Below are 72,089 nucleotides of genomic sequence, written 5' to 3'. Positions count from 1 at the left end.
TATCAGTGTTACAGTGAGTGGTGCGGGGTTGTTCAGTGTTACAGTGAGGGTTGTGGAGTATATCAGTGTTACATTGAGGGGTGTGAGATATATTAGTGTTACAGTGAGGGGTGTGCGATATATAAGTATTGCCTTGAGGGTTGTGGGGTATATCAGTGTTACAATGAGGGTTGTGGGGTATATCAGTGTTACAGTGAGGGGTGCGGGGTATATCAGTGTCATAGTGCGGGGTGTGAGGTATATCAGTGTTACAGTGTGGGGTGTGGGTTATATCAGTGTTACAGTGAGGGATGTGGGAACATCAGTGTTACAATGAGCCGTGTGGGGTATATCAGTGTTACAGTGGAGGGTGCGGGGTATATCAGTGTTAAAGTGAGGGGTGCGGGCTAAATAAGTATTACAGTGAGGTGTGTGGGTCATATCAGTGTTACAGTGAGGGGTGTGGGGTATATCAGTGTTACAGTGAAGAGTGCAGGGAATATCAGTGTTTCAGTGAAGGGTGTGTGGTATATCAGTGTTAGAGAGACGGATTTAGGATATATCGGTGTTACGGTGAGGGGTGCGGGGTATATCAGTGTTACAGTGCGTGCTGTGGGGTATATCTCTGTTACAGTGAGGGGTGCATGGTATATCAGTGTTACAGTGAGGGGTGTGAGGTATATCAGTGTTACAGTGAGGGGTGTGGGGTATATCAATTTTACAGTGAGTGGTGCGGGGTATATCAGTGTTACAGTGAGCCGTGTGGGGTATATCAGTGTTACATTGAGGGTTGTGGGGTATATCAGTGTTAGAGTGAGGGATTTGGGGTATATCGATGCTACAGTGAGGGCTGCGGTGTAGCTCAGTTTTACAGTGAGATGTGTGTGGCATATCAGTGTGTTACAGTGAGGGGTGTGAGGTATATCAGTGTTACAGTGAGGGATGTGGGGTATATCAATTTTACAGTGTGGGGTGCGGGGTATATCTGTGTTACAGTGAGCCGTGTGGGGTATATCAGTGTAACATTGAGGGTTGTGGGGTATATCAGTGTTACAGTGAGGGGTTTGGGGTATATCGATGCTACAGTGAGGGTTGCGGTGTAGCTCAGTGTTACAGTGAGGTGTGTGTGGCATATCAGTGTGTTACAGTGAGGGGTGTGAGTTATATCAGTGTTACAGTGAGGGTTGTGGAGTATATCAGTGTTACAGTGAGAGGTGTGAGATATATCAGGGTTACAATGAGGTGTGTGTGGCATATCAGTGTGTTACAGTGAGGGGTGTGAGTTATATCAGTGTTACAGTGAGTGCTACGGGGTATATCAGTGTTACAGTGAGCAGTGTGGGGTATATCAGCGTTACAGTGAGGGGTGTGCGGTATATCAGTGTTACAGTGAGGGCTGTGGGATATATCAGTTTTACATTGAAGGTTGTGGTGTTCATCACTGTTACATTGAGGGGTGTGGGATATATCTGTGTAACAGTGAGGGCTGTGGTGTATATCAATGCTACAATGAGGGGTGTGGGGTATATCAGTGTTACATTGAGTGTTGGGGGGTATAACAGTGTTACAGTGAGCGGTGTGTGGTATATCAGTGTGACAGTGAGGAGTGTGTGGTATATCGGTGTTACAGTGAGGGGTGCGGGCTATATCAGTGTAACAGTGAGGGGTGCGGGGTTTTTAAGTGTGATACAGTGAGGGTGTGGGATTTATCAGTCTTACAGTGAGTGGTGTGTGGTATATCAGTGTCACAGTGAGTGGTGCGGGGAATATCACTGTTACAGTGAGGGTTGTGGAGAATATCAGTGTTACAGTGAGGGGTGTGACGTATATCAGTGTTACAGTGAGGGGCGTGAGGTATATCAGGATTGCCGTGAGGTGTGTGGGGTTTATCAGTGTAACAGTGCGGGCTGTGGGGTATATCAATGTTACAGTGAGGGGTGCGGGGTATATCAGTGTTACAGTGAGGGGTGTGAGATATATCAGTGTTACAGTGAGGGGTGTGGGGTATATCAGTTTTACAATGAGGGGTGCGGGGTATATCAGTGTTAGAGTGAGGGATTTGGGGTATATCGGTGTTACAGTGAGGGGTGCGGGGTAGCTCAGTGTTACAGTGAGGTGTTTGTGGCAAATAAGTGTGTTACAGTGATGGGTGTGGGGTATATCAATGTTACAGTGAGGGGTGCGTGGTATATCAGTGTAACAGTGAGGGGTGTGAGGTATATTAGTGTTACAGTGAGGGGTGTGCGGTATATCAGTGTCATAGTGCGGGGTGTGAGGTATATCAGTGTTACAGTGAGGGGTGTGGGTTATATCAGTGTTACAATGAGGGATGCGGGAATATCAGTGTTCCAATGAGCCGTGTGGGGTATATCAGTGTTACAGTGTAGGGCGCTGGGTATATCAGTGTTAAAGTGAGCGGAGCGGGCTAAATAAGTATTATAGTGAGGTGTGTGGGGTATATCAGTGTGTTACAGTGAGGGGTGCGGGGTATATCAATGTTACAGTGATGGGTGTGGGGTATATCATTGTTAAAGTGAGTGCTATGGGGTATATCAGTGTTACAGTGAGGGGTGTGGGGTATATCAGCGTTACAGTGAGGCATGTGGGGTATATCAGTGTAACAGTGAGGGCTGTGGTGTATATCAATGTTACAGTGAGGGGTGTGGGGTGTAGCAGTGTTACATTGAGGGTTGCGGAATATTTCAGTGTTAAAGTGAGGGGTGCGGGCTAAATCATTGTTACAGTGAGGGGGGCGGGGAATATCAGTTTTATAGTGATGGATGTGCGTTATATCAGTATTGCCGTGAGGGGTGTGAGGTATATCAGTGTGAAAGTGAGGGCTTGGGGTATATCAGTGTTGCAGTGAGGAGTGCGGGGTATTTCACTGTTACAGTGAGTGGTTTGGGTTATATCAGTGTTAAAGTGAGGGGTGTTGCTTATAAAGGTGTTACAGTGAGCCATGTGGGATATATCAGTGTTACAGTGAGTGATGCAGGGTATATCAGTGTTACAGTGAGGTTTGTGGAGTATATCAGCGTTACATTGAGGAGTGTGAGGTATATCAGTGTTACATTGAGGCGAGTGCGGTATATCAGTATTGCCGTGAGGGGTGTGGGGTATATCAGTGTTAGAGTGAGGGCTGTGGTGTATATCAGTGTTACAGTGAGGGGTGTGGGGTATATCAGTGTTACAGTGAGCCGTTTGGGATATATCAGTTTTACAGTGAGGGGTGTGGGGTATATCAGTGTTACATTGAGGGTTGCCTTGTATATCAGTGTTAAAGTGAGGGGTGTGGGGTATATCAGTGTTTCAGTGAGGGGTGCGTGGAATATCAGTGTTACTGTGAGGTGTGTGGGGTATATCAGCGTTACAGTGAGGGGTGTGGGATATATCAGTGTAACAGTGAGGGCTGTGGTGTATATCAATGCTACAGTGATGGGTGTGGGGTATAGCAGTGTTACAATGAGTGTTGCGGGTTATATCAGTGGTACCGTGAGGGGTGCGGGGAATATCAGTGTTACAGTGAGCGGTGTGTGGTATATCAGTGTGACAGTGAGGGGTGTGTGGTATATCGGTGTTGCAGTGAGGGGTGTAGGGAATATCAGTGTTACAGTGAGTGGTGCGGGGAATATCACTGTTACAGTGAGGGTTGTGGAGTACATCAGTGTTACAGTGAGGGGTGTGACGTATATCAGTGTTACAGTGAGGGGTGTGAGGTATATCAGTATTGCCGTGCATGTGTGTGGTATATCAGTGTAACAGTGCCGGCTGTGGGGTATATCAGTATTACAGTGAGGGGTGCGTGGTATCTCAGTGTTGCAGTGAGGGGTGTGAGGTATATCAGTGTTACAGTGAGGGGTGTGGGGTATATCAATTTTACAGTGAGGGGTGCGGGGTATATCAGTGTTATAAGGAGCCGTGTGGGGTATATCAGTGTTACATTGAGGGTTGTGGGGTATATCAGTGTTAGAGTGAGGGATTTGGGGTATATAGGTGTTACAGTGAGCGGTGCGGGGTAGCTCAGTGTTACAGTGAGGTGTGTGTGGCATATCAGTATGTTACAGTGAGGGGTGTGAGGTATATCATTGTTACAGTGATGGGTGTGGGGTATATCAATGTTACAGTGAGGGATGCGGGGTATATCAGTGTAACAGTGCGGGTTGTGGAGTATATCACTGTTACAGTGAGAGGTGTGAGATATATCAGTGTTACAGTGAGGGGTGTGGGATATATCAGTATTGCCGTGAGGGGTGTGGGGTATTTCAGTGTTACAGTGAGTGTTATGGGGTATATCAGTGTTACAGTGAGGGGTGTGGGGTATATCAGCGTTACAGTGAGGGGTGTGCGGTATATCAGTGTTACAGTGAGGGCTGTGGGATATATCAGTTTAACAGTGAGGGCTGTGGTGTATATCAATGCTACAGTGAGGGGTGTGGGGTACATCAGTGTTACATTGAGTGTTGCGGCGTATATCAGTGTTACAGTGAGGGGTGCGGGGAATATCAGTGTTACAGTGAGCGGTGTGTGGTATATCAGTGTGACAGTGCGGGGTGTGTGGTATATCGGTCTTGCAGTGAGGGGTGTCGGGAATATCAGTTTTACAGTGAGGGGTGCGGGCTATATCAGTGTAACAGTGAGGGGTGTGGGTTTTTCAGTGTGTTACAATGAGGGGTGTGGGGTTTATCAGTCTTACAGTGAGTGGTGTGTGGTATATCAGTGTTACAGTGAATGGTGCGGGGAATATCACTGTTACAGTGAGGGTTGTGGAGTATATCAGTTTAAAAGTGCGGGCTGTCGGGTATATCAGTGTTACAGTCACGGTGCGGGGTATATCAGTGTTACAGTGAGGGGTGTGAGATATATCAGTGTTACAGTGAGGGGTGTGGGGTTATTCAGTTTTACTTTGAGGGGTGTGGCGTATATCAGTGTTAAAGTGAGCCGTGTGGGGTATGTCAGTATTACAGTGAGGGATGCTGGCTATATCAGTGTTACATTGAGGGTTGTGGGGTATATCAGTGTTAGAGTGAGGGATTTGGGGTATATCGGTGTTACAGTGAGGGGTGCGGGGTAGCTCAGTGTTACAGTGAGGTCTGTGTGGCATATCAGTGTGTTACAGTGAGGGGTGTGAGGTATATCAGTGTTACAGTGATGGGTTTGGGGTATATCAATGTTACAGTGAGTGGTTCGTGGTATATCAGTGTAACAGTGAGGGTTGTGGAGTATATCAGTGTTACAGTGAGGGGTGTGAGATATATCAGTGTTACAGTGAGGGGTGTGGGGTTTATCAGTATTGCCGTGATGGGTGTGGGGTATATCAGTGTTACAGTGAGTGCTATGGGGTATATCAGTGTTACAGTGAGGGATGTGGGGTATATCAGCGTTACAGTGAGCGGTGTGTTGTATGTCAGTTATTTACCTTGAAGCGTGTGAGAAATATCGGTGTTACAGTGAGGGTTGTGTGTATATTAGGATATCACAGTGAGGGGTGTGGACTAAGTCAGTCTAATAGTGAGAGGCGTGGTGTATATCAGTGTTGCAGTGAGGAGAGTGGGTCTATCAGAATACCACAGTGAGGGTTCTGGGGTATATCAGTGTTACAGTGAGCGGCGTGGGGTAAATCAGTGTTACATGAGGAGTGTGGGGTATATCAGTGTTACAGTGAGGAGTGTGGGGTATATCAATGTTACAATGAGGGATGTGGAGTATATCAGTGTTAAAGTGAGGAATGTGGGGTATATCAGTGTTACAGTGAGGGGTGTGAGGTATATCAGTGTTACAGTGAGATGTATGGGGTATGTCAGTGTTAAAGTGAGGAATGTGAGGTATATCAGTGTTACAGTGAGCGGTGTTGGGAATATCAGTGCTACAGTGGGGAGGGGTATATCAGTGTTACAATCAGTGGTATATGAGCACTTCAACATGACGTGTGTGGGTTATATCAGTCTTACAGTGAGGGGTTTGGGGTGCATCTGTGTGTTACAGTGAGGTATGTGGGGTATATCAGTGTTACAGTGAGCGGTGTGTTGTATGTCAGTTATTTACGTTGAGGCGTGTGAGTAATATCGGTGTTACAGTGAGGGTTGTGGGTATATCAGGATATCACAGTGAGGGGTGTGGACTAAGTCAGTGTAACAGTGAGAGGCGTGGTGTATATCAGTGTTACAGTGAGTAGAGTGGGTCTATCAGAATACCACAGTGAGGGTTGTGGGGTATATCAGTGTTACAGTGAGGGGCGTGGGGTAAATCAGTGTTAAATGAGGAATGTGGGTTATATCACTGTTACAGTGAGGATTGTGGGGTATATCGGTGTTACAGTGAGGGGTGTGGGATATATCAGTGTTACAGTGAGGATTGTGGGGTATATCGGTGTTACAGTGAGGGGTGTGGGATATATCAGTGTTACAGTGAGGAATGTGGGGTATATCGGTGTTACAGTGAGGAATACGGGGCATATCGTTGTTACAGTGAGGGGTGTGGGGTATATCAGTGTTACATTGAGCGGTGTGGGTTATATCAGTGTCACAATGAGGGGCGTGGGGTATATCAATGTTACAGTGAAGGGTGTGAGGTATATCAGTGTTATTGTGAGTGGTGTGGGGTACATCTGTTGCAGTGAGGTTTGTGGGGTATTTCAGTGTTACAGTGAGGGGTGTGTGGTATATCAGTGCTGCAATGGGAGGGTGGGGTATATCAGTGTTACAGTGAGGAATGTGGGGTATATCAGTTTTACAGTGACCGGTGTGGGGTATATCAGTGCTAAAGTGCGGGGGGCGGGTATATCAGTGTTACAATCAGTGGTATATGACCGCTTCAACCTGAGTTGTGTCGGGTATATCAGTCTTACAGTAAGGGGTTTGGGGTGCATCTGTGTGTTACACTGAGGTATGTGGGGTATATCAGTGTTACAGTGAACGGTGTGTTGTATGTCAGTTATTTACCTTGAGGCGTTTGAGGAGTATTGGTGTTAGAGTGAGGGTTGTGGGTATATCAGGATATCACAGTGAGGGGTGTGGACTATGTCAGTGTAACAGTGAGAGGCGTGGTGTATATCAGTGTTACAGTGAGCAGAGTGTGTCTATCAGAATACCACAGTGAGGGTTGCGGGGAATATCAGTGTTACAGTGAGGGGCGTGGGGTAAATCAGTGTTACAGTGAGGAGTGTGGGGTATATCGGTGTTACAGTGAGGGGTGTGGGGTATATCAATTTTACAGTGAGGGGTGCGGGGTATATCAGTGTTAGAAGGAGCCGTGTGGGGTATATCAGTGTTACATTGAGGGTTGTGGGGTATATCAGTGTTAGAGTGAGGGATTTGGGGTATATAGGTGTTACAGTGAGCGGTGCGGGGTAGCTCAGTGTTACAGTGAGGTGTGTGTGGCATATCAGTATGTTACAGTGAGGGGTGTGAGGTATATCATTGTTACAGTGATGGGTGTGGGGTATATCAATGTTACAGTGAGGGTTGCGGGGTATATCTGTGTAACAGTGCGGGTTGTGGAGTATATCACTGTTACAGTGAGAGGTGTGAGATATATCAGTGTTACAGTGAGGGGTGTGGGATATATCAGTATTGCCGTGAGGGGTGTGGGGTATTTCAGTGTTACAGTGAGTGTTATGGGGTATATCAGTGTTACAGTGAGGGGTGTGGGGTATATCAGCGTTACAGTGAGGGGTGTGCGGTATATCAGTGTTACAGTGAGGGCTGTGGGATATATCAGTTTAACAGTGAGGGCTGTGGTGTATATCAATGCTACAGTGAGGGGTGTGGGGTATATCAGTGTTACATTGAGTGTTGCGGCGTATATCAGTGTTACAGTGAGTGTTGCGGGGAATATCAGTGTTACAGTGAGCGGTGTGTGGTATATCAGTGTGACAGTGCGGGGTGTGTGGTATATCGGTCTTGCAGTGAGGGGTGTCGGGAATATCAGTTTTACAGTGAGGGGTGCGGGCTATATCAGTGTAACAGTGAGGGGTGTGGGTTTTTCAGTGTGTTACAATGAGGGGTGTGGGGTTTATCAGTCTTACAGTGAGTGGTGTGTGGTTTATCAGTGTTACAGTGAATAGTGCGGGGAATATCACTGTTACAGTGAGGGTTGTGGAGTATATCAGTGTAAAAGTGCGGGCTGTCGGGTATATTAGTGTTACAGTCACGGTGCGGGGTATATCAGTGTTACAGTGAGGGGTGTGAGATATATCAGTGTTACAGTGAGGGGTGTGGGGTTATTCAGTTTTACTTTGAGGGGTGTGGCGTATATCAGTGTTAAAGTGAGCCGTGTGGGGTATGTCAGTATTACAGTGAGGGATGCTGGCTATATCAGTGTTACATGGAGGGTTGTGGGGTATATCAGTGTTAGAGTGAGGGATTTGGGGTATATCGGTGTTACAGTGAGGGGTGCGGGGTAGCTCAGTGTTACAGTGAGGTCTGTGTGGCATATCAGTGTGTTACAGTGAGGGTTGTGAGGTATATCAGTGTTACAGTGATGGGTGTGGGGTATATCAATGTTACAGTGAGTGGTTCGGGGTATATCAGTGTAACAGTGAGGGTTGTGGAGTATATCAGTGTTACAGTGAGGGGTGTGAGATATATCAGTGTTACAGTGAGGGGTGTGGGATATATCAGTATTGCCGTGATGGGTGTGGGGTATATCAGTGTTACAGTGAGTGCTATGGGGTATATCAGTGTTACAGTGAGGGATGTGGGATATATCAGCGTTACAGTGAGCGGTGTGTTGTATGTCAGTTATTTACCTTGAAGCGTGTGAGAAATATCGGTGTTACAGTGAGGGTTGTGTGTATATTAGGATATCACAGTGAGGGGTGTGGACTAAGTCAGTCTAATAGTGAGAGGCGTGGTGTATATCAGTGTTGCAGTGAGGAGAGTGGGTCTATCAGAATACCACAGTGAGGGTTCTGGGGTATATTAGTGTTACAGTGAGCGGCGTGGGGTAAATCAGTGTTACATGAGGAGTGTGGGGTATATCAGTGTTACAGTGAGGAGTATGGGGTATATCAATGTTACAGTGAAGGGTGTGATGTATATCACTGTTATAGTGTGGGGTGTGGGGTACATCTGTTACAGTGAGGTGTGTGGGGTATATCAGTGTTACAATGAGGGATGTGGAGTATATCAGTGTTAAAGTGAGGAATGTGGGGTATATCAGTGTTACAGTGAGGGGTGTGAGGTATATCAGTGTTACAGTGAGATGTATGGGGTATATCAGTGTTAAAGTGAGGAATGTGAGGTATATCAGTGTTACAGTGAGCGGTGTTGGGTATATCAGTGCTACAGTGGGGAGCGGTATATCAGTGTTACAATCAGTGGTATATGAGCACTTCAACCTGACGTGTGTGGGTTATATCAGTCTTACAGTGAGGGGTTTGGGGTGCATCTGTGTGTTACAGTGAGGTATGTGGGGTATATCAGTGTTACAGTGAGCGGTGTGTTGTATGTCAGTTATTTACGTTGAGGCGTGTGAGTAATATCGGTGTTAGAGTGAGGGTTGTGTGTATATCAGGATATCACAGTGAGGGGTGTGGACTAAGTCAGTGTAACAGTGAGAGGCGTGGTGTATATCAGTGTTACAGTGAGTAGAGTGGGTCTATCAGAATACCACAGTGAGGGTTGTGGGGTATATCAGTGTTACAGTGAGGGGCGTGGGGTAAATCAGTGTTAAATGAGGAATGTGGGTTATATCACTGTTACAGTGAGGATTGTGGGGTATATCGGTGTTACAGTGAGGGGTGTGGGATATATCAGTGTTACAGTGAGGATTGTGGGGTATATCGGTGTTACAGTGAGGGGTGTGGGATATATCAGTGTTACAGTGAGGAATGTGGGGTATATCGGTGTTACAGTGAGGAATACGGGGCATATCGTTGTTACAGTGAGGGGTGTGGGGTATATCAGTGTTACATTGAGCGGTGTGGGTTATATCAGTGTCACAATGAGGGTCGTGGGGTATATCAATGTTACAGTGAAGGGTGTGAGGTATATCAGTGTTATTCTGAGTGGTGTGGGGTACATCTGTTGCAGTGAGGTTTGTGGGGTATTTCAGTGTTACAGTGAGGGGTGTGGGGTATATCAGTGCTGCAATGGGGGGGTGGGGTATATCAGTGTTACAGTGAGGAATGTGGGATATATCAGTTTTACAGTGACAGGTGTGGGGTATATCAGTGCTAAAGTGCGGGGGGCGGGTATATCAGTGTTACAATCAGTGGTATATGACCGCTTCAACCTGAGTTGTGTCGGGTATATCAGTCTTACAGTAAGGGGTTTGGGGTGCATCTGTGTGTTACACTGAGGTATGTGGGGTATATCAGTGTTACAGTGAACGGTGTGTTGTATGTCAGTTATTTACCTTGAGGCGTGTGAGGAGTACCGGTGTTAGAGTGAGGGTTGTGGGTATATCAGGATATCACAGTGAGGGGTGTGGACTATGTCAGTGTAACAGTGAGAGGCGTGGTGTATATCAGTGTTACAGTGAGCAGAGTGTGTCTATCAGAATACCACAGTGAGGGTTGCGGGGTATATCAGTGTTACAGTGAGGGGCGTGGGGTAAATCAGTGTTACAGTGAGGAGTGTGGGGTATATCGGTGTTAAAGTGAGGGGTGTGGCATATATCAGTGTTACAGTGAGGGATGTGGGGTATATCGGTGTTACAGTGAGGAGTACGGGGCATATCGGTGTTACAGTGAGGGGTGTGGGGTATATCAGTGTTACATTGAGCGGTGTGGGATATATCAGTGTTGCAGTGAGGTGCAAGGGGTATATCAGTGTTTCAGTGAAGGGTGTGAGGTACATCAGTGTTATAGTGAGGGGTGTCGGGTACATCTGTTAAAGTGAGGTGTGTGGGGTATGTCAGTGTTGCAGTGAGCGGTGTGGGATATATCAGTGTTTCAGTGAGAGGTGTGGGGTATATCAGTGTTACAGTGAGCGGTGTCAGGTGCATCAGTGTGTTAGAGTGCAGCGTGTGGGTCTTAGCTGAGTGGTTCACTGTCGGGTGAGTGGGATATCAATGTTACAGGGAGGCGTGGGGCGGTATATCTGTGTGGTACAGTGAGTGCTGCGGCGTATATCAGTGTTACAGTGAGGGGTTTGGTGTCTGTCAGTGTTACAGTGAGTGATGTGTGGTATATCAGTGTTACATTGAGGGGTGTGGGTAATATCAGTGTTACAGTGAGGGGTGTGGGGTGTATCAGTGTTACAGCAAGGGATGTGGGGAGTATCAGTGTTACAGTGAGGGGTGTGAGGTGTATCAGTGTTACAGTGAGGGGTAGTGGGTATATCAGTGTTACAGTGAGGGATGTGGGGTATAACAGTGTTACAGTGAGTGGTGTGGGGTACATCTGTTACAGTGAGATGTGTGGGGTATATCAGTGTTACAATGAGTGATGTGGGGTATATCATTGTTAAAGTGAGGAATGTGGGGTATATCATTGTTACAGTGAGGGGTGTGAGGTATATCAGTGTTACAGTGAGATGTTTGGGGTATATCAGTGTTAAAGTGAGGAATGTGTGTTATATCAGTGTTACAGTGAGCGGTTTGGGGTATATCAGTGTTACAGTGAGGGGTGTGAGGTATATCAGTGTTACAGTGAGATGTATGGGGTTTATCAGTGTTAAAGTGAGGAATGTTGGGTAAATCAGTGTTACAGTGAGCGGTGTGGGGTATATCAGTGTTACAGTGAGCGGTGTGTTGTATGTCAGATATTTACCTTGAGGCGTGTGAGGAATATCGGTGTAACAGTGAGGGTTGTGGGTATATCAGGATATCACAATGAGGGGTGCGGACTAAGTCAGTGTAACAGTGAGAGGCGTGGTGTATATCAGTGTTACAGTGAGGAAGTGGGTCTATCAGAATACCACAGTGAGGGTTGTGGGGTATATCAGTGTTACAGTGAGGGGCGTGGGGTAAATCAGTGTTACATGAGGAGTGTGGGGTATATCAGTGTTACAGTGAGGAGTGTGGTGTATATCGGTGTTACAGTGAGGGGTGTGGGATATATCAGTGTTACAGTGATGAATGTGGGGTATATCGGTGTTCCAGTGAGGAGCACGGGGCATATCGTTGTTACAGTGAGGGGTGTGGGGTATATCAGTGTTACATTGAGCGGTGTGGGTTATATCAGTGTTACAATGAGGGGCGTGGGGTATATCAATGTTACAGTGAAGGGTGTGAGGTATATCAGTGTCATAGTGAGTGGTGTGGGGTACATCTGTTGCAGTGAGGTGTGTGGGGTATTTCAGTGTTACATTGAGGGGTGTGGGTTATATCAGTGCTACAATGGGGGGGTGGGGTATATCAGTTTGAAAGTGAGGAATGTGGGGTATTTCAGTTTTACAGTGACCGGTGTGGGGTATATCAGTGCTACAGTGCGGGGGGGCGGGTATATCAGTGTTACAATCAATGGTATATGACCGCTTCAACCTGAGTTGTTTCGGGTATATCAGTCTTACAGTGAGGGGTTTGGGGTGCATCTGTGTGTTACAATGAGGTATGTGGGGTATATCAGTGTTACAGTGAACGGTGTGCTGTATGTCAGTTATTTACCTTGAGGCGTGTGAGGAATATCGGTGTTAGATTGAGGGTTGTTGGTATATCAGGATATCACAGTGAGGGGTGTGGACTATGTCAGTGTAACAGTGAGAGGCGTGGTGTATATCAGTGTTACAGTGAGGAGAGTGGGTGTATCAGAATGCGACAGTGAGGGTTGCGGAGTATATCAGTGTTATAGTGAGGGGCGTGGGGTAAATCAGTGTTACAGTGAGGAGTGTGGGGTATATCGGTGTTACAGTGAGGGGTGTGGCATATATCAGTGTAGCAGTGAGGGATGTGGGGTATATCGGTGTTACAGTGAGGAGTACGGGGCATATCGGTGTTACAGTGAGGGGTGTGGGGTACATCAGTATTACATTGAGCGGTGTGGGGTATATCAGTGTTGTAGTGAGGGGCAAGGGGTATATCAGTGTTACAGTGAAGGGTGTGAGGTATATCAGTATTATAGTGAGGGGTGTCGGGTACATCTGTAAAAGTGAGGTGTGTGGGGTATGTCAGTGTTGCAGTGAGCGGTGTGGGAGATATCAGTGTTACACTGAGCGGTGTCAGGTTCATCTGTGTTTTAGAGTGCAGCGTGTGGGACTTAGCTGAGTGGTTCACTGTCGGGTGAGTGGGATATCAGTGTTACAGGGATGCGTGGGGCGGTATATCTGTGTGGTACAGTGAGTGCTGCGGCGTATATCAGTGTTACAGTGAGGGGTTTGGTGTATGTCAGTGTTACAGTGAGTGATGTGTTTTATATCAGTGTTCCATTGAGGGGTGTGGGGTATATCAGTGTTACAGTGAGGGGTGTGGGGTGTATCAGTGTTACAGCGAGGGATGTGGGGTGTATCAGTGTTACAGTGAGGGGTGTGAGGTGTATCAGTGTTACCGTGAGGGGTGGTGGGTATATCAGTGTTACAGTGAGGGGTGTGGGGTATAACAGTGTTACATTGAAGGGTGTGGGGTGTATCATTGTTACAGTGAGGGGTGTGGGGTATATCATTGTTGCAGTGCGGGGTGTGGAGTATTTCACTATTACAGTGAGGGGTGTGGGGTATATCGTTGTTACAGTTAGGGGTATGGGGTATATCGGTGTTACAGTGAGGGGTGTGGGGTATATCAATATTACAGTGAATGTTGTGAGGTATATCAGTGTTACAGTGAGGGGTGGTGGATATATAAGTGTTACAGTGAGGGGTGTGGGGTATGTCAGTTTTACAGTGAGGGGTGTGGGGTATATTGGTGTTAGAGTAAGGGGTGCGTGTTATATCAGTTTTGCAGTGAGCGGTGTCGGTACATTAGTGGGTTAGAGTATAGCGTGTGGACCTTAGCTGAGTTGTTCACTGTGGTGTGAGTGGTATATCAGTGTTACAAGGAGGCGTGCGGGTGTATATCAGTGGGTTACAGTGAGTGGTGCCCGGTATATCAGTGTTACAGTGAGGGGTTTGTGGTATATCAGTGTTATAGTGAGTGATGTATGGTATATCAGTGTTATATTGAGGGGTGTGGGGTATATCAGTGTAACAGTGAGGGGTGTGGGGTCTATCAGTGTTACAGTGAGAGGTGTGGGGTATATCAGTGTTACAGTGAGGGGTGGTGGATATATCAATGTTACAGTGAGGGGTGTGGGGTATAACAGTGTTACAGTGAGGGGTGTGGGATGTATCAGTGTTACAGTGAGGGGTGTGGGGTATATCAGTGTTACAGTGAGGGGTGTGGGATGTATCAGTGTTACAATGAGGGGTGTGGGGTACTTCGATGTTACAGTTAGGGGTATGTGGTATATCGGTGTTACAGTGAGGGGTGTGGGGTATATCAATGTTTCAGTGAAGGGTGTGAGCTATTTCAATTTATAGCGAGGGGTGGTGGGTATAGCAGTGTTACATGAGGAGTGTGGGGTATATCAGTGTTACAGTGAGGAGTGTGGGGTATATCAATGTTACAGTGAAGGTTGTGATGTATATCACTGTTATAGTGTGGGGTGTGGGCTACATCTTTTACAGTGAGGTCTGTGGGGTATATCAGTTTTACAATGAGGGATGTGGGGTATATCAGTGTTAAAGTGAGGAATGTGGGATATATCAGTTTTACAGTGAGGGGTGTGAGGTATATCAGTGTTACAGTGAGATGTGTGGGGTATATCAGTGTTAAAGTGAGGAATGTGGGGTATATCAGTTTTACAGTGACCGGTTTGGGGTATATCAGTGCTACAGTGCGGATGGGCGGGTATATCAGTATTACAATCAATGGTATATGACCGCTTCAACCTGAGTTGTGTCGGGTATATCAGTCTTACAGTTTGGGGTTTGGGGTGCATCTGTGTGTTACAGTGAGGTATGTGGGGTATATCAGTGTTACAGTGAACGGTGTGTTGTATGTCAGAATAACACAGTGAATGGTGTGGGGTATATCAGTGTTATGGTGAGGGGCGTGGGCTATATCAGTGTTACAGTGAAGGATTTGAGGTATATCAGTGTTACAGTGAGTGGTGTGGTGTATATCAGTGTTCCAGTGAGGGGCATGGTTTTTACCTGAATTTTAGAGTGAGGGGTATGGGGTGTTTAAGTGCATTACAGTGAGGGGTGTGGTATATATCGATGCGTTAAAGTAAGTGGTGTCGGGTATATGAGTGTTCCAGTGAGTGGTGTGTGCTTTATCGGTGTGTTGCAGTTATGGGTGTGGGGTCTATGATTGTTACATTGAGGGGTGTGGGGTATATCAGTGTTACAATTAGGGGTGTGGGCTATATCAGTGTTATAGGGAGGGGTGTGGGGTATATCAGTGTTGCAGTGGGTGGGGGGTGGGAATTATCAGTGTTACAGTGAGGAGTTTGGGGTGTATCTGTATGTTACAGTGAGGTATGTGGGGGACATCAGTGTTACAGTGAGGGGTTTGGGGTGCATCAGTGTGTTTCAGTGAGGAATGTGGGGTATATCAATTTTACAGTGAGCGGTGTGTTGTATGTCAATAAGTTACCTTGAGACGTGTGAGGTATATCATTGTTCCAGTGAGGGTTTTGGGTATATCAGGATATTACAGTGAGGGGTGTGGACTATGTCAGTATTACACTGAGGGGTGTGGGATATATCGGTGCAGCAGCGAGCAGTATGTGCTCTATCAGTGTTGCAGTGAGTGGTGTGGGGTGTATCATTGTTACAGTGAGTGGTGTGGGGTATATAAGAGTCTTACAGTGAGGGTGTAAATGTGGATTATTTTCTCTCAATCTGGTTCTGCAAAAATTCTGAAACGAATACCGCTTGTGCTTTAAACAAAGCAAGCTTTTATTTAAAAAGCAAATCCCGATCGGGGACCCTGTCAGACAGAAGGAATGCAACTCTGATAGATCGCACCCACTTCCTACGGACAAAGTGACGTTACATTGTAACGGGACGACGGTTCTACATTCTCGGCAAAAGATAACAAGATAGGGCTAGAGTGACATCCTAGTTCAGCCTATCCCTTTTGATCCCTCTTTCCCTTTGTCCACTCATAAGCCGACCAAAGTATGGTCTGATTTTAAACAAAGACCTTCTGTTAATGTTTCAGGTTAATAACATGATTTAATAAGACCTTGAGGTTTTTCTGCAAGCTGTGGGTTTTGTTTCAATATGTGTTAGTGTTGTAAAATTTCGCAGTCTCGAGTCTGAGATGTCATGGCTATTTTACCATGAATTTTTTGTTAGCTTATACTGTCCCTATACAATTCCCACGTTCTCAAGTTCAATGTCACTATACATTTTTAAACATTCACATGCCCCCCTTTTATCATTCCATGATAACACTTAGGATCATTCTAGGAGTATCGCATTCATCCATTCACACTCTATTTCCTGAATCATACTGTTGTTAGTGTCGAGTAGTTCTTTCGTTCGTTGGATCATAACTCGGGAGCCCTTGACCACGAGAGTTTGCTAACCTTGTCATCAAACCTCCACTTGTTTTATTCGGAAGGTGAGAGAGGATGGTGACGCGTGCACCTGTGGTGATGTTGAGACTGTGTGGGCATTTGCTGTACCCTATGATATGTCCCTTGTTACTGGTGTAATTTCGGGTTAGACATATGTCCCCGGTTGGCCTCCCAATCCTCGAGGTATTGGTCAGGGCTAAGAATGGGGGTTCCTTTCCACGGTCGTAGGTTGTTTGGTACCATCCCTGGAATGTCTCGCTAATTGTATTGCCCCACCTCCTTTCGTGATAGTTTGGCTCTGAATCCATCTGACAGTCTCTGTTCGGGTTAGTGGAACGGGGCGCAAAGTCATTCCCCCTTTGGAATGTATAGGGAGATGTGAACACACCCAACATCTAGAAAAGTTCCCATTTTGCGCATAAACATAAGACATGTACAAAAAGGTGCTTACATGGAGCTCTCTTCTCTGTCTCCCCTCCCATGCGCTGAAACTGTCATATATCAAAACTATTATACAGGCTGTGGCATACAGACACAGTTGCATCTTATGACTCAGGATTCAGATAAATAGTGCAATTATTTTGCTGAATAAAAGAGTTCAGTTTTCCCGTCTCTCTTCTCAGGTCACCGTCGGTGTAGCTGGCTGTTTATCACTACGGGTAAAAGTTCAAACTGGTGACGTTCCAATTCGGATACCAACGGAGAAGAGGAGGTCTGGAACAGAAACAGGAGTTAGAATAACCAGTAAAATAGGTTCGTTAGAGGGTGGTGAGCTTGCAGTAATGCAGGTGAACCCAGGCACTTTTCCCCTCAACCTTGGCTGCAGTGGGGGTAGTGAGTAACACCTGAAAAGGCCCCTCCTGTTGTGGCTCTAATCCCTTCCAAATCCATAATTCCCTGGTGCCACGAGGGACAATTCGGGTAAAACTGAGAGGTCGAGGTGAGCATCTTGAACCTGGTTGTGAGCTAGTCACAGAGCCTGAGTCAAAGAAAGAACATAGGTGGTCATCAGTCGAGCTGAGATACCATATCTAGGAACAATTTCCCTCATTAACACCGTAACAACAGTTTGAGCCTTATTATCCAGGGTAGGGTCGGCTTCAATCCATCTGCTAAACACATCTACTATTACTAACACATATTTGTAACACTGAACTTCTGCAACTCAATATAGTCCAACTGAAATGTCTCAAAGGGACTTTCGGGTATGGGCATTTTACCCCAATCAAAGGGGACTCCCTTCCCTGGATTATGTTGCTGGCAAACCAGGCAACGACTACTGATGTTCTGGGCGAGCGCCTGGAGTCTGGGGTGCCACCAAGTAGCCAAAAGTGTATCACTCGTGGTCCTTGCTCCACAATGAGTCGCAAAATGCACACATTCAATAACCCATAGAGCCAACTCGTCAGACATGCGAGTCTGTTCCGCGGGAGTGGTCCAGAGTTTAGAAACATTGCCATACGTACATCCATAATATTTCCACAACAGTTTATCTTTTTCAGGAGCGTCCTCATGTGCTTTTATAACATCTTGGATGGTTGGCATTGGTTTTTCCGAGGCTAACTTATCCTTCGCAGGATTTTTAGTCTGTCTCATCATTTTGGGCACTAACATCTGTTGGTCACGAGAGGACTGTTTAGCCTCGTTGTCAGCACACTGGTACCCTATATCAACCGGAGATTTTCCGGTGGTGTGGGTGGTACATTTAACAACGGCAATACACTTGGGGAGCATGAGCGCTTGAACCAATTCAGATACTAGTTGCTCATGGGATATCTCATTCGCCTGTGAGGTTAGGAATCCCCTATTTTTCCATAATTGTCAGAAATCATGGGCCATCCCAAAGGTATACCTAGAGTCGGTGTAGATATTGACTTTGAGGTCTTTGGCCAAGATACAGGCTCGGGTGACGGTGAATAGTTCAGCTTGTCGGGCAGAAAAGGCGGTTTCAAAAGCGGCAGATTCCAAGACCTGTTTCTCCTGGTTTACTATGGCGTATCCTGAGATTAATAGAAGAACTTCCGTCAACATACATAATACAGTCTGGATCTTCAGTTGGTACATCAACTAAACCTTCCCTGACTGATGTGGCCTCTTGAATTAAAGATAAACAATCATGACTGGGTTCTTCCTCATCTTGGGGCGGCTCAGTAAGAAAATTAGGCCGGATTAATTGCAGTACAGAGCCGAAAGGTCAGCTTAGGATTGTTTCGTAAGTAGATCTCAGATCTGCTTTGCCTGGCCATGGTAAGGTGTTGAGTCTGCAGTTGGCCCAGGAGGGCAGCTACTGAGTGAGAAGTGTTAAGACAACGGTAGCACAGTCTTTCAGAATTGTTCAATACAGTTGAAAGGGCCGGTCATAGAGGGGCCGGCCCAAAGCCGGAGCTTGCAGCAGGGCTGTCTTTAGTTCCTTAAAGGCTTGGACGTCTGCGGTTTCTATTTCAAAGCTGCCTTACTTATTTGTATACGTGGTGAGGTGTTTCGTCATCAGGGCAACATTAGGGATCCAGGGTCTGCAGTAATTGATCAACCCCAACCACTGTCGCATTTATTTAGCCGTGCTAGGGACTGGAAACTGGCAAATTGGTTCGACTCGGCTAGTCTCCAAAGCTCGGTGGATACTCGGTATTGCCTGTGATTTCAGTGGGTACTGTCCACATTGCACTGCACTGGGATCTCAATCGGATCAATGGGAGTATAACCCACTTGGGAGGGGTCCTCTGCCCACACATGAGGATCCACATAGTCAGGTATGTCAGAGCCAGTATGATGCTGCAGAATCGTTAAGACCTTCTCGGGGTCTCCGTTGAATTGGACTGTTCGGCCATGTTTTACAATTTGCACATCCCGGCTGGAAGGGTCAGCCTCGTCTATAGCCTGGCACACCATAACTCCCAAATCATTAGCGTGGTGAGGAGGTAATACTTCGAGTAATATGTGGTGCCACTGTTGGGGGCTGTCCATTTCCACAAAATCTGCCTTCCCTTCCTGTCCAGTCACTCTAGCCCTTAATAGAATTTCCTTCACTTCCCCTTCGTGATCCTGATAAAAGGTCTGCAGGTCCTGATTCTTTCCACTGGGATCGCGTGCTAGGGTCACGTGAGAGGGTGCCTGCGGCAGGTCCAGAGACCACCACTTAGTGATTCTAGTGGTATTATACTGCTGCTTAAGGGTTCCCTGTTTTACAATAATCCCATCATCTCCACACTCCAAATGCAACTGGAATTTGCAAAGGAGGTCTCTAGCCATCAAGTTACAGTCCAGATTGGTTGTGATAACAAATCGATGTTCCACCAATTCTTTCTGGTAACCCATTTTAACCGGTTCTGACACCGGGAATGTCGAGACTTGTCCCAGGAATCCTGACAGTCCTGTGTTTCAGTAAAGGCGGGGAGGTTAAGCTTTGATTGGACAGAAGACATGAAAGCTCCCATATCTATAAAGAAGGGTTGCCACTCATTCCGAATTTTTAACAATATCATCGGTTCGTCATCCGGAGAGGGTCCCTGCGTAGTCAATACGAATAGAGGGACGGTTGGCCAAAGGGGTTGTTCTGGGAGAAGTTAATGTAAGATCCACGTCCTCTCCCCCCTTGCCCCCCTCCTCTTCCTCCTCTTCCTTTTTCGTGCCGATGGGAGGGACAATTTCTATTCCAATGTCCTTTTTGCCCACAAATAAAGCATCCATCTCGTTTTCCGAGACTCGACCTCTTCCCATACAATGCCGGGGACAGTAGGGCGGTCCGTAATTAGCAGGGCACGGGCCATTTGGCTGTTTGATATAACCGTATTCCCGTTTATCCACCCAACCCTGCACGCAATACTGCAGTTCCATCTGGTATCCCCTTGGGTCGGGTTTTGGTCCTTCCACCCGAGGCGGCTCCATACTGATGGGCTTCTGAAGGGTCGTGGTGAGAGCAATAAAGATAGAGTTTAGGCGATCCTGGACATCGTTAGGGTGAGCAACCACTAATACATCATGAGTAGCCCGTCCTAGGTGAGTTAGAATTCGGGCATGCTCAGTTGGGCTCAGGGTTTGCTTTACCAGGGCCCACAGGTCCCTTGATTCTGCATTATATCCGTGCATGTCGAGGTCACTCCGTGAAATCGGAGGTCAGGGTTAAGTTGGGTTTGTGGATCCCTTTCAACTTATTTATCTTAGCCTTTTAACTCTTCAATTTGTTTTGTTTGAGGATCTATTTCTTTATTGTATCAGGCAAGTATTATTACATAAGCTAGTTCTGTTTTTATTTTTATTCTGACTATCGCACCATTCCTCTGTTAGGTGAGTCTTTTTTCTACTAAGAAATACTAATTGATAATGTTCAGTATGAAATGGCTTTCAATGGAAAGGGTTAACTCCTTTATAGATTTGTAAGAAGACCTGATGTCATTACGTGACTTCACTTAACCATGTGGAAAAAAAAATATTTTCATCAGGAAAGGCAGCATTTGATTAAACTCCAAAAATGTTTAACTTCTTATTCAAGTACTTGCCAAAGATATATATATTTTTTTAATTGATTTAAAACGAGACCACACATTTGTTTACTGAAATTCAATTTCGTCATCAGCCTCGGTCAACACAAAGCCAGCCATTTTAACTAAGTCGTCTATCGATACATTTCTCAGAGGTCCCAGTGAAACTCTTTCTTTAAGACGTCTACGGTTTTTAATATGTCCTCCTTCTGTCAATGAAAGCCCTAATTTAATGGAGTTTTTCTGCCAACTGGACAGGAGTGATTTTATTTTAAGACTGCAGTGGAATTTTTCTCATAATTTAAAATCTCAGAAATTTTTTTTTTCTTTCAGCACCTATTTAGTACGCTACTTTTTTTTTGTCTTTTCCATAAATAGAGAGAAGTCTGGCACGTAGGCTGTGGACTGCTTTTCGTTATCTCAATTGTTCCAGCCTCAAGGTCGTGTTATTTAATATAATATTTTTTTTGAATCCTTTTGAATCCATCTCAGTTGTTTTGCTGTGCCTTCTCTGAATGTTTTCTTTCAACAAGTAAGTGAGCATGTCAAATCCTTTGTTTTTTAACCACCGGGACCATGTATTTTTTTCTTTTTTTTTTACTCAACAAACCTATCCTTTGTGCATTTCCTGGCTCCGTAACTTATCATCCGAATATACGTAATTCAATCAGGTTCACACTCTTAAACTTCCCACATACAGGACAACACTACCAAGTGTTAAAAGAAACTTTCATTCTGTTTGAAAAAGTGGGTGGAGCTAAAACAAACCACAACTCCCCAGCTTTTTTTTTTACACAGTACAAATCACACAAGCATTTCTCATTTAAAACAAGCATTCATAAGAGTCTCTTTTCTTTCCTAATAATTTTGGGATCCATGATTGTTCATCTATCCCTATTTAGCTCTAACTATCCCTACTTTCCGTGTCGCCGCACGAATCTACTGGGCCTCAAACCCACAGAGACACTGGGCTTCGAACCCAGGCAGGCTCTGGGCTTTGAACCCAGGCAGACTTACCTATTCTAACCTATCTTTCCAAGTCGCCTCTTGGTTTGCGTCACTGCGCAATTTCCCGACCTCTATCTCTATTCTAAGTTTGAAAGGTATTCACCAGATTGTCCTGGAACTCGTTCAGACACTATCTGAGAACCAGCGAGTGGCTAAACTTTCCTCAGACTTTTGAAACCAGGGGAAACTGGAGCAGTATTGAAATCATACTGACTCCAGTGGCCACTTTCCCCTCGTCTTGTCCAAGGCTCGTCTGGCTCTTAATTCGAAAATTTTCGGCAGTCGTCCGTTGTGATCCCACTTCTGACACCAAATGTAAATGTGGATTATTTTACCTCAATCTGGTTCAGCAAAATTACTGAAACGAATACCGTTTGTGCTTTAAACAAAGCAAGCTTTTATTTAAAAAGCAAATCCCGATCGGGAACCTTATCAGACAGAAGGAATGCAAGTCTGTTTAAACGCACCCACTTCCTACGGACAAAGTGACGTTACATTGTAAAGGCACGATGGTTATACATTTTTGGCAAAAGTTAACAAGATAGGGCTAGAGTGACATCCTAGTTCAGCCTATCTCTTTTGATCCCTCTTTCCCTTTGTCCACTCATACGCCGACCTAAGTATGGTCTGATTTTAAACAAAGACCTTCTGTTAATGTTTCAGGTTAATAACATGATTTAATAAGACCTTGAGGTTTTTCTGCAAGCTGTGGGTTTTGTTTCAATATGTGTTAGTGTTGCAACATTTCGCAGTCTCGAGTCTGAGATGTCATGGCTATTCCTCCATGAATTCTTTGTTAGCTTATAATGTCCCTATACAATTTCCACGTTCTCAACTTCAATGTCTCTATACATTTTTAAACATTCACATTGTGCTGACATGGATTGAGAACTGGTTGTCAGACAGGAAGCAAAGAGTAGGAGGAAATAGGGACTTTTCAGAATGGCAGGCAGTGACTCGTGGGATATCGCAAGGTTCTTTGCTGGGGCCCCAGCTGTTTACAGTGTACATTAATGGTTTAGATGAGGGGATTAAATGTAGTATCTCCAAATTTGCGGATGACACTAACTTGGGTGGCAGTGTGAGCTGCGAGGAGGATGCTATGAGGCTGCAGAGCGATATGGATAGGTTAGGTGAGTGGGCAAATGCATGGCAGATGAAGTATAATGTGGATAAATGTGAGGTTATCCACTTTGGTGGTAAAAACAGAGAGACAGACTATTATCTGAATGGTAACAGATTAGGAAAAGGGGAGGTGCAAAGAGACCTGGGTGTCATGGTACATCGGTCATTGAAGGTTGGCATGCAGGTACAGCAGGCGGTTAAGAAAGAAAATGGCATGTTGGCCTTCATAGCGCGGCGATTTGAGTACAGGGGCAGGGAGGTGTTTCTACAGTTGTACAGGCCCTTGGTGAGACCACACCTGGAGTATTGTGTACAGTTTTGGTCTCCTAACCTGAGGAAGGACATTCCTGCTACTGAGGGAGTGCAGCGAAGGTTCACCAGACTGATTCCCGGGATGGCGGGACTGACCTATCAAGAAAGACTGGATCAATTAGGCTTGTATTCACTGGAGTTCTGAAGAATGAGAAGGGACCTCATAGAAACGTTTAATGTTCTGATGGGTTAGACAGGTTGGATGCAGGAGGAATGTTCCCAATGTTGGGGAAGTCCAGAACCAGGGGACACAGTCTAAGTTTAAGGTGTAAGCCATTTTAAACCGAGATGAGGAGGAACTTCTTCACCCAGAGAGTGGTGAACCTGTGGACTTCTCTACGACAGAAAGTTGTTAAGGCCAATTCAATAAACATATTTAAAAAGGAGTTAGATGAAGTCCTTACGACTAGGGGGATCAAGGGGTATGGCGAGAAATCAGGAATGGGGTATTGAAGTTGCATGTTCAGCTATGAACTCATTGAATGGCGGTGCAGGCTAGAAGAGCCGAATGGCCTACTCCTGCTCCTATTTTCTATGTTTCTATGTTTCTATTAATAGCAGATTCGAACCCCTGCAGTCACTTGTGAACTCGCTGGTGGCTCAGCAGGTTGGATGAGGTCGTGAATCCCATCCCACATTCGGAGCAGGTGAACGGCCTCTCCCCAGTGTGAATTCGCTGGTGTATCAGTAGTGCGGATAAGCAAGTGAATCTCTTTCCACATTCAGAGCAGGGGAATGGTCTCTCCACCACGTGAACTCGCTGCTGTGTCAGCAGGTGGTATGACAGAGTGAAACCCTTCCCACGGTCAGAGCAGGTGAACGGCCTCTCCCCAGTGTGAACTCGCTGGTGTGTCCGCAGGTCGGATGAATGAGTGAATCCCTTCCCACTGTCGGAGCAGGTGAACGGCCTCTCCCCAGTGTGAACTCGCTGGTGTGTCCGCAGGTCGGATGAATGAGTGAATCCCTTCCCACTGTCGGAGCAGGTGAACGGCCTCTCCCCAGTATGAACTCGCTGGTGTGTCCGCAGGTCGGATGACACAGTGAATCCCTTCCCACAGTCGGAGCAGGTGAACGGCCTCTCCTCAGTGTGACCTCGCCGATGTGTTTCCAGCTGGGACTGGGAGTTGAAACGTCTGCCACAATCCCCACATTTACCCGGTTTCTCCCCAGTGTGACTGAACTTGTGTCTCTCCAGTTTGGACGATCGGCTGAAGCCTTGTCCACACACAGAGCACGTGTACCATTTCTCCTCACTGTGAACGGTGCCTTCTGCCTCCATGGTCAAAAGCTGATGATATTCCAGTCGCGATGTAGGGAGTGACTGTCAGATCTTGAGGTGATGTTTGGTTTGAGCTTCCAGTGACAAATCCTCCCCTTTTAACACGCTGTAAAATGAATTTCAAACAGGAAAAAGGGAGTGTGAGAGAGAACCCACAAATACACAAAGGCAGATTGTGAAATTGAGCTTAATGAATCTGGTCACTTGTTGGGCCGGCACTAGAAAAAAGTGACCATGAAAGCTGCCGGATTGTCGTAAAAACACATCTGGGTCAGTACTGTCCTTCAGGGAAGGGAACACACCTCCCTCGACAGGCCCACATGGGAAATTGTTGTTCCCACTGGGCCCAGAAGTACTGGGGGTGAAACCCAGCAGCTTCTCCCCCTCTCCATCCAGCTCAAACTGATGTAATAAACAGACCCACCCAGGAGGCCAGTGAGTGACTTCCACATCCAGCGCCCACCTGATACAGAGCGGCTGGGAATTGCTGGGCCTGCTGTATAAATGTCAGTTGTTGTTTTCCTGGTGTGGGGGAGGTGCTGCCTCAGGGGTTGCTGGTGGCGGGCCCAGTGGCTCTGACTCAGGGCCCGAGAGCCGCACTCGGTGTTGCCCGGGGCCTGAGAGCCACGCTCGGTGTTGCCCGGGGACGGAAAGCCGCACTCGGTGTTGCCCGGGGCCCGAGAGCCGCACTCGGTGTTGCCCGGGGCCCGAGAGCCGCGCTCGGTGTTGCTCGGGTCCCGAGAGCCGCACTCGGTGTTGCCCGGGTCCCGAGAGCCGCACTCGGCGTTGCCCGGGGACCGAGAGCCGCACTCGGTGTTGCCCGGGGACCGAGAGCCGCACTCGGTGTTGCCCGGGGCCTGAGAACCACACTCGGTGTTGCCCGGGGACTGAGAACCACACTCGGTGTTGCCCGGGGACTGAGAGCCGCACTCGGTGTTGCCCGGGGACTGAGAGCCGAACTCGGTATTGCCCTGGGACTGAGAGCCACACTCGGTTAAAAATGAGGCAGAAAAAAAGCAGGAAACTATAGACCAGTTCGCCTAACATCTGTGGTTGGGAAAATGTTGAAGAGTTCATTCTTAAAGAAGCAGTAGCACGACATTTGGAAAAGCATAATTCGGTCAGGCAGTCAGCATGCATTTATGAAGGGGAAGTTAAGTTTGACACATTTGCTGGAATTTTTTGAGCATGTAATGAACAGGGTGGATAAAGTGGGTGTGGTGTATTTGGACTCCCAGAAGGCATTTGACAAGGTGCCACATAAAAGGTTACTGCACAAGATAAAAGTTCACGGGGCTGGGGATAATATATAAGCATGGATAGAGGATTGGCTAACTAACAGAAAACAGAGAGTGGGGATAAATGTTCATTCTTGTGTTGGCAATCAGTAACTAGTGGTGTGCCGCAGGAATCAGTGCTGGGACCCCAACTATTTACAATCTATATTAACGACTAGGAAGAAGGGACCGACTGTAAAGTAGCCAAGTTTGCTGCCGATATAAAGATGGGAGGAAAAGCAATGTGTGAGGAGAACACACATAATCTGTAAAAGGACATAGACAGGCTAAGTGAGTGGGCAAAAATTTGGCAGATGGAGTATAATGTTGGAAAGTGTGAGGTCATGCATTATGGCAGAAAAAAAATCAAAGTGCAAGTTATTATTTAAATGGAGAAAGATTGCAAAGTGCTGCAGTACAGCAGGAGTTGGGGGTACTTGTGCATGAAACACAAAAGGTTAGTATGCAGGTAAAGCAGGTGATTAGGAAGGCCAACTTAATCTTGGCCTTTATTGCAAAGGGGCTGGAGTATAAAAGCAGGGAAGTCTTGCTACAGTTATACAAGTTATTGGTGAGGCGACACCTGGAATATTACGTGCAGTTTTGGTTTCCACATTTATGAAAGTATATACTTGCTTTGCAGGAAGTTGAGAGAAGGTTCACTGGGTTGATTCCGGAGATGAGGGGTTGACTAATGAGAAAAGATTGAGGAGGTTGGGCCTCTACTTATTGAATTCAGAAGAACGAATGAGAGGTGATTTATCGAAACGTATCAGATAACAAGGGGGCTTGACAAGGTGGTAGCAGAGAGGATGTTTTCACTGATCGGGGAGACTAGAACTAGGGGGCATAATCTTAGAATAAGGGGCCCCCCATTTAAAACTGAGGTGAGGAGTAATTTCTTCTCTCATAGCGTTATAAAGCTGTGGAATTCGCTGCCTCAGAGACCTGTGGAAGCTGGGACATTGAATATATTTAAGACAGAGATAGACATTGTCTTAACTGATAATGGAATAAGGGGTTATGGGGTGCGGGCAGGGAAGTGGTCCTGAGTCCATGATCGGATCAGCCAAGATCGTATTAATTGGTGGAGCAGGCTCGAGGGGCCGTATGCCTACTCCTGCTCCCATTTCTTTTGTTCTTATTTTCTTATATAGTGGGTGTCTGGTATGGGAGTGTGGATTTGCCTCTGTAGCTGTCCATCTCTGGTATGTGGATGAGGGTTTTACTCTGCATGTTAGTTTCTGATACGAGAGGTGGATTTTATCCTGTACCTGTCAATTTATGTTAATTGCATGTGTGTTTCATTCTGTATCAAAAAGGGCCACATTACAACATAATTCTAAAAGGACAAAGAGTGTTTAAAAAACAAAAGCCTGAAAGCTCTGAGTCTCAAAGCGAGAAGCATTCGTAATAAGTTGGACGAATTAACTGCACAGATAGCTGTTAACGGATATGATGTAATTGGGATTACAGAGACATGGCTCCAAGATAACCAAGGCTGGGAACACTACATTCTGTAGTATTCAATATTCAGAAAGGATAGCCAGAAAGGAAAAGGAGGTGGGGAAGTGTTAATGGTTAAAGAGAAAGTTAATGCAATAGTATGGAAGGACATTGGCTAGGATGATGTGGAATCTACATGGGTAGAGCTGCGAAACACCAAAGGGCAGAAAACGTTCGTTGGGGTTGTGTACAGACCACCAAACAGTAGTAGGGAGGTTGGTGATGGCATCAAACAGGAAATTAGTGACGCGTGCAATAAGGGTACAGCAGTTATCATGGGTGACCATAACCTAGATATTGATTGTGCTAACCAAACTTGTAGCAATACTGTGGAGGAGCATTTTCTGGAGTGTATAAGGGATGGTTTTCTAGACCAATATGTCGAGGAACCAACTGGAGAGCCGGCCATCCTAGGCTAGGCCTTGTGCAACGAGAGAGGATTAATTAGCAATCTGGTCACGCGTGGCCCCTTGGGGAAAAGTGACCATAATATGGTAGAATTCTTCATTAAGCTGGAGAGCGACACAGTTAATTCAGAGACTAGGGTCCTGAACTTAAAGGAAACTTCAGTGGTATGAGACGTGATTTGGCTGGGATAAACTGGCGAATGATACTTAAAGGGTTGACGGTGGATAGGCAATGGCAGACATTTAAAGATCACATGGATGAATTATAACTACTGTACATCCCTGTCTGGCATAAAAATAAAACCGAAAAGGTGGCTCAATCGTGGCTAACAAGGGAAATTAGGGACAGTGTTAAATCCAAGGAAGAGGCATATAAATTGGCCTGTAGAAGCAGCAAACCTGAGGACTGGGAGAAATTTAGAATTCAGCAGAGGAGGACTAAATGTCTAATTAGGAGAGGGAAAATAGACTATGAGAGTATGCTTGGAGGGAACATTAAAAACTGACTGCAAAAGCTTCTATAGATATGTGAAGAGAAAAAGATTAATGAAGACAAATGTGGTCCCTTGGAAGTCAGAATCAGGTGAATTCATAATGGGGAACAAGGAAATGGCAGACCAATTGAACTAATACTTTGGTTCTGTCATAACTAAGGAAGACACAAATAACCTCCCGAGGATCTAGCGGGAAGGAGGAACTGAGGGAAATCCTTATTAGTCAGGAAATGGTTGGAGGGAAACTGATGGGACTGAAGGCCAATAAATCCCCAGGGACTGATAGTCGGTATCCCAGAGTAGTTAAAGAAGTGGCCCTAGAAATGGTAGATGCATTGGTGTTCATTTTCCAGAATTCCATGGACTATGGACCAGTATCTATAGATTGGAGGGTAGCTAATGTAACCCCACTTTAAAAAAAAAGGACGGGGAAAGAAAACAGGGAATTATAGCCTGACATCGGTGGTGGGGAAAATGCTGGAATCAATTATTAAAGATGTAATAGCAGATCATTTGGAAAGCAGTGGCAGGATTGGTCCAAGTCAGCTTGGATTTATGAAAGGGAAATCATGCTTGACAAATCTTCGAGAGTTTTTTGAGGATGTAACTAGTAGAGTGGATAAGGGAGAACCAGTGGATGTGGTGTATTTGGAATTTCAAAAACCTTTTGACAAGGTCCCACACAAGAGATTATTGTGCAAAATGAAAGCACAATGTATTGGGGGTAATGTATTGACGTGGATAGAGAACCGGTTTTCAGACAGGAAGCAAAGAGTAGGAATAAACGGGTCTTTTTCAGAATGGCAGGCAGTGACTAGTGGGGTGCCGCAAGGTTCAGTGCTGGGATCCCATATATTTACAATATATATTAATGATTTCAATGATGGAATAGAAGGTAATATCTCCAAGATTGCAGATGATACTAAGCTGGGTGGCAGTGTGAGCTGTGAGTAGGATGCTAAGAGGCTGCAGGGTAACTTGGACACGTTAGGTGAATGGCAAATGCATGGCTGATGCAGTATAATGTGGATAAATTGAGGTTATCCACTTTGATGGCAAAAACAGGAAGGCAGATTATCAGAATGGTGATAGATTAGTAAAATGGGAGGTGCAAAGAGATCTGGGTGTCATGGTACATCAATTCACTGAAGGTAGGCATGCAGGTACAGCAGGCAGTAAAGAAAGCAACTGGCATGAAGGCCTTCATAGCGAGGGGATTTGAGTGTAGGAGCAGGGAGGTCTTACTGCAGTTGTAGAGGGCCTTGGTGAGACCACACCTTGAGTATTGTGTACAGTTTTGGTCTCTTATTCTGAGCAAGGACGTGCTTGCTATTGAGGGACTGCAGCGAAGGTTCACCAGACTAATTTCCGGGATGGCAGGACTGACATATGAAGAAAAACTGGATCGGCTAGGCTTACACTCACTGGAATTTAGAAGAATGAGAGGGTATCTCATAGAAACATATAAAATTATGACAGGACTGGACACGTTAGATGCAGGAAGAATGTTCCTGATGTTGGGGAAGTCCAGAATCAGGGATCACAGTCTAAGGATAAGGGGCAAGCCATACCGGACTGAAATGAGGAGAAACTTTTTCACCCAGAGAGTGGTAAACCTATGCAATTCTCTACCACAGAAAGTTGTGGAGTCCAGTTCGTTGGACATACTCAAGAGGGAGTTAGATGTGGCCCTTACAGCTAAGGGGATCAAGGGATAGGGAGAGAAAGCGGGAGTGGGGTATTGAAGTTGCATGATCAACCATGATCATATTGAATGGCGGTGCAGGCTCGAAGGGCCAAATATCCTGCTCCTGCACCTATTTTCTATGTTTCTTTCCATTCTTGGTGTGTGATGTGTATTTTGCGCTGTATCTGTCCATCTCTTATGTGAATGTGAGCTCTACTCCAGACCCGTCATTCTCCAGTATATTAGTATTGTTTTACTGTGTACCACCAATTCCTGATAGAGTATTCGTTTTACTTTTTAACTGTCAATTTGTGTTATGGAGGTGAGTGTTTATGCTGACTCGGTCGGTCTCTGGTAAATGAGTCTGAGTTTCACTCTGCATCTATCTGTCTCTGCTATGAGTGTGGATCTTTCTCTGTATCTCTGCATTTCTGTTATGGGTGTCTGGGTTTTATTCTGTACCTGTGACGTTCTGACATGTGATTGTGGGCCTCACTCTATACCTGCCAGTTTCTGCTTAATTATGAGTGGACTTTCCTTTGTCCATGTCAGTTTCTGGAATGAAAGAGAGGTCTTTACCCTGTACCTGTCAATTACTGATTTGAGAGTCTGGGCATGTCACTGTATGTCAATTTATGTTATGGGAAAATGGATTGTAATATGTCAGCCTCTGATATGTGAGTGTGGGTTTTATACTGTATCACTCAGTCTCTGATATGCAAGTGTGTATATTTTTCTGTAACTGTCAGGTTTTGGCGTGTGTTGAGGTTTAATCTGTGCATCTCAGTTTCTGTTATGTTAGATTGTACCTATTTGTTCCTGCTACTTGATTGTGTGTTTTAGACTATACCTGTCAGTTCCTGCTATGTGAATGTGGAATTTACTCTGTATTTGCCAGTCTCTGGTGTGTGAACATGAGAATCAATTTTACTTTTAACCTGTATTTCTCTGATATGTGAGTGAAGATTTTGCCTTCTCCATGTCATTTTTTCTGATGTGTGGTTGTGGGTTTTGATCTGTCCCTATCAGTTTCTGCGATGCAAGTAACAATTTTACTTACTGCCTTTCAGATTTCCGATATGTGCATATGGGATTTACACTTTACCTGTCACTCTCCGATATGCAAGTGGGGATTTTATTCTGTTACTGTCACTTTCATATATGTGTGTGTGTGTTGTATACTGTATCTGTCAGTCTGTGGTACAAGAATGTGGGGTTTATTCTGCACCTGTTTTCTTCTGGTATGTTCGGGGGGTTTAAATACTGAATCCGTCAGATTCTGAAACATGAATATGGCTTTTGCTCTGTACCCATCAGCTTCTGATATGCGAGTGTGGTTTATACGTTCTATTGGACATTTTTTCCGATAGATGATTGTCTTTTATTCACTACCTGCCAGTTTCTGGCAAGTGTGTGTGTTTAATGTACCTGTCAGTGTGATCTGTTTCAATGGTGAAACAGCATGTGTTTATACTACTCCATGTGGCTGTAAGATTCGCAATGTAACTCTGCCACTTCGGATCACTGTGGAACTGACAGCTTCTGCTGCTTGTGACAACAGGATTGAGGCCGGTTATGTGTCTCTGCACACTGTGAGTGATAATCTACTTACTGTGTGTGAGAAGGAGCTGCCTGCACTGTTCCTTGTGTTCCGGGTGGAGGAAAGCTCACATTTGTTCTGGCTGAAGATTTTGCTCTGAGAATAATAATTCGAGAACATTATTAGTTCTAAGAGGTGGATGCGGGGGAGAATATGAGGGAGCAACAATGTATCTCTCGACCACCAGCAACATGGTTCTGGAGAACTCAGCTCACCGAAACGATATAACTGGTCTTTAAAATATCTTCTCCCACACTCCTCTCCTGGTGCCTGCAAAAGATGCACTTTGTGAAATTCCCCACATCCTCACTGTCAGGCTGTGTTTCCACTGCTCACTATCCAAGAACAACAGACACGGTTAGATTGGAACTGAATCAGGAACATTCACTACTGATTTGGGGAAAGAAAGCAGCAATGATTTGAAAGACCGAGATGATTTACTTTCTCTGCTACCTTACACTGTTCACACAAAGCCCGAGAATGGCCTCCCCTTTCCCCCACTCACACCATGTCCCTGAACTAGTTCCTGATCCACTCTGCCCCTTACACACAGCCCCCGAGGGAACTAAAACAGGAACGTCCATGACTGGTTTGGAGAGAGAAAGCAGCAGATTGTAAATAGCAGATTCTGCCCATTCTGTGTCCCTTACCCTGGACGCACACTATCCACACACAGCGCGAGAATGGACTCTCCCTTCCCCCACTCACAGACACTGATTCTTGGTCCACTCTGCCTCTTGCACACAGCCGCTGACACTCCCTGAACTCCCCCCGGACTCAGTGCCGATCTCTGAGCCGATCTGCGGACCCGTTCTCAAAGCACGGCGCAGCTTTAAGGAGGCTGCTGCTCACTGCCTTACCCCGGGGCCGCGATGTCTCCATTCCTGGCTGTTTAAAACCATCTTCTTCCGCTCACTGAGTGAATGGCGATCACAGGCAGGGCTGGGGGAGGGGAGGGTGCTCACTGGAAATTGACACAGGGGGCGGTGCTGAACCGCGCATGCGCAGATCTCTGCAATAATTCAATCTTTCAAAACCAAAGTGCACTTTTCCCAATTTACTTTTATCAGAATATGGAACTGGGTCTGGGGGGAAAGGACAGAGAATGATTAAAGCTGCAAGCCTTGTTCCTTGGAGATGATCAATTTGGGATCATTCCGTGCAGGATGTTTCTCTCCATGAGACCGTCTTCACAAAGCAATCCTGCAGCAACATCGGAGGGGGATTGTTTGCTGGGACCGTGCAGGAGTTAATATCTGACAGAAACAGTCCGAGATCAGTTTAATTAGAGTAAAACACTCGGTCACTGAGAGTAATACCGAAGTGGATAATCAATGGGCTATAGTGAGGGAAACAATTAATTCAATAACTATTCATAATGAAGTAGTACTCGGTAAAATAATGGGACTAAAGGCAGACAAGTCACCTTGCCCTGATGGTTTACATCGTAGGGTCATAAGAGAAGTGGCTGCAGAGATAGTGGACACATTAGTTGTAATCTACCAAAATTCCCTGGATTCTGGGGCAGTCCCAACAGATTGGAAAACTGCAAATGCAACGCCTCTCTCTAAAAAAGGAGGCAGACAAAAAGCATGAAACTATAGACCAGTTAGCCTAACATCTGTTATTGGGAAAATGCTGTAGTGCATTATTAAGGAAGCAGTAGCGGGACATTTGGAAAAGCATGATTCAATCAAGCAGAGTCAGTATGGCTTTATGAAAGGGAAATCATGTTTGACAAATTTGCTGGAATTCTTTGAGAATGTAATGACCAGGGTGGATAAGGCGGAACCAGTGGATGTGGTGTATTTGGATTTCCAGAAGGCATTTGATAAAGTGCCACATAAGAGATTACTGCACAAGATAAAATCTCATCAGGTTGGGGGCAGTACATTAGCATAGATAGAGATTTGATTAACAAACAGAAAACAGAGAGTCGGGATAAATTGGTCTTTTTCCAGTTGGCAAATGATCATCAGTGAGGTGCCGCAGGTATCCGTGCTGGGTCCTCAACTATTTACAATCTATATTAATGACTTGGAAGAAGGACCGAGTGTAATGTAGCCAAGTTTGCTGATGATACAAAGATGGGTGAGAAAGCAAATTGAGGATACAAAAAATCTGCAAAGGGCTATAGACAGGGTAAATGAGTGGGCAAAAATTTGTCAGAGGGAGTATACTATGGGAAAAGGTGACGTTATCCATGTTGGCAGAAATAATAGAAAAGCAAATTATAATTTAAATGGAGAAAAATTGCAAAGTGCTACAGGACAGAGAGACCTGAGGGTGTTTGTGCATAAAACACAAAAAGTTAGTCTGCAGGTTCAGGTAGTCAGGAAGGCAAATGTAATGTTGGCCTTTATTGTAAGGGGGATAGAATGAAAAAAAGAGAAGTCCTGCTCCAAGTGTGCAGGGTATTGGTGAGACCACACCTGGAATACTGTGTATTTAAGGAAGGATATACTTACACTGGAGGCTGTTCAGAGGCTGATTCCGATGAGGAGGGGGTTCTCTGATGAGGACAGGTTGAGAAGATTGGGACGATACACTATGGAGTTCAGAACAATGAGAGATATCCGAGGTTTCGAGAATAACATAACTCAGCTGTTACTTTACCAAGATGGCCGCGCATGCGCTTTGCTGCTCACTGATCCAAGATGGCGGAGGACTGACCCTGCCTTCCTGTACAAAGATGTCCGCCGTTACCCCGGGCCTTTGACCGGGAAAAAGCCTCGAGGCTGCAGTCGTCGATATGCCGGGTTATTATTCCGGGCTTCCGGCGGGCACCAGTTGTTTGTGAAGCCTCCCCGGCTACCCGCTGGTCCATGACTCAATTCCGCCCCGCGGAGATAGAGCTGCTTTGCGGAGCACATTTCAACAGAGCCGCTCCGCCATTACAAGCACCGCGCATGCTCCAAATACAGCCAGGTCGCGCGCCTGCGCACTGGACCCCTGTTGTCTGGGCTCGGCACATCTCCATCGCGGGGAATGCTGGGTAAATACCCAAGACCACTTCAATGAATGGGACAGGATATACTGGGCTCCCATTGGCCACTGAACCATGTTCATTCTGGCACTTAGACTTTGTTTCTGCTGCTCTGAATAACCCTGTACCTGAGCTGGAGATTTATGTTCTGTATAAATATTGTTTCAAACATGCTGTGTCCAATATTTCATTTCTCCAGAATAAGAGACTAATTAATGTTTCCTTCCCTTCCATTTTGGGCCTTTTCTTACTCTGGATTGATTCACCTCTCACGCAGTTCATCTTTTCCCAAATCAAATCCCAAACTTGTTTCGTTTGAGTGTACGGCTTGTGGTTGTCATGGAATGAACCAGCGTGTCTCAAGTTACAATCATTTGTAATTGTCTTTGCTAATGTTGATGGGTTAGTTGATTACAATTACTTGTTACAAACATACCTTGCAGTATTTTTTGCAGCAAAATAATTGTTTAAACACTTCCTTTATCAGCTCTTCAGCTTCCCCACTGATCTCTGTTTCATCTTGTGAGAGGAATCTAGAGCATGGTGGCAAAGTCTGAGCATTAGGGGTCGCCCTTCTCTGAGGATCGTGAATCTTTGAAATTCTCTGCACCAGAGAGCAAAGGAGGTTGGATCATTGAATATATTTAAGTGGCAGATAGATTGATTTTTGAAAGATAGCGGAGTCAAGGTTTATGGGGAGAGGGCAGGGAAGTGGAATTGAGGCCAAGATTAGATCAGCCATGATCTTATTGAATGGCAGAGTGGTCTCAAGGGGCCAGATGGCCTACGTCTGCTCTTATTTCTTATCTTCTTAGCCTTCGGCTGCTTAAAATGTAGGTTTAGGGGTTAGTGAGTGTGGTTTGTGATTATTTGTTGGGATTGGGATCAGTGATTGGGATAGTCAATAGGATATTTGGCTTAGGATATAGTGATTAACTTAGAAAGCACTATTGGCAATACAAGTGTCACTGGACGTGCCCGTTTCCATTTCATGTTTTTAACCTCACACAGACGAGTCACTAAACAGCCTCACAATGTGTTCATTCAAGGAACCTTCTTTCCTGCAAGCCTCATTTCCTCCCTTCTTTCACATCTGTACAGTTATCACAGCAAAATAAATTAGTGACGATACATTTGGGGATTTTTGGAAAAGATCAGATGGATACAATTATTGCGCTGGTTATATCTAATCATCTTACTGCCTGAAAAGGGCTTCTGACAATAATTTGTCACCATGCCCCACCAGTCTGATTTTTCCATCATATCTTTATTCATTACCCAACTTTCCCCCTAATTGGAGCTGGTTTCACCGGCATGACCATTCCCCATACTGAGGCTCTCTAATTCCTGAGCAGAGCATAAACACCAGCATGGACTCATTGATCTGAATGACCCATTTCTGTGCTGTATATCCTATGTAATGTTGTGGACTCAGTGTAAGTTGTCCCTGGATTTGATGTCACAGTATTAATAATCCCTCAATTTGGTGTCATGATGTGATTCATCGTGGATTTGATGTCTCATTGTAACTGGTCCCTGGATTTGGTGCCTCAGTGTAAGTAGCCCCTGGATTTGGAGTCACAATGTAAGTGGTCCCTGGATTTGGAGTCACAATGTAAGTGGTCCCTGAATTTGGAGTCACAATGTAAGTGGTTCCTGGATTTAAAATCAACAGCACCTCGTCACTGGGACTGAGGGCAAACCCGCAGCCCAGCAATGCATTCAGCACAGAATGATCCCACACAAATCTATTCCCAATTAACACGGCCCACATTGTTTCACCAGAAACTGCCCAGTGCCTGCAAGGAACTGCAGCCCCACGTCTAACTTCAGTGAAACACACCATACAAAACATTTTAACGGAAAGATAAACCCCATCATAGTTTAATAGAGGCAATTAATGGGCAATAAATCCCACTCACTCATCCATCATTTTCACTCCAACTCTCCAACTCCCCCTCCCCAACTCATCTTGCAACCCTACTCACCAAACCCCTCACCCCAACTCCTCTATCACCCCCTTTCTCTCAAACCCTCATCCCAACTCCTCTTTCAACGCTACTCTCCAAAACGCCCTCACCCAAATCAATTTTTACCTCAAGAATTTAATTTTAAACATCACTTACACAAGTCATCCACACTGGAGGTAAATCTGAGGAGCTTCTGTGTGATGGTGAGGTGATCACTGGTCAATAAAACACAGAGACTGGTGGGTGGCTGCTCATTACCCTCGCTGAGATTTAATCCCCTTTCCCACTGAATGCTGCAGACAGATGGTCACCTTGGTAAGGGAATGGTCATTGATACATCAATTTCAAAACGAGAGCACTCAAGACAATGAGTCATCAATAAATGGTAAAGTGATTAAATACTCTGCAATTACCTTGTAAATAAAAGGAAATAAAATGCTGGAAAATAACTGGCGAAGATAATAGCTTATCTATGTAGGATACACTAGTAAACATTAAGAATGTTGTGTTTTATTTACACACACACACACACACACACAAGACTTTGTGTGTGCACTTTTCAGTTGTTGTGCTTAACATGATGCGAAAATTTTGTTCGGGCTTCAGGACCCTGCGGGAGCCCAACCGGCGGTGCTTGCTGTGTGATCCCGCCAACTGACCATCATCTCACCAACGAACATTCGAGGACATTGATAACAGACTTTCTCCGGTGATATAAAGATTACGCGCGCTGTTGCTCCTCCCACACCTGAGGGAATGGGCGGATATTTAAAGTGACAGGGACTCCCTATTGTCTGCATATTTATACTTAAAGGAACAGTCCAGTTTATCTCGGAGTGTCGGAGGACTTCACAAACCGAGCTCCCATTAACAGTCGTTCCCTTCTGTACTGTGCAGTGATTGTAAAGCTGTCTATTTCAGTGATTTGCTCCTTTCTAAAATGTCTCATCTTTGTGATGATCCATTTGACTTGAATTTGGAAAGACTTCAGAATTGTGCAGTGTGACGAAGGTTTTGTTTAAAGCTGGAGCAAAATGTGTTTCAAAATATTAATTTCTAACCCTCCCCCAAGCTCCCAAATTTTAGAACACTCTGCAATACTGACTGGGAAGTTCCCAAGTTCGATCCTTGATCTGGGCTGTTATTTGATCTCAGACAAGGCAGCAGTTCAGGGGTTATAATTGTCCTCGGTACCAGTGGGCAAAATATGATTAAAAATTAGCCAGTGACCCTGCTCTTAATACTGATCCAATGGCCTCAACTGGGAAATGACCTCAACTGGGAAGTGTGTGAATGTCATTTGAGGGCAGGATTGGACTCGACTCTGATGCCTATCTCAGTGGAAATTCCTATCCTGTACTTAAAGTAATAACGTTTGTAACCGCTATTTGCAGGGTATTAGAAAGGGAGGGTCTACAGCTGGGAAACTGAAACCAAACATCACGTCAAGATTTGAGAGATTCACCGGATTCATCAGGATCACCTTTTCATCAGCCTTTGGAAAAACACCAATCACAGCGGTGAGAAACAGGACACATGTTCTGTGTGTGGATGCACCTTCAAGCAATCGTCTAGCCTGTGAGACTCGTGTGCCCAGCTGACTGAACACTGTAAATGTGGGGACAGTGGGAATGGGTGCAGATGTGCGTTGGGTGGAAACATATCAGGGAGATACCGTTTACCAGCTGAATGTGGAAAGAGATTCACTCTCTCATCGCACCAACTGACATTCGAGGACTTAGATAACATACATTCTCCTGTGAATATAGAGCTGGGTTATTGGGCCGTGATGTTTTTACTTGTTCATCTTGTTGACTGTAAACCTTTGACAGTTACTTGATGTGATGGGTTTACATGTACATTTTTTCTTTAAATACATTTACTGGGTGGATTCAAATTTAACTTGAAACCAGATTTGCACGATGCTCTATTCACACATTGAAGGCGAGAGAAATACTGCCAGGAACGCAATAAGTCCTGTTGCTGAAAGGGATTAACAGACTTTTTTTGTGTTTAGTGATCCCAGGCGTGATAGCTATCCCTACTCTGGACACCAAGGCAAAGAGAGGCATACTGGAAGGTATAAGGAACTGAGACTTGTCCCTGAGAGTAACCAAAGTTCAGAGAACTAAAACAATCTAAAATTAGAAAGGAAAAAAGGACCAAATGTAACAGGATATCAATTAGTCTCCTCTTATCATGGATATGTCAAATATAGACACATTGTATTATTTGAAATATCAAAATATTAAACTCCATCCCAGTTTTCGCGGTTAGTAATATCAGCAGAAACAAATCCCAACTGAGACAACGAACACGATTCAGTCAGGATGTGATTAACAGCAGTAATAATAGTAGAACATAACCCCTGCAGTCACTTGTGAACTCGCAATTCAGATGACTGAGTGAATCACTGCCCACACACAGAGCAGTTGAATGGCCTCTCTTTGGTGTGACTGCGACAATAAATTTCTTGATCAGACTGGGAACTGAATCCCTTTCCACAGTCTACACATTCCCACGGTTTCTCCATGATGCAGGTGTCCTTTGTCTCTCCAGGTTGGACAATCAGTTGAAACCTCCTCCACACACAGATCACGTGTAGTTTCTCCCCGCTATGAATGGTGCAATGTTTTTCCAGGCTGTGCAACTGGTTGAAGCTCTTTCCACAGTCAGTGCACTGGAAGACTCTCACTTGGACGTGTGTGTGCTTTTCCAGTCACACTGATGTTTGAAATATTTTACCACAGACAGAACAGACAGATATTGATCCTTCGACATTCAAAGGCCGATGATGTTCATCATTTCGACCTTACATGTTTGGGTTCAGACCTGCACCCACTGTGCGCAGAATGAGAATAAAATCAATCAGCTATTAATTTTCTCTGCTGGTCACTGGCCCTTTTGTACCACCGCAATAGGGTGAGACTGTGCTGGTCGAATAGGGTGAGACCGGGCTGTTCCAACAGGGTGAACCTAGGCTGACCCAATAGCATGAGCCTGTGCTGGCACGATAGGACGAGACTGGGCTGGCCCAATAGGCTGAGCCCCGGCTGACCCAATCGTATCAGCCTGTGCTGACCCAATAGGGTGAGCCTGTGCTGGCCCAAAGGTCTGAGCCCGGGCTGGCCCAATAGGATCAGTCGGGCTGGCCCAATATGGTGAGACCCGGCTGGCCAATAGCATGAGCGTGTGCTGATCCAATAGAGTGAGCCTGGGCTGGCCCAAAAGGCTGAGCCTAGGCTGGCACAATAGGGTGAGACCCGGCTGAATCAAAAGCATGAGCTGTGCTGGCCCAATAGGGTGAGCCTGATATGGTCCAATAGTGTGAGCCTCTACTCGCCCAATATGGTGAACCTGGGCTGGCCCAATAGTGTGAGCCTTTGCTGGCCCAATAGGGTGAGCCTGGGCTCGCCCAATACGATGAGCCCCGGCCCAGTGTCACCAGAAAACAATCAGAACAACAAGACACCCTTTCAGGTGTCACTGACCTGCGCACAAAAATGTGACCAATCAAACCGATAGAAACCCTAAAGCACCGCCCACACTTTGTCCCTGCACAATGGGCCGCTCATGTGCCGTCAGACCCACCCTGACCAAGGTAGCTGAGCCCGTTCCCCTGGGCGCCCTGCCCAAGATGAAGGCCATTGAACCTCCTCCCACCTGCGGGGAAAACAGTTACGGCCAAGAAAGGCGCCAAGTTTCCACCAGTGTCTGCAACCACTCCTCCCCCAGTGTCTGCATCCACCCTCCCCCAGTGTCGGCAGCCACTGATCCCCCGTGTCTGCACCCACCCCTCCACCAGTGTCTTCACCCACCTCTCCCGCAGTATCTGCACCCACCAATCCCCCAGTGTCTGCAACCACCCCTTCCCCCAATATCTGCACCCAACTCGCCCCCAGTGTCGGCACTCACCCCTCCACCAGTATCTGCACCCACCCCTCCCCCAGTATCTGCACCCACACTTCCCCCAGTGTCTGCATCCACACCTCCCCAGTGTCGGCACCCGCCCCTCCCCGAGTGTCTGCACGCACACTTCCCCCAGTGTAAGCACCCTCCCCTCCCCCAGTGTCTGCACCCACCCTTCCCCAGTTTCTGCACCCACCCCTCCCCAAGTGTCTGTACCCACCCCTCCCCTAGTGTCAGCACCCTCCCCTCCCCCAGAATGAGTAACCTACAGGATTAGGGACAGAAGAGCGGGCTGTTTGGGATTAAGCACAGCCGCTGTGTCAAAGAGCCAGCAGATAAAATGGGCCTTCGGCTGCAACGTGGTGGTATTTGGGGAGATCTGTCCTCTGTGGCATTTGAATTCAAAATGGATCGAATTACACTTTGGAAATCCTTGGGCGATTCCAGTTGCACATTCCAGATGAACTACAGGGTGTATCTTCTCCTCCAAGGCGACCAATTAGCAACAGATCATGTGATAATGGCGAGCCAATCAGAGAAACGGCTGCCTTTTTCAGTTCGTACAAATAAATGCATCAGTCAGAAAAAGGCTCCTGCCAAGAAGACCAAGGCCTCCCAAAAGATCAACGCTGTAACGTTAAACGCCAAAACCTAAGAAAAAGCCAAAAGCCCCAAAAAGAAGTAAAATAAAAGATCGCAACTTGTAAACACCAGAACCAAAACGCTCTTTTCAGAGCCAGCAAATCCTCTCAGGAAAGAGCGGTGACCGCAATTAAATGTCACCTGTCCCACGGCCGGGCCCCTTCTCCACAGAAATCAGTTCACAAATAAAGAGACGAGGATGTCTGGCAGAGTCAGTGTGAGACGGTGCAGCGGATCTCGGGCCTGATCTACGAGGGGACCCGCGGGGTGCTGAAGGTTTTCCTGGAAAATGTGATCAGGGAACCTGTCACCTACAGCGAGCCCGCCGAGGGCAAGGCAGTCACTCTCCGGGGTGTGCTGTACACTCTGAAACTCTCTATGGATTCGGCGGCTGAACAACTCGACGCTTTCGTGCAGAACACAACAGCCACCCACCGCCTCACAGAGAGAGCAGTGACCTGGGACCGGGGATAGAGTGTGGATTCACGTTGTGTTGGGTTTTGGTATTTTAGTACAAAGTTGCACTGGGTGTGGAGTAGAGAGCGCCTACTTTATGCTCTAAATAACTATATGGCCTTGCTAGACTTAGAGAGGATAATAGGTGCTCTAGGTTTTAATGATGGTGGCAGGATGCATAGGGAGTACAGAGGGAGGGTGGACCATTTGGTGGGTTTATGATTATTAAAGGTGTTGATGTGGTGGATACAATTTGCTCGGATTGTGGAGTAGAGAACATGCAGGCATAAACTTAAGAGCCAGTTGATGCGGTGAAGGGTCCCGAGGATTCTGTGCGAGGAAGGGTTAGACGGCAGAGTGGCCCCTTCTCTCTCTATTGATAAAATGTTCAATGTTTTTGTTAAATCGGTCAGTCCTGCAGTGAAATTAACAGATTTGTGAAAATGATGCTCAATCCCAGTTCAGCCAATCAGTGGCCAGTACTTTCCACCGCTTAGTTCCCTCATATTTGATTGGATTGAAGCTGGAAGGGCGCTCGGCGCCAGCCAATCACTGCTGGGGGCGGTCCCTCACAGGTTAAAATGACAGGGTTTCATCCAGGTTTGAATGTGATTGGGATGCCCAATATACCGATAACTCCCGCCAATGTGGGCGGAAACTCTCAGTGGGAGATCTGATAGTGAACTGATCCCACTGCACATATCTAAATTCGGTATCTCACCTTTAACACAGCTCTTAATGTGGGGACAGATGGGATACTCTTTGTAATATTTTGATTTAACCATAGCTGTAATTCTAGTTCCCTCCTGTATGCAAATTCAACGGCGAAAATCTGCATGGACCACTGTGATCATGGATTTATATCCTTCAGCCTATTGAATTACTTCCCCAATAATGGACGGTGAGCCCATTAACAGTACATTCCCTTTATACTCGGCTCTTAACATCCGTTCATATTCGGCTCTCCCAACAACGTGCACAATGACGGGCGGTCTCACGTTCATGTCCTGTCGGTTGTGTTTCCCTGAAGCCAGTCCCTCTCTATATTGATTCACTGATCTGAAGATCCGCTGCAGTGTTTGGCGATCGAGATTTCTACATTTTCATCATGTTCCTAATTGAGAATATCTGTGGCTAATTTCTGATCAAGAAATTCTCGGCGTAATTACGGAGATATAATATGTTAAATTAAATCTGGGATAATTGAGATGCATAGAACAGCAAGCAGCCCTTTCACAGATATTGTTAGTGAGTTTGAAAAGAGCGTTTGGGTTATTAGATTAAATCCTGTCCGCTATACTTGCTCTTGGACACACTGGTGGTTTCCTTGGGCAGCAGCACAGCCTGGATATTGGGCAGCAACGCGCCCTGAGCGATGGTCACCATTCCCAGCAGCTTGTTGAGCTCCTGGTCGTTGCGGATAGCCAGCTGCAGGTGGCTGGGGATGATGCGGATATTCTTGTTGTCGAGGGCTGCGTGGCCGACCAGCTCCAGGATTTCAGCCGGTCAGATACTCGAGCACAGCAGCCATGTAGACCGGGGCTCCGGCACCCACACGCTCAGCGTAGTTCCCTGTCCGCAGGAGCCTGTGAACACGGCCCACAGGGAACTGCAGTCCGGCCCGGGAGGGGCGAGACTTGGCCTTGGCCCGAGCTTTACCGCCGGTTGTGCCTCTACCAAATATTTGCACAATCTACAAGTTCAGAGAAAGAATGAGAAATTCCTCCAACATCTGCCTTTCTTGTACCGTATATCAGCAAGCCGAGACCATTAGATGGAGCAGCGTGCAGCAGGGTACCATTGCAGGGAGCAGCGCTTGCTGCTGCAGGAGGGCTGCTGTGAAGCCTGGTCGCTGATTGCAGTGCGGGCAGGTACAGCTGGAGGGACAAAGGTGCGGCCAGAGATTGTAGAGACTTGTGATCGGTACCCGGGAGAGACGTGAGCTCAGGGCCCAGAAGAGCCGAAGGCCCAGGGACAGCACGGGCCAGCCCACAGTGAGATATGTGTGCACTAGGTCCGTGCAGCAGAGCTGGTCTCCAGGTCGTATTGGGTAATGCTTGCCGCAGGACCAAAACCTAGTTCTGTCAAGCCTGTGTGGTGGCTGGTGTACAACGGCAACCACATGTTAAATTAATCCCCGCACAGGCATCTTCCACCCTTCAATATGTAGTTCGTAATCTGGTATATTAGGTCCTTCATTAAAACACCTGGGAACTTTTCCGATGACCAATTACTATCTCCAACCGTCAGAACATAAGAATTAGGAACAGGAGTAGGCCATCTAGCCCCTCGAGCCTGCTCCGCCATTTAACAAGATCATGGCTGATCTGACCGTGAACACAGCTCCACTTACCCGCCCGCTGCCCGTAACCCTTAATATACTGATTGGTTAAAAATCTATCGGTCAGTGACTTGAATACATTCAATGAGTTAGCCTCAACTGCTTCCTTGGGCAGAGAATTCCACAGATTGACAACTCTCTGGGAGAAGAAATTCCTTCTCAACTCGGTTTTAAATTGGCTCCCCCGTATTTTGAGCCTGTGCTCCCTAGTTCAAGTCTCCCCGACCAGTGGATACAACCTCTCTGCCTCTATCTTGTCTATCCCTTTCATTATTTTAAATGTTTCTATAAGATCACCCCTCATCCTTCTGAACTCCAACGAGTAAAGACCCAGTCTACTTAATCTATCATCATAAGGTAACCCCCTCATCTCCGGAATCAGCCTCGTGAATCGTCTGTGTACCCCCTCCAAAGCTAGTCTATCCTTCCTTAAGTAAGGTGACCAAAACTGCACGCAGTACTCCAGGTGCGGCCTCATCAATATCCTATATAGTGGCAGAAGGACCTCTCTGCTTTTATACGCCAATCCCCCCCAAATGAAGGCCAACATGCCATTCGCCTTCCTGATTACCTGCTGCACGTACAAACTAACTTTTTGGGATTCATGTACAAGGATCACCAGGTCCCTCTGCACCGCAGCATGTTATAATTTCTCCCCATTCAAATAATATTCCTTTTTACTGTTTTTTCCCCAAGGTGGATGACCTCACACTTTCCGACATTGTATTCCATCTGCCAAACCTTATCACATTCGTTTAACCTATCTAAATCTCTTTGCAGCCTCTCTGAGTCCTCTACACAACCCGCTTTCCCATTAATCTTTGTGTCATCTGCAAATTTTGTTGCACTATACTCTGTCCCCTCTTCCAGGTCATCTATGTATACTGTAAACAGTTGTGGTCCCAGCACTGATCCCTATGGCACACCACTAACCACTGATTTCCAACCCGAAAAGGATCCATTTATCCCGAATCTCTGCTTTCTGTTCGCCAGCCAATTCTCTATCCATGCTCATAGATTTCCTATGACTCTGCGTACCGTTATCTTCTGCAGTAACCTTTTGTGTGGCACCTTATCGAAAGTCTTTTGGAAATCTAAATACACCACATCCATCGGTACACCTCTATCCACCATGCTCCTTATATCCTCAAAGAATTCCAGTAAATTAGTTAAACATGATTTCCCCTTCATGAATCCATGCTGCGTCTGCTTGATTGCACTATTCCTATCTAGATGTCCCGCTATTTCTTCCTGAATGATAGTTTCAAGCATTTTCCCCACTACAAGCTAACGTATTTTTAATTTCAAAAAACCCACCAAGAAATGCGGATTAATAAAGTCAAGGTTTGTCAAAGATTTCGCAACACGTTTTAATTCCTTTTGTCTTATTCCATACTTCCCTTGCAAGTTCCTCACTGTTACAATCAAGATTAAATTATATTTCAAACTATCTGTAATGGGCGGGAATCAATCCCCACTGATTCTGTAATGGAACACCTTCCAGCTCAATCTTTGTAAATGTGGGCTTTTATAGATTATCGATCGATCCCCCAGAAAGGCAGGAGTGAGACCAGAACGGGGAGTCCTTCTGTGAAAAGAGAAGAGGGACAGAGTGTTCAAACTGTCCCGGTTCTGGCCTCTGTAAAAACTCTCATTCTGGGTTGTTACACTGCGGGGAGTGTCGGGTTAATAAATAGTTTGACCCCTAATAAGAATTTTTTTAATTTAAAGGAGGCATGAGAGAAAACGAGATGGCTAAAGTCTTGGGTCTCACCCCAAAAACAAGCTCTTAATTCATCGGCAGGGAGTGTAAATGAACGGGTCTGAGAGCAAAGGGAAAGCGCGACCAGGGACCCTGTTTGAGTTTGGTGGGAAATTCAACAGCGATGCTAAGGTTCATCCGGAGAGTGAAGCTGCTGATCTGATAATTCCAAGCTGCAGCTTTAACATCAACGGTTGTCCTGCACACGTGCTCGGGAAATAATTACTGTAAATTGATTTTAAAGGTTTGTCCAGCTCAGTAAGGTTGTGGTGGCTCATGTTTAGCGGTTTGATCTCCCAGGACAGCGTGCAGTTTTACTTGGAGCTGGTGTACTTGGTCACCACCTTTGTCCCTTCCGACACGGCGTGCTTGGCCAGCTCCCCGGGCAGCAGCAGGCGCACGGCGGTCTGGATCACCCGGGAGCTGATGTTGCGGCGCTTGTTGTAATGGACCAGGCGGGAAGCCTCCCCCACGATGTGCTCCAAAATATCGTTCACAACCGAGTTCATGATGTCCATGGCCTTGGAGGAGATGCCGGTGTCGGGGTCAACCTGCTTCATCACTTTGTGGATGTAGATAGTGTAACTTTCCTTCCTCGATTTTACCCGCTTCTTGCCGCCCGTCAGTGGCGCTTTGGTGATCGTTTTCTTGGCGCCTTTCTTGGCAGTAACTCTTTTCCCCGCCGGTGGGTGTTTATCAGCTGTCGCCATTTGGGCAGGGCACCCAGAGAGCGTGCTCACCGTCACCATCTTGGTTAGGGCGGGTCTCACAGCGCATGCGCGGCCTTTTGTGCAGGGACAAAGTGTGGGCGGGGCTTCAGGGTGCGCGAAATTATGATTGATCAGGGTCCCTGAAAGGAAGCCTTGTAGTTCTCATTGTTATTTGGTGACCCTGGGCCCGGACTCATCCTATTGAGCCAGCTCAGGCTCACTCTTTTGGGCCAGCCCGGTCTCACCCTATTGGACCAGCTCATCCTATTGGGCCAGCTCAGTCTCGCCCTATCGGGCCAGCCCAAGCTCACACCAACAGGCCAGTCCAGGCTCACCCGATTGTCCCAGTCCGGTCACACCCTGTGGGCCAGCCTAGGCTCACGCTATCGGGCAAGCACAGGGCTCACCCTATCGGGCAAACACAGTCTCGCCCTATCGAGCCAGCGCAGGCTCACCCTATTGGGCTGGCACAGGCTCACCCTATTGGGCCGGCATGAAAGGCTCAGTGACCAGCAGAGAAAATCAGCATCCGATTGATTTTATTCTCACTCTGCGCACAGCGGGTGCAGGTTTGAACCCAAACATCTTAGCTGGAAATGATGAACATCGTCTGCCTTTGAATGTGAAAGGAGCAATGTTTGTCTTTCTGTCTGTGAGAAAATATTTCAAACATCAGTGTGACTGGAAACACACACACACAATCGAGTGAGAGTGTTCCAGTACACTGACTGTGGAAAGAGCTTCAATCAATTACACAGCTGAAAAAATATTGCACCATTCACAGCGGGGAGAAACTGCACGTGTTCTATGTGTGGAGCAAACTTCAACTGAGCATCCAACCTGGGACACAAAAGGACACCTGCATCATGGAGAAACCATGGGAATGTGGAGACTGTTAATCAGTTTCGAGTCCGATCTCGAAAGGCATCGTCGCCGTCACACCGGGGAGATGCCGTTCACCTGCTCTCTGTGTGGGCAGGGTTCACTCAGTCATCCAACCTGCTGAAACTCCAGCGAGTTCACACTGGGGAATTGTGGGGAGGGATTCACTCAGTCATCTGAATTGCGAGTTCTCAAGTGACTGCAGGGGTTGTGTTCTAATGTTATTACTGCTGTTAATCGCATCCTGACTGACTAGTGTTAATTCTGTCAATTGGGATTTGTTTCTGCTGATGTTAATAAATCCTAAAAGTGGGCAAGAGTTTAATATTTTAACAGTGTGTCGATATTGGTATCTCCATGATATTTGATATCCTGTCACTGACTGCTTCATGTTGCCCCTTTTCTCCTTTCTAGCTCTAGATTGTTTCAGTTCTCATGTCTTTGATTATTCTAAGGGACAAGTCCCAGTTTCCCATACCGTCCAGAGTGCCACTCTTAGCTATACCTACCCTGGACATCAAGGCAAACAGGCCCGAGATCACTAAACAAAAAACAACAAACAGTCTGTTACTAACTTTCAGCTACAGGACGTAGCGTGTACCCCACAGGATCTCTCTAATATTCGATGCGTGAATAGAGCATCAAGCCTGCAAAGCTGGTTTCAATTTGAATTTGATTCCACTGACTAAATGCAATGAAAAAAAATATGTGCAGATAAACGGATCATATGAAACAATTGGCAAAGATTTACAGTCAACAAGATGAATAAGTAAAAACATCACGGCCCAATAACACAGCTCTATACTCACAGGTGATAGTCTGATATCTAAGTCCTCGAATGTCAGTTCATGAAATGAGAGAGTGAATCTCTTTCCACACTCAGCTGGTAAATGGTCTCTCCCTGATACGTTTCCTCCCAACGCGCATCTGCATCCATTCCCACTGTCCCCACATTTACAGTGTTCAGTCAGCTGGGAACACGAGTCTCACAGGCTAGACGATTGGTTAAAGGTGCATCCACACATAGAACATGTGTCCTGTTGCTCCCCGCTGTGATTAGTGTTTTCCAAAGGCTGATGATAAGGTGATCCTGATGAATCCGGTGAACCTCTTTAATCTTGACGCGCTGTTTGGTTTCAGTTTCCCAGCTGCAGACCCTCACCTTCTAATACCCTGCAAATGGAGGTTACAAAAGTTGTACTTTAAGTACAGGATAGAAGTTCAGAACCGACAATTCTAGATTCTATAGAACATTCTTCCCCTCCTAAGCTGTAAATCCCATATTCTCGACATTCTCCCTCCATCCTTACAGTCTAAAATCAATATTAATTTAATCGTCTGTGAGTTATTTTCTCCAGAAAGTGCTGAATCTGGCTGGGTGCAATGCCAGAGACATTTATTTACCTCTGGTGCCTCACCATCAATCGACTCAGTGAGTGTCAGCTGCATTTCCACTGTGGTCGGCATCAGAGCTGAGTCCAAACCTGCCTTCAATGACATCCACACACTTCCCAGTTGATGTCACTGGATCGGTATCAAGAGCAGGGGCAGTGGATAATTTTTGCTCATATTTAGTCCAGTGTTACTCAGGGCAACTGTAATCCCTGAACTGCTGCCTTGGCTGAGATCAGCGAACAGCCCAGATCAAGGATCGAAATTGGAAACATCCCAGTCAGTATTGCAGTGCTTTTAAATTTTAAGGAGTGGGGGAGGGTTAGAAAGAATAATTTGAAACCAATTTTTTCCACCTTTTAATAAAACCTTCGTCACACTGCACAATTCTGAAATCTTTTCAAATTAGACAAGGAAGTAAAATGGATCATAGAGACAATGAGACAGCTTTACAATCACTGCACAGTACAGAAAGGAGCGACTGTTACTGGGAGATCCGTTCGTGAAGTCCTCCGACACTCCGAGGTAAACTGGATTGTTCCTTTAAGTATAAATAGACAGTGAAAAGGGAGAACCTGTCCCTTTAAATATCTGCTCTATTTCCCCCAGGCAGTGGCAGGAGCAACAGCGGTCGGTCTCTTTATATGCTGACACAGCAAGCACCGCCGGATGGACTCCCGCAGGTTCCTAAAGACCTTAGAAAATAAAACGCTTCAGGCTAAGCAGAACAATTGAAAAGTGTGCACACAAAGTCTTTGCAATTATCTCTACATATATATGTCTGTGTGTGTAAATAAAACACATCATTCTTAATGTTTGCTAGCCAATTCCACAGAGATAAGTTATTATCATCACCAGTTATTTTCCAGCATTTTATTTCCTGTTATTTTCAATTACATTGTAGAATATTTAATCCCTTTACCATTTATTGATGACCCATTGCCTTCTACGCTCTTGGTTAGAAAGTGATGTCACAATGACAATTACTTTACCAAGGTGACCATCTGTTCACAGTATTCAGTGGGTAAGGGGATTAAATCTCACCGAGCGTAATGAGAAGCCACCCATCAGTCTCTGCACTTTATTGTCCAGTGATCACCTCACCATCACACAGCAGCTCCGCAGTTTTACCTCCAGTGTGGATGACTTGTGTAAGTGATGTTGAATGTGAAATTGTAGGTTTAAAAGAGGAGTTGGGTGAGGGGTTTGGAGAGTAGGGGTGAAGGAGGTGTATGAGTGTGGGAGATTTATTGCCTATTAATCAGCTCCGTTCAAATATGATGGGGTTCATTTTTCCTTTAAAATGTTTTTATCGTGTGTTTCACTGAAGTTAGACGTGTGGGGTTGCAGTTCCTTGCAGGCACTGGGCTGGTTCTGGTGAATTAATGTGGGATCATTCTATGCTGAATGCGCTGCTGGGCGTCGGGTTTGCCCTCAATCCCAGTGGCGAGGTGCTGTTGACAACAAATCCAGGATCCACTTACATTGTGACATCAAATCCAGGGAGAGCATAGAGTGTGACACCAAATCCAAGGACCACATGCATTGTGACACCAAACCCAGGGACCACTTACATTGTGACACCAAATCCAGCGACCACATACATTGTGGCACCAAACCCAGGAACCACATACATTATGAAACGAAACCAGGGACCACTTACACGAAGTCATCAAATCCAGGGATCCCTTAAACTGAGGCATCAAATCCAGGAACACATACCGTAATCCCAATCCAGGGACTAGTTACAATGAGACATCAAATCCAGGATTAACTGCATTGTGACAACAGATTGAGGGATTATTAATACCGTGACAAGAAATTCATGGACCAGTAACATTGAGGGATCAAATTCATTGATCACTTACACTGAGACTGCATAATTACTTCAGATATACGGCACAGAAATCGGCCATTCGGACGAACCAATCCGTGCCGGTGTTTATGCTCTGCTCGGGAATTAGAGAGCCTCAGTATGGGGAATGGCCATGACAGTGAAAGCAGCTCTCGTTAAGGCGAAAGGTGGGTAATGAATGAAGATATGATGGTGGAATCACATGGCGACTTGTGGCGCCTGGTGACAGATTATTGTCAGAAGCAATTTTTAGGCAGGCTGATGATTAGATGTAACCATCGTCATCATAGGCAGTCCCTCGGAATTGAGGAAGACTTGCTTCCATTGCTGAAATAAGTTCTTTGGTGGCTGAACAGTCCAATACGAGAGACACAGACTCTGTTACGGGTGGGACAGATAGTCGTTGAGAGAAGGGGTGGTTGGGAAAAGTTTTCCGCACGCTCCTTCTGCTCTCTGTTCTTGATCTCTGCACGCTCTCGGCGTTGAGACTCGAGGTGCTCAGCGCCCTCTTGGATTCATTTCCTCCACTTAGGGCGGTCTTGGGCCAGGGACTCCCAGGTGTCAGTGGGGATGTTACACTTTATCAGGTAGGCTTTGAAAGTGCTCTTGTACCGTTTCCCCTGCCCACCTCTGGCTCATTTGCCGTGAAGGAGCTCCGAGTAGAGCACTTGCTTTGGGAGTCTCGTGTCTGGTATGCAGACTATGTGGCCTGCCCAACCGAGCTGATCGAGTGTGGTCAGTGCTTCAATGCTGGGGATGCAAGCCTGAATGAGTACACTGATGTTGGTACTTCTGTCCTCCCAGGGGATTTGTAGGATCGTGCGGAGACATCGTTGGTGATATTTCTCCAGCAACTTGAGGTGTTTACTGTACATAGTCCATGTCTCTGAACCATACAGGAGGGCAGGTACTTCTACAGCCTTGTAGACCATGAGATTGGTGGCAGATTTGAGGCCTGGTCTTCAAACACTCTTTTCCTCAGGCGGGCGAAGGCTGCACTGGCGCACTGGAAGCGGTGTTGAATATCGTTGTCAATATCTGCTCTTGTTGATAAGAGGCTCCCGAGATATGGGAATTGGTCCACTTTGTGCAGGGCTGCGCCGTGGACTTTGATGCTGGTGTAACCGACACAACAACTGTATCTATCTGTTCTTGTCCCAAAATGCCCAAATGTAAGGTCACTAATTTATTTTTCTGTGATAAATGTACAGATGTCAAAGAAGGGAGGACATGAGGCTTGCACAGTAAATAAGGTTCCTTGAATGAACGAATTGTGAGGCTGTTTTGTGACTCTTTGTGCGAGGTTCAAAACATGAAATGGAAAAGGGCAAGTCCAGTGACATTTCTATTGCCAATAATGCTTTCTTATATAATCACTATATCATAAGCCAAATATCCTACCGACTACCTCAACCACCAATCACAATCCTAACAAATGAACACAAACCACACCCACTAACCAATAAACGTACGTCTAAACCAATTCCCTAACTGTTATGTATGAATAAAGAGTCTGACCAGGTACTGTGAGCTTAAAGTAAAGTGTGACCTTTGTCTTTTATTACAGGTCTCCAGAGTGCCTCTCAGCCTGTGAGGCCTCCTAAAGTACAGGTCCTCCCAAGGGATTGTGGGATCGCTTGGAACTCCAGGGGATGAGCCTTCTGATAGTTGAACAAGGTATTTACAGGTTTTTCATATATAACAACACTCCCTCTCAAAGTCAATAGTGTAACTATTTACAAAGTGAGTCGATCTGCCGCCTTACTTTCCCTGGTTGATCGTCTCTGTACAAATGCTGGTTTTGGTGAGTCATTTGTTGGGCTTTCACTGGGCTGCTGTGCAGCTGGCCTTGCTGGGCTGCCTGGTGTGGTGAGTCCTGCTATGATGCTGCTGGTGATGTGTTCTGTTTCGTGGTTAAAAGCTGTGCCGGTTGCCACTGGTGTCTGTGTTGGTGGGTCGGAAAAGTTAGGGTCAAAAGTGGGTTGCTCTGGATAGGCCGTGAATCTGATTTTGGTTTGGTCGAAGTGTTTCCTGTAGATGAATCCATTTGAATGTTTGACCTGAAACACCCGACTACCCTCTTTGGCCACGGCAGTGCCGGGAAGCCATTTGGGACCTTGTCCATAGTTCAACACAAATACAGGATCATTAATTTCAATTTCGCGTGACACATTTGCGCTCCCATGATATGTACTTTGTTGAAGCCACCTGCAGTCCACCTGTTCATGTAGATCAGGATGGACTAACGAGAGCCTCGTCTTAAAAGCCCTTTTCATGAGCAGTTCAGCGGCTGGAAACCCAATGAGCGAGTGTAGTCTCATGTGGTAACTAAGCAGGACTCGCGATAGGCGAGTCTGCAGTGAGCCTTCAGTTACCCTCTTCAAGCTCTATTTCATTGTTTGCACGACTCTCTCTGCCTGATAATTGGGTGCTGGTTTGAACGGGGCAGATGTTACATGTTTCATTCCATTGCACGTCATTAACTCTTTGAACTGGGCACTGGTGAAACATAGCCCGTTGTCACTCACAAGGACATCAGGCAGACCGTGCATGGCAAAAATGGCCCGCAGGCTTTCAGTGGTGGCAGCGCCCTCTCAGCCTTAGACAGACGTGTGGATGCATCAGCAACCGGTTGCAATTTCCCAAATTCATTAGCTTGTTGCAAGACACACCCGACACCGTATGAGGACGCATCACATGCCAGTACCAAACGCATACATGGATCATACAGCACAAGCAATTTGAGCATAACAGTTTTCTCGCTTTTACAAAGGCATGTTCTTAGCTTTGACCCCATACCCATTCGTCTCCTATACGCAGTAAGGCGTGCAGTGGTTCTAACCGTGTGCTGAGACCCGATAGGAAGTTACCAAAGTAGTTCAGGAGTACGAGAAACGAACGCAGCTCCGTCACGTTCTGTGGCTTTTGTCCGTTCTCGATTGCCTCTGTCTTCGAATCTGTTGGCCTGATACCGTCCACTGCAATTCTTCTCCCCAAGAACTCCAGTTCAGGTGCCAGGAAAATGCACTTCGAGCGTTTTAAGCTGAGCACCACGGGATTAAACCGATGAGGAACCTCCTCCAGGTCCTAAAATGCTCCATTGTGTCCCGACCTGCAACCACGATGTCATCCTGGAAGAACACGGTGCTTGGGGCAGATTTCAGTAAACTTTCCATGTTTCTCAGGAATATCGCCGCAGCTGATCGACTCCCAAACGGGCATCTGTTGTAAATGAAGAGACCTTTGTGCATGTTGATGCAGGTGAGGCCCTTCGATAATTCCTCCAGCTCCTGTATCAGTTAGGCCAAGATCGATTCCATGTACATGAACATCTTTCCTACCGCCAGTGTCAGAAAAAGGTCGTCTGCCTTTGGAAGTGACTATTGATCCTGCAGGGTTAAACGATTGATAGCTACTTTGTAATCAGCACAGATTCTGAGTGTGGCATCTCCCTTGAGGAATGGAACAATCGGACTGGCCCGCTCATTGAAATCGATCCGTGAAATGATGCCCTCTCATTGCAGCCGGTCCAGCTCAACCTCCACCTTCTCTCTCATCATGTTAAGTACTGCTCGCACCTTGTAGTGAAAGGGTTGCGCCCCCGGAATTATGTGGATCTGCACTTTTGCTTCTTGGAACTTCCCGATGTCTGGTTCAAACAGCAAGCGGAACTTGTTTAAGACCTCGGCACATGGAGTGTTGTTGACGGACGAGAGTGCTTGGACGTTGTCCCAGTTCCAGCGTAGCATCCCCAGTCAGCTCCTGCCGAGCAGCTTGGGACCATCGCCCGGTACCAGCCAGAGTGTGAACTTGTGCACCGCTCCATCGTAGGAGAGCTTTGCAGTAGCACTGGCGATTACGATTTCCAGTTCCTTTGTGTAACTTCTCAGTTTAGTGTGAATGGGAGTCAGGTCTGGCCTTGAGGCCTTGCTGCATCTCAATTTATCGGAAGTCTTTTTGCTCATAATTGACTCGCTCGCACCCGTGTCCAGCTCCATTGACACCGACAGTCCATTAATTCAACCTTCAGCTTTATCGGGGACTCATTGTGGTAAATGTGTGCACCGTATATACCTCTGCTTCCTCATTCTGAGGCTTTGGTTCATCGTGATCCACCATGGATCTGTCCTCCTCTCAACATGGTGGTTTGCAGGATTAGCAGGGTTTGCAACTCACCTGCACATACGTTGGAGGTGTCCCATTGTTCCACAGCACTTGCAAACGTAGTCACTGAAGTGGCATGAAAGGAAATGATGATCACCACCGCAGCGCCAACAAGATGTTAATGGCCCAGCATTCATCACCCTTGATGGTGGACTCTGAGACATGCAATCAGAGTCATCATCATAAGCAGTCCTTCGAAGCGAGGATGACTTGTTTCCACGCCAAAAAGGAATGAGTTCACAGGTGTTTCAAAGAAGGACCTAATATTGGAGATCACAAATTACATCTTAGAGGGTGGAAGATGCCTGTGCTTGGAATTTTTTTAACGTGTGGTGACCGTTGCACACCAGCTTGACGGAGCTAGGTCTTGGTCCAGTGGCAAGGGTTAACCAAGACGACTGGAGACCAGCTCTACTGCACGGACGGAGTTCCCTCGCCTCTTCTGGGAAACAGACTCACGCCGTTCATGGGCACCAGTCACTTCCTTGTACAAACTCTTACCGCTCCTGTTCCCCTCCTGCTGTACCTGGCCGCACTGCATTCAGTGATCTGACTTGGCAGCCGTCGCCCTCCTGCAGTGATATGGCGCCGCACGCTGCTCCCTCTGATGACCCCGGCCAGCTGATGGTCTTGCAGGCCGGTTCCGCGCCCATTTCCGGGCTGGGCCGCCGCACGCTGCTCTCTCGAATGAAGCCCTTCAATCATAGTAAATCCTCGCATAGTCACTAACGTGGCCTTTCAATGGCGGTTTATTTAACCAGCATTCCCCGCGGCGGAGAATGTGCTGCACCCTGACGACAGGGGTCCAGTGCGCATGCGCGGTAGCAGGCTGAGTTTGGAGCATGGGAAGTGCGTGTAATGGCGGAGTGCATGCTTTGAACATCTGCTGCGTAAAATAATTCTTTTCCAGCGGGGCAGAGGGGAGTAATGGACCAGCGGGTTGGCGGGGAGGCTTCATAAACAACTGGTGCCCGCCGTAAGCCCGGAATAATAACCGGAATATCGACGGAGGCAGCCTCGAGGCTGTCTCCCGGTCACAGGCCCAGGGTAACGGCGGCCATCCTTGTACAGGAAGGTAAGGTCAGCGGCCTGCCATCTTCATTCAGTGAGCAGCAACGCGCATACGCGGCCATCTTGGTGCAGGAGCAACGTGTGTAGCGTTGTTGTCTTTTTCCCACCGGTCCTCCAGAGTAAAGCAACAATTAGTCATTTCATGCTCACTCCACACCTCGGATTTTTCATCATCTCTCCCAAAGCCGCTGCTCAGTGCTAAGCTTCCGGTTTACATTCCAGACAATTGTAACAGGAAAGCCCCAGAGCTGTTCACTCCAAGGGTTAGAGTCGCCATGTACAGTCCCAGGGTTAGAATACCCATGTACAGTCCCAGGGTTAGAATCCCCATGTACTGTCCCAGGGTTAGAATCCCGATGTACAGTCCCAGGGTTAGAATCCCCATGTACAGTCCCAGGGTTAGAATCCCCATGAACAGTCTCAGGGTTAGAATCGCCATGCACAGTAACAGGGTTAAAATCCCCATTTACAGTCCCAGGGTTAGAATCCCCATGTACAGTCCCAGGATTGGAATCCCTGTGAACAGTCCCAGGGTTATTAACTCATAAGAACATAAGAAATAGGAGCAAGAAGAGGTCATATGGCACCTCGAGCCTGCTCCGCCATTCAATAAGATCATGGCTGACCTGATCATGGACTAAGCTCCACTTCCCCGCCCGCTCCCCATAACCCGTCATTCCCTAATCACTCAAAAATCTGTCTACCTCTGCCTTAAATATCTTCAATGACCCAGCCTCCACAGCTCTCCGGGAAAGAGAATTCCATAGATTAACATCGCTCTGAGTGAAGAAATTTCTCCCCATCTCAGTTCTAAATGGGCGGGCCCTTATCCTAAATCATGCCCTCTGGACCTAGTGTCCCCCACCATTGGAAATATCCTCTCTACATCCACCTTGTCGAGGCTCCTCGTTATCTTGTATGTTTTGATAAGATCACCTCTCATTCTTCTGAACTCCAATGTGTATAGGCCCAACCTACACAACCTATCCTCAGAAGACAACCTGATTCATCTCTGGAATCAACCTCTGAACAGCCTCCACATCCATTGGTCCCCCTTATCCACACTGCTTCTTGCATCGTCAAAGAACTCCTGTAAATTTGTCCAACATGATTTCCCCTTTCATAAATCCATGCTGACTCTGCTTGATTAAATCATGCTTTTTCAAGTGTTCCGCTGCTGCTTCTTTAATAATGGACTCCAGCATTTTCCCAACGACAGATGTTAGGCTAACTGGTCTATAGTTTCCTGCTTCTTGTCTGTGTTCTTTTTTTTAAATAGGCATTAAATTTGCGGTTTTCCAATCTGCTGGGACTGCCCCAGAATCCAGGAAATTTTGCTAGATTACAACCAATGCATCCACTATTTCTACAGTCACTTCTCTTAAGACCCGAGGATGTAAGCCATCAGGTCCAGGTGACTTGTCCACCTTCATTCCCATTATATTACCGAGTACTACTTCATTAGGGATAGGGATTGTATTATGATCCTGCCTCCCTCGAGCCGCTTGATTATCCACTTAGAAATATAGAAACTTAGAAAATAGTTGCAGGAGTAGGCCCTTAGAGCCAGCACCACCATTCAATAAGATCATGGCTGATCATTCACCTCAGTACCCATTTCCTGCTTTCTCTCCATACCTATTGATCACTTTAGCCATATGGACGACATCTAACTCCTTCTTGAATGTATCCAATGAACTGCCATCAACAAATCTCTGCGGTAGGCAGTTCCACAGGTTGACAACTCTGAGTAAATATATTTCTCCTCGTCTCATTCCTAAATGGTTTACCCCTTATCCTTAAACTATGTCCCCTGGTTCTGGACTTCCCCAACATCGGGAACATTATTCCTGCATCTAACCTGTCCAGTCCTGCCAGAATTTTATATATTTCTCTGAGATCCCATCTCATCCGTCTAAACTCCAATGAATACAGGCCCAATCAATCCAGTCACTCCTCAAACGTCTGTCATGCCATCCCGGGAATCAGTCTGGTGAACCTTCGCTGCACTCCCTCAATAGCAAGAACGTCCTTCCTGAGATTAGGAGAACAAAACTGAACACAATATTCCAGGTGAGGCCTCACTAAGGCCCTGTACAACTGCAGTAAAACTTCCCTGCTCCTATACTCAAATCCCGTAGCTATGGAGGCCAACATAACATTTGCCATCTTCACTACCTATTATACCTGCATGCCAACTTTCAATGACTGATGTACCATGAAACACAGATCTCGTTGCACCTTCCCTTTTCCAAACCTGCCGCCATTCAGATAATATTGTGCCTTCATGTTTTTGCCACCAAAGTGGATAACCTCACATTTATCCATATTATACTACATTTGCCATGCGTTTACATACTCACCTAACCTGTTCAAGTCACCCTGCAGCCTCTTAGCGTCCTCCTCACAGCTCACACCACCACCCAGTTTCGTGCCATCTGCAGGCTTGGAGATATTCCACTCAATTCCTTCATCCAAATCATTGTCAAGAGCTGGGGTCCCAGTACTGGGCCCTGATGCCCCCCACTAGTCACTGCCTAACATATTGAAAAGGACCCGTTTATCCTGACATTCCGCTTCCTGTCTGCCAACAAGTTCTCTATCCACGTCGGTACATTACCCCCAATACCATGTGCTTAAATTCTGCACCCTAATCTCTTGAGTGGGACCTTGTCAAAAGCCTTTTGAAAGTCCAATACACCACATCAACTGATTCTGCCTTGTCCACTCTACTAGTTAGATTTTCAAAAAATTCTAGAAGATTTGTCAAGCAACCTTTCATTAATCCATGCTGACTTGGACTGATACCATCACTGCTTTCCAAATGCGCTGCTATTTTATCTTTAATAATTGATTCCAACATTTTCCATACTACTGATGTCAGACGTTTTCTCTCTCCCTCCTTTCTTAAAAAGTGGTGTTACATTAGCTGACCTCCAGTCCATAGGAACTGATCCAGAGTCGATAGACAGTTGGAAAATGATCACCAATGTATCCACTATTTCTAGAGCTACTTGTTTAAGTACACTGGGATGCAGACGATCAGGCCTTGGAGATTTATTGGTCTTTAATCCCATCAATATCCCTAACACAATTTCCTACCAAATAAGGATTTCCTTCTGTTCCTCCTTCTCACTAGACCCTCGGTCCCTTAGTACTTCCGGAAGGTTACTTGTGTCTTCCTTTGAAGCAAAGTATTCGTTTAACTGGTCCGCCATTTCTTTGTTCCCCATTATAAATACACCTATATCTGATTGCAAGGGATCTACATTTGTCTTCACTAATTTTTTTCTCTTCAAATAGCTTCAGAAACTTTTGCAGTCAGTTTTTATGTTCCCAGCAAGCTTCCTCTCATACTCTATTTTCCCCCTCCTAATTATACACTTTGTCCTCTTCTGCTGTATGATAAAATTCTGCCAGTTTTCCGGTTTGCTGCTTTTTCTGGTCAATGTATATGCCTCTTCCTTGGATTTAACACAATCCTTAATTTCCCTTGAGAGCCACAGTTGAGCCACCTTCCCCATTTTATTTTTCCTCCAGACAGGGATGTACAATTGTTGAAGTTCATCCATGTGATCTTTAAATGTTTGCCATTGTGTATCCACCGTCAACCCTTTAAGTATCAGTCGCCATTGTATTCTAGCCCATTCACGTCTCATACCTTCAAAGTTACCTTTCCTTAAGTTCACGACCAGTGTCTGAATTAACTGTGTCACTCTCCACCTTAATAAAGAATTCTACCATATTATAGTAACTCTTCCCCAAGGGGCCTCGCACAACAAGATTGGTAATTAGTTCTTTCTCATTACACATCACCCAGTCTAGGATGGCCAGCCCTCTAGTTGATTCCTCGATATATTGGTCTAGAAAACCATCCCAAATACATTCCAGGAAATCTTCCTCCACCGCATTGCTACCAGTTTGGTGAGCCCAATCTATATGTAAATTAAAGTCGCGCATGATAACTGTTGTACCTTTATTGCACTCATCTCTAATTTCTTGTTTGATGCTGTGCCCAACCTCACTACCACTGTTTGGTAGTCTGTACATAACTCCCACTAGCATTTTCTGCCCTTTGGTATTCCGTATTCCGTAGCTCCACCCATACATTGGTATTACTCTCAGTGACCGAGTGTTTTACTCTAATTAAACTAATCACAGACTGTATCTGTCTAATATTAACTCCTGCACAGTCCGAGGAAACACTCCCACTCCCTCGTCCCTCCGATGTTTCTGCAGGATTGTGTTGTGAAGACGGGCACATGGACAGAAACATCCTGCATGGAACGATCCCAAATTGAGCATCTCCAAGGGACAAGAATCCCAGCTTTAATCATTATCTGTCCTTCCGCCCGCCCTCCAGGCCCAGTTCCTTTGCTCAGATTCTGATAAGAATAAATTGGGAAAAGTGCGCTTTGATATTTACAGGCTGAATTATTGCAGAGAGCTGCACATGCTCGGTTCAGCCCCGTCCCCTGTGTCGATTCCCAGTGAGCAGAAGAGCACATGCGCCCTCCCCTCCCCCAGCCCTGCCTGTGATCACCATTCACTCAGTGAGTGGAAGATGATGGTTTAAAACAGCCGGGAATGGAGACACCGTGACCCCGGGGTAAGGCAGCGAGCAGCAGCCTCCTTACAGCAGCAAAACGCTTTGGGAGCGTGTCTGCAGATGGGCTCAGAGATCGGCATTGAGTCCGAGGGGAGTTCAGGGAGAGTCGGGGCTGTGTGTAAGAGGCAAATTGGAGCAAGAACCAGTCTCAGTGCGTGGTGTGAGTGGGGGAATGGAGAGGCCATTCTCGGGTTGTGTGTGGACAGTGTGTGACCAGGGTAAGGGAGACAGAATGGTGAGAATCACCTATTTACAATCTGCTGCTTTCTCTCTCCAAAGCAGTAGTGAACGTTCCTGGTTTAGTTCCCTCGGGGGCTGTGTTTAAGAGGCAGAGTGGAGCAGGAACTAGTTCTGGAACATGATGTGAGTGGGGGAAGGGAGAGGCCATTCTCGGGCTGTATGTGGACAATGTAAGGTAACAGAGAAAGTAAATCACCTCGCTCTTTCAAATCATTGCTGCTTTCTTACCCCAAATCAGTAGTGAATGTTCCTGATTCAGTTCCAATCTCATCGTGTCTGTTGTTCTTGGGCAGTGAGCAGTGCAAACACAGACTGACAATGAGGATGTGAGGAGTTTCACAAAGTTCATCTATTTCAGGCACCAGGTGAGGAGTGTGGGAGAAGATATTTTAAAGATGGGTTATATTGTTTCGGTGAGCTGAGTTCTCCAGAACCATGTTGCTTGAGATCGAGAGATACATTGTCACTACCTCAGCTACACCATATTCTCCCCGAATCCATATCTTAGAACGAATAATGTTCCCGTATTATTATTCTCAGAACAGAATTCTTTATCCAGCCTGAACAAATGTGATCTTTCCTCCACCCGGAACACAAGGAACAGTGCAGGCAGCTCCTTCTCACACACAGTAAGTAGATTATCACTCACAGAGCGCAGAGACACAGAACTGGCCTCAATCCTATTGCCACAGGCAGCAGAAGCTGTCAGTCCCACAGTGAACCGAAGTGGCAGAGTTACATTGTGAATCTTACAGCCACATGGAGCAGTAGAATCAGATGCTGTTTCACAATTGAAACAGATCACATTTACAGGTACATTAAACACCCACACTCACTTGCCAGAAACTGACAGGTAGAGAATAAAAAACACAATCGCCGATTGGAAAACATGTCGAACAGAAAGTATCAACCACATTCGCATATCAGAAGCTGATGGGTACAGAGCAAAAGCCATATTCATGTTTCAGAATCTGATGGATTCAGTATTTAACCCCTCGAACACACCAGAAGATGCCAGGTGCAGAATAAACCCCACATTCCCGTACTATAGACTGACAGATACAGTATACAACACACACCCAAATATATGAAAGTGACAGTAATAGAATAAAATCCCCACTTGCATACCAAAGAGTGACAGGGAACGTGTAAATCCCATGGGAACATATCGGAAAACTGAAAGGCAGTACGTAAAATTGTTACTTGCATTGCAGAAACTGATAGGGGCAGAGTAAAACCCACACACACATCAGAACAATGACAGGTAGAAGGCAAAATCTTCACTCACATATCAGAAATACACCTAAAATATAAAATTGATTCTCACGTTCAGATACCAAAGACTGGCAAATATAGATTAAACCCAGACCACCATAGCAGAAACTGACATGCACAGATTAAACCTCAACATACAACAAAACCTGACAGTTACATAAAAACACAGACACATGCATATCAGAGATTGAGTGATACAGTATAAAACCCACACTCACATATCAGAGACTGACATATTAAAATCCATATTCCCATAACATAAATTGACAGATACAGTGACATGCCCATACTCACTCACTAGTAATCAGTACAGGTTAAAGACGTCTCTTCCACACCAGAAACTGACAGGTACAAACGAAAGTACACTCTCAATTAAGCAGAAAAAGGCAGCAATAAAGGAAGGCCCATAAACACCTCTCAGAACTTGAAAGGTACAGAATAAAACCGAGACTCCCACAACAGAAATAGAGATAGGGAGAAAGTCCCACACTCACCCACCTGAAACAGAGTAAAACTCAGACTCATTTCCCAGAGACTGACAGATTCAGCGTAAACACTCAAATGCATAACAAAAATTGACAGTGAGAAAGTAAAATGAATACTCTATCAGGAATTGATGGTACAATGTAAAACAACATTAACACACTGGAGAATGATGTGTATGGAGTCGAGCTCCCATTCAGATAACAGAGATGGACAGATACAGCACAAAACACACATTCACACACCAGGAATGGAAAGGTACGGAATTAAACCCACAGTCAATTAACAGAAATTGACAGGTATAGGATAAAACCCACGCTCTTGTTTCAGAAACTGATATATAGAGATGTGCAGATACAGGTTCAAATCCACCATAGCAGATACCCACAATATTAATTCTATATTTACCTGTCAATAGAACAGCGAGTGAAAGAGTCAGTATCTATCCTATAATCACCAGTCATTCCCACACTGACACTGCACCGGAGGTTGAAAGTGGCAATGTCCAGTTTACACTCATCAGTCAATCAGAATCTGTCATATAGTATCAGAGAATGAGAGAGGCAGTATCTATCCAACACTCACCTGTCACATAATGTCAGAGAATGAGAGAGGCAGTATCTATCCAACACTAAGCTGTCACATAGTTTCAGAGAATGAGGGACAGTATCAATCCAACACTCACCTGTCACACTGTCTCAGACAATGAGAGATGCAGTATCTATCCAAAACTTACCTGTCACATAGTGTCAGAGAAAGAGAGATGCACTAATCTATCCAACACTCTTCTGTCACGTTGTATCAGAGAATCAAACTGGCAGGATCGATCCAAAACTCACCTCTCACACAGTGTCAGAGAATGAGAGAGGCAGCATCTATCCAACACTCACCTGTCACACAGTGTCAAAGAATGAGAGAGGTAGTATCTATCCAACACTCACCTGTCGCACAGTTTCAGATAATGAGGAAGGCAGTATCTATCCAACACTCACCTGTCACACTGTTTCAGAGAATGAGAGAGGCAGTATCAATCCAACACTCACCTGTCACACAGTCTCAGTGAATGAGAGAGGCAATATCTATCCAAAAGTCACTTGTCACACAGTGTCAGAGAATGAGAGAGGCAGTATCTATCCAACACTTACCTGTCACATCTTGTCAGAGAATGAGAGAGGCAGTATGTATACAACACTTACATGTCACATAGTGTCAGAGAAAGAGAGATTCACTAATCTATCCAACACTCACCTGTCAAATTGTGTGAAAGAATGACAGGGGCAGTATCTATCCAACATTCACCTGTCACATTGTGTCAGAGAATGTGAGTGGCAGTATCTATCCTACACTCACCTGTCACTTCGTGTCAGAGAATGAGAGAGGCAGTATCTATCCAACACTCACCTGCCACACAGTGTCAGAGAATGAGAGAGGAAGTATCGATCCACGCTTACCTGTCACATTGTGTCAGAGAATGAAAGTGGCAGTATTTACCCAACATTCACCTGTCACACAATGTCAGAGAATGAGAGAGGCAGTATCTATCCAACACTCACCTGTCAAAAAGTGTCTGAGAATGAGAGAGGCAGTATCTCTCCAACTCTCACCTGTCACATAGTGTCAGAAAATGAGAGAGGCAGTATCTATCCTACACTCACCTGTCACATTGTGTCAGAGAATGAGAGTGGCAGTATCTATCCAACACTCACCTGTCACATATTGTCAGAGAATGAGAGTGGCAGTATCTATCCAAAACTCACCTGTCACATTGTGTCAGAGATTGACAGTGGCAGTATCTTTCCAACTCTCACCTGCCACATTGTGTCAGAGAATGTCAGTGGCAGTATCTATGCAAAACTCACCTGTCACACAGTGTCAGCGAATGAGAGAGGCAGTATCTATCCAACACTCACCTGTCACATAGTGTCAGAAAATGAGAGAGGCAGTATCTATCCAACACTCAACTGTCACATGGTATCAGAGAATTTGAGGGGCAGTATCTGTCCAACACTCACCTGTAACATAGTGTCAGAGAATGAGATGGCAGTATCTATCCTATACTCACCTGTCACATAGTATCAGGGAATGAGAGAGGCAGTATCTATCCAACAATCACGAGTCGCATAGTCTCAGAGAATGAGAGAGGCAGTATCTATCCAACACTCAACTGTCACATGGTATCAGAGAATTTGAGGGGCAGTATCTATCCAACACTCACCTGTAACATAGTGTCAGAGAATGAGAGAGGCAGTATCTATCCAACACTCACCTGTCACACAGTTTCAGAGAATGAGAGAGACAGTATCTATCCAACACTCACCTGTCACATAGTGTCAGAGAATGAGAGCCGCAATATCTATCCAACACTCACCTGTCACACAGTTTTAGAGAATGAGAGAGGCAGTATCTATCCAACACTCAGCTGTCACACAGTCTCAGTGAAAGAGAGATGCAATATCTATCCAAAAGTCACTTGCCACACAGTGTCAGAGAATGAGAGTGGCAGTATCTATCCAACACTAACCTGTCACATCTTGTCAGAGAATGAGAGAGGCAGTATGTATACAACACTTATCTGTCACATAGTGTCAGAGAAAGAGACATGCACTAATCTATCCAACACTCACCTATCACATTGTGTGAAAGAATGACAGGGGCAGTATCTATCCAACATTCACCTGTCACATTGTGTCAGAGAATGAGAGAGGCAGTATCTATCCAAAACTCACCTGTCACTTCGTGTCAGAGAGTGAGAGAGGCAGTAACTATCCAACACTCACCTGTCACACAGTGTCAGAGAATGAGAGAGGAAGTATCGATCCATGCTTACCTGCCACATTTTGTCAGAGAATGAGAGTGGCGTTATTTATCCAACATTCACCTGTCACACAGTGTCAGAGAATTAGAGAGGCAGTATCTATCCAAAACTCACCTGTCCGAAAGTGTCTGAGAATGAGAGAGGCAGTATCTCTCCAACACTCACCTGTCACAAACTGTCAGAGAATGAGAGAGGCAGTATCTATCCTACACTCACCTGTCACATAATATCAGCAAATGAGAGAGGCAGTATCTATCCAACAATCACGTGTCAAATAGTCTCAGAGAATGAGAGAGGCAGTATCTATCCAACACTCAGCTGTCACATGGTATCAGAGAATGAGAGGGCCAGTATCTATCCAACACTCACCTGTCACATAGTGTCAGAGAATGAGAGAGACAGTATCTATCCAACACTCACCTGTCACATAGTCTCAGAGAATGAGAGAGGCAGTATCTATCCAACACTCATCTGTCACATGGTATCAGAGAATTAGAGAGGCAGTATCTATCCAACACTCATCTGTCACATGGTATCAGAGAATGAGAGAGGCAGTATTTATCAACACAAAATATCACATAGTGTCAGAGATGAGAGGCAGTATCTATCCAACACTCACCTGTCACATAGTATCAGAGAATGAGAGTGGCAGTATCTATCCAACACTGACCTGTCACTCTGTATCAGAGAATGAGAGAGGCCGTATCTTTGCAACACTTACCTTTCACATAGTGTCAGAGAAAGAGAGATGCACTAATCTATCCAACACTCACCTGACACATTGTGTGAAAGAATGACAGGGGCAGTAACTATCCAACATTTAACTGTCACATTGTGTCAGAGAATGAGAGTGGCAGTATCTATCCAAAACTCACCTGTCACATTGTGTCAGAGATTGACAGTGGCAGTATCTTTCCAACACTCACCTGCCACATTGTGTCAGAGAATGACAGTGGCAGTATCTATGCAAAACTCACCAGTCACACAGTGTCAGCGAATGAGAGAGGCAGTATCTATCCAAAACTCACCTGTCACATCGTGCCTGTGAATGAGAGATGAAGTATCTATCCAACACTCACCTGTCACATAGTGTCAGAGAATGTGAGAGAGAGTATCTGTATCACACTGAATTGTCACTTCGTGTCAGTGAATGAGAGAGGCAGTATCTATCCAACACTTACCTGTCACGTAGTGTCAGAGAATATAAGAGGCAGTTTCTCTTCAAGACTCACCTGTCACAAAGTATCAGAGAATGAGAGAGACAGTATCGATCCAACATTTACCTGTCATATAGTGTCAGAGAAAGAGAGAGGCAGTATCTATCCAACACTCAACTGTCACATTGTGTCTGAGAATGAGAGAGACAGTATCTCTCCAACACTCACCTCTCACATAGTGTCAGAGAATGAGAGAGACAGTTTCTATATCACACTGAACTGTCACTTCGTGTCTGAGAATGAGAGAGGCAGTATCTATCCAACACTTACCTGTCACATAGTTTCAGAGAATGTGAGAGGCAGTATCTTTCTAACACTTACCTGTCATAAAGTATCAGAGAATGAGAGAGCAAGTATCGATCCACGCTCACCTATCACATTGTGTCACAGAAAGTGAGATGCACTAATCTATCCAACACTCACCTGTCACATAGTGTCAGAGAATGAGAGAGACAGTATATATCCAACACTCACCTGTCACACAGTGTCAGACAATGAGAGAGGCTGTATCGATCCACGCTCATCTGTCACATACTGTCAGAGAAAGCGAGAGGCAGTATCGATCCAACACTCACGTGTCACATAGTGTCAGAGAATGACAGAGGCAGTATCTATTCAACACTCACCTGTCACACTGTATCAGAGAACGGGAGAGGCAGTATCTATCCAACACTCATCTGTCACATAGTGTCAGAGAATGAGAGAGGCAGTATCTATCCAAAATTTACCTGTCACATCTTGTCAGAGAATGAGAGAGGCAGTATCGATCCAACACTTATCTGTAACATAGTGTCAGAGAATTACAGAGGCAGTATCTATCCAACACTCACCTGTCACACAGTATTAGAGAATGCGAGTGGCAGTATCTATCCTCCACTCACCTGTCACATAACGTCAGAAAATGAGAGAGGCAATATCTATCCAACACTTAGCTGTCACATAGTGTCAGAGAAATACAGAGGCAGTATCTATCCTCCACTCACCTGTCACATAACGTCAGAGAATGAACGAGGCACTATCTATCGAACACTCTCCTGTCACACAGTGTCAGAGAATGACAGACGCAGTATCTATCCAAAACTCTCATGTCACATAGTGTCAGAGAAAGAGAGATGCACTTATCTATCCAACACTCACCTGTCATATTGCGTGAAAGAATGACAGCGGCAGTATCTATCCAACACTCAGCTGTCACATAGTGTCAGAGAATGAGAGAGACAGTATCTATCCAACAATTACCTTTCACACAGTCTCAGTGAATGAGAGAGGAAATATCTATCCAAAAGTTAATTGTCACACAGTCTCAGAGAATGAGACAGGCAGTTTCTATCCAACACTTTCCTGTCACATCTTGTTCGAGACTGAGAGAGGCATTAACTATAGAACACTTACCTGTCACATCGTGTCAGTGAAAGAGAGATGCACTAATCTATCCAACACTCACCGGTCACATTGTGTGAAAGAATGACAGGGGCAGTATCACTCCAAAACACACCTGTCACACAGTGTCAGAGAATGACAGAGGCAGTATCTATCCAACACTCACCTGTCACACTGTATCAGAGAATGAGAGAGGCAGTATCTATCCATCACTCATCTTTCACATGGTATCAGAGAATGAGAGAGGCAGTATCTATCCAACACTTACCTGTAACATAATGTCAGAAAATTAGAGACGGCAGTATCTATCCAACAATTAGCTGTCACATAGTATCAGAGAATGAGAGGCAGTATCTATCCAACACTCACCTGTCACATATATCAGAGAATGAGAGAGGCAGTATCTATCCAATACTCACCTGTCACACAGTGTCAGAGACTGGGAGACGCAGTACCTATCCAAAACATACCTGTAACAGTATCGGAGAATGAGAGAGGCAGTATCTATCCAACACTCACCTGTCACATAGTGTCATGGAATGAGAGAGGCAGTATCTATCCAAAACTTAGCTGTCACAAAATCTCAGAGAATGACAAAATCAGTATCTATCCAACCCGCACCTGTCAGCTCATGTCGGAGAGTGAGAGATGCAGTATCTATCCAATACTTCGCTGTCACAAAGTGTGAAAGAATGAGAGAGGCAGTATCTATCCAACACTCACCTGTCACATCATGTCAGAGAATGAGGGAGGCAGTATCTGTCCTCCACTCACCTGTCACATAGTATCAGAGAATGAGAGGCAGTATCTATCCAACACTCACCTGTCATATAGTATCAGAGAATGAGAGAGGCAGTATCTATCCAACACTTACCTGTAACATAATGTCAGAAAATTAGAGATGGCAGTATCTATCCAACAATTAGCTGTCACATAGTATCAGAGAATGAGAGGCAGTATCTATCCAACACTCACCTGTCACACAGTGTCAGAGACTGGGAGACGCAGTACCTATCCAACACATACCTGTAACAGTATCGGAGAATGAGAGAGGCAGTATCTATACAACACTCACCTGTCACATAGTGTCATGGAATGAGAGAGGCAGTATCTATCCAAAACTTAGCTGTCACAAAATCTCAGAGAATGACAAAATCAGTATCTATCCAACCCGCACCTGTCAGCTCATGTCGGAGAGTGAGAGATGCAGTATCTATTCAATACTTCGCTGTCACAAAGTGTGAAAGAATGAGAGAGGCAGTATCTATCCAACACTCACCTGTCACATCATGTCAGAGAATGAGAGAGGCAGTATCTATCCTCCACTCACCTGTCACATAGTATCAGAGAATGAGAGGCAGTATCTATCCAACACTCACCTGTCATATAGTATCAGAGAATGAGAGAGGCAGTATCTATCCAACACTCACCTGTCACATTGTGTGAAAGAATGACAGGGGCAGTATCTATCCCAAACTCACCTGTCACATCGTGTCAGAGAATGAGAGAGACAGTATCTTTCCAACACTTACCTGTCACACAGTCTCAGTGAATTAGAGAGGCAATATCTTTCCAAAAGTCACTTGTCAGACAATGTCAGAGAATGAGACAGGCAGTATCCATCCAACACTTACCTGTCACATCGTGTCAGAAACTGAGAGAGACAGTATCTATACAACACTTACCTGTCACATAGTGTCAGAGAAAGAGAGATGCACTAATCTATCCAACACTCACCTGTCACATTGTGTCAGAGAATGAGAGTGGCAGTATCAATCTAAAACTCTCCTGTCACACAGTGACAGTGAATGAGAGAGGCAGTATCTATCCAAAACTCACCTGTCACATTGTGTCTGAGAATGAGAGAGGCAGTATCTATCCAACACTTACCTGTCACATAGTTTCATAGAATGTGAGAGGCAGTGTCTATACAACACTTACCTGTCACATAGTGTCAGAGAAAGAGAGATGCACTAATCTATCCAACACTCACCTGTCTGATTGTGTGAAAGAATGAAAGGGGCAGTATCTATCCAACATTCACCTGTCACATTGTGTCAGAGAATTAGAGTGGCAGTTTCAATCTAAAACTCACCTGTCACAAAGTATCAGAGAATGAGAGAGGTAGTATCTATCCAACACTCACCTGTCACATAGTGTCAGAGAATGAGAGAGACAGAACATATCCAAAACTCACCTGTCACACAGTGTCAGACATTGAAGGAGGCTGTATCGATCCACGCTCATCTGTCACATAGTGTCAGAGATAGAGAGAGGCAGTATCTATCCAACGCTACCTGTCACACAGTGTCAGAGAATGTGAGAGGCTGTATCTATTCAACACTCACCTGTCACACAGTTTCAGAGAATGAAAGCGGCAGCATCTATCCAACACTCACCTGTCACACTGTATCAGAGAATGAGAGAGGCAGTATCTATCCATCACTCATCTTTCACATGGTATCAGAGAATGAGAGAGGCAGTATCTATCCAACACTTACCTGTAACATAGTGTCAGAGAATTACAGAGGCAGTATCTATCCAAAACTACCTGTCACATAGTGTCAGAGAATGTGAGAGCCAGTATCTATCCAAAACTACCTGTCACACAGTGTCAGAGAATGAGAGAGGCAGTATCTATCCAACACACACCTGTCACAATATCGGAGAATGAGAGATTCAGTAACTATCCAACACTCACCTGTCACATAGTGTCAGAGAATGAGAGAGGCAGTATCTATCCAAAACTTAGCTGTCACATAGTTTCAGAGAATGACAAAATCAGTATCTATCCAAGCCACTCCTGTCAGCTCATGTCGGAGCGTGAGAGATGCAGTGTCTATCCAATGCTTCGCTGTCACAAAGTGTGAAAGATTGAGAGAGGCAGTATCTATCCAACACTCACCTGTCACATCGTGTCTAAGAATGGGAGAGGCAGTATCTATCCGATCACATAGGGTCAGAGAATGAGAGAGGCAGTATCTATCCTACACTCACCTGTCACATCGTATCAGAGAATGAGAGTGGCAGTATCTATCCAATACTCACCTGTCACACCGTGTCAGAGAATGAGAGAGGCAGTATCTATCCAAAACTGAAATGTCACTTCGTGTCAGAGAATGAGAGAGGCAGTATCTATCCAACATTTACCTGTCATATAGTTTCAGAGAATGTGAGAGGCATTATCTATCCAACACTCACCTATCACATAGTGTCAGAGAATGAGAGAGACAGTATAAATCCAACACTTACCTGTCACACGGTGTCAGACAATGAGAGAGGCTGTATCGATCCGAGCTGACCTGTCACATAGTGTCAGAGAAAGAGAGAGAGGCAGTATCAATCCAAGACTCACCTGTCACATAGTGTCAGAGAATGACAGAGGCAGTATCTATCCATCACTCATCTTTCACATGGTATCAGAGAATGAGAGAGGCAGTATCTATCCAACACTTACCTGTAACATAGTGTCAGAGAATTACAGAGGCAGTATTTATCCAACAATACCTGACACAGAGTGTCAGAAATTGTGAGAGGCAGTATCGATCCAACACTCACCTGTCACACAGTGTCAGAGAATGACAGAGGCTGTATCTATCCAACACTCACATGTCACACCGTATTAGAGAATGAGAGAGGCAGTATCTATCCATCACTCATCTTTCACATGGTATCAGAGACTGAGAGAGGCAGTATCTATCCAACACTTACCTGTAACATAGAGTCAGAGAATTACAGAGGCAGTATCTATCCAACACTACCTGTCACACAGTGTCAGAGAATGTGAGAGGCAGCAACTATCCAACACACACCTGTCACAGTATCAGAGAATGAGAGAGGCAGTATCTATCCAACACACACCGGTCACAGTATCAGAGAATGAGAGAGGCAGTATCTAGCCAACACTCAGATGTCACAATGTGTCAAAGAATGAGAGAGGCATTATCTATCCGACACTGACCTGTCACATAGTGTCAGTGAATGAGAGAGGCAGTATCCATCCTACACTCACCTGTCACATAGTATCAGAGAATGAGAGAGGCAGTATCTATCAACACTCACCTGTCACATCGTCTCAGAGAATGAGAGAGGCAGTATATATCCTACACTCACCTGTCACATCATATCAGAGAATGAGAGAGGCAGTATCTATCCAACAGTCACCTGTCACATAGTGTCAGAGAATGAGAGAGGCAGCATCTATCCAACACTTACCTGTCACATAGAAACATAGAAACATAGAAAATAGGTGCAGGAGCTGACCATTCAGCCCTTCTAGCCTGCACCGCCATTCAATGAGTGCATGCCTTTACTTGAAACCTCAGTACCCCATT

General features: G+C 45.7%; 1 protein-coding gene and 1 long non-coding RNA gene across 2 annotated transcripts; both read right to left on the bottom strand.

Annotated features, from left to right (window-relative positions):
* Positions 1–24,666: 24,666 nt before the first annotated feature.
* Positions 24,667–32,539, bottom strand: LOC139243970 (uncharacterized). The gene is made up of 3 exons (XR_011589810.1): positions 32,457–32,539; positions 31,609–31,692; positions 24,667–24,731 (listed from the first exon to the last, which is right to left on the bottom strand). It is a non-coding gene; the product is annotated as an uncharacterized lncRNA (long non-coding RNA).
* Positions 32,540–45,976: 13,437 nt separating this feature from the next.
* On the bottom strand, positions 45,977–46,372 carry LOC139243971 (histone H2B 1.2-like). The gene has a single exon (XM_070870926.1). It carries the CDS (start codon positions 46,370–46,372, stop codon positions 45,977–45,979), a length of 396 nt encoding a protein of 131 aa, XP_070727027.1.
* Positions 46,373–72,089: the final 25,717 nt, after the last annotated feature.

This window comes from Pristiophorus japonicus, unplaced genomic scaffold, assembly GCF_044704955.1.
Source record: "Pristiophorus japonicus isolate sPriJap1 unplaced genomic scaffold, sPriJap1.hap1 HAP1_SCAFFOLD_194, whole genome shotgun sequence".
In the NCBI taxonomy this organism is placed as follows: Eukaryota; Metazoa; Chordata; class Chondrichthyes; family Pristiophoridae; genus Pristiophorus; species Pristiophorus japonicus.
The sequence above is the reverse complement of the archived record's forward strand: the minus strand, read 5'-3'. Positions and strand labels throughout refer to the sequence as shown.

Coding starts and splice junctions, on each gene's coding strand:
- LOC139243971 (XM_070870926.1), bottom strand. CDS start 46,372: ATGGCGACAGCTGATAAACACCCACCGGCGGGGAAAAGAGTTACTGCC.